Here is a 72,089-nt window from a genome sequence, read left to right as displayed (position 1 = left end):
GCCTGTTTTTATGTGGGTGTGAATTGGGGGCTTGGCACTCAATTAGAGAAGCTGGCCAGGTCAGTGCTTTGGTGTGCAGTGAGACTACAGCCAGATAACTTGCTGACGTGTCTGTCACTAATGCCTATGACTAAAGGGTGAAAAAAATGTTTTCCAAATCTGGTGGATCAGTGGGCCAAGAGAAATGATATTTTTTCACACCCCTCATGGGAATAGACCACTGAAGGGTTTTATAAGCACTGGTTGGCAGACTGGAAAAGACAGCCAGGTAACTCTCAGAGGAGACAGGAGCCATGCAGGGGACAGGGTGGATAGTAGTAGCTAAAGGGGAGGGAGTGGAAGAGGCAGAGGCTGGAGCATGGAGTTGGACCTGGGGCGAGGACAGGGGCCCTGGTCCAGTGAGGCCCTGGGAGCCTAGAGAGATAGGATGGGATGGGATGAGAATGGGATGGGATGGTGGTAGGAAGGCCTGGGGGCATCACTAGAAAAGGTGAAACTGCAAGGGGACACAGGACAAATAAATATCCAGGGAAGAGAAACTTCCAAAACATTTGTGATCCCTTACTAACTGCCAGGCAATATGGTGGGTAACTGTTAGAGACTCACAGCTAAAAAACTCTAACCCATCCTATTTGTGTAAGAAGAGCCTGTACTGGCCAACCATGGTGATTGGAATTTCCACAATTAATCAAGCCATTTGATTAAGGCAATATTTCCCAACCTGAACCCAAGGCACAAGGACCTTGAATTCAGGGGGAGTCCATGAACTTGCACGAATAAAAAAATTTTATCTTTATATTCATTCTCATCAAACTGAAAGCTTAATTATGAATGTAGTCAACAAAACTTAACACTGCCTAAGACTTTGTCATCAATAGAAATTGTAGATATTTTCAAGTTGCTATGAATATTTCAAAATATCGCTTATACTCCCTATACTTTAAAATTAAGAAAACAACTAAACATGCCTCTAGATTTTGTTTTCTAGTATATTAATAAAGAAGAACACGTGACTCTTGCACCTTTTAGAACATATCTGAAAGCAGTATTTCAATACAATTGGTTTCCTTTTTATTTTATGAATTTAAAACCATTATTCTGAAAAGGAATCCATGGAAGGGAAAAAAATGTAATGAAGGCATTGAAAGTCACAGATAAAGGCTCACATGAGTAATTGCTACCGGTTTCCTCTTACAGTCCTTGGAAGAGCTTCATCCCCTCCCCCACCCCCCAAGAAAAGATACAACAGAAAAGGTGAATATTGATGAAGGAAAAAGAGGAGGAAGACCTCCCTCAGAGGAAAGAGCTGGATGTTAGCCCCACACCTGGGGAATCTTCAGCACGCTGGGAGAACATGCTTTACAAAACAGAAAGCCTGAAGATCTGTTACCACAACAAACAAACAAACTTCTTTGCAAAGTGATGTGGGTTGAAGGATGGGTCAGCCAAAACGTGGGTGTTTGTTAAAAATATAGATTTTCAGGCCTTGAGTTGAGCATTAGGAATCTGTATTTTTAACAAGCACCCTAGGAGATTTGGGGATAAAACCTAATCCGGGAGTCTTGACTATATAAGAATGTTGGGATAGAAGAGAATGCTGTAGCTTTCCAGGGAACAGCTCAGCTGTCCTTGACCTGCTAATTTATACCTGACTTCCCAAGAGATGGAGATTGCATCCCTGTGTGTTGTAATCCAGGCCCCTACTGTGGCAAGTGGACCTTCCCCCTCCAGGATTTTTGAATCCTGTGTCATTCATGAATATGTGGTGCCAAATTTTTCAAAGCACCAGGTCGATAGGGCTTTCCTTGGACTAAATGAATCTTTTTAAGCAGCTCTAAATTCTAACTATGCTTCCTATCTCAGTTTTATAAAGGGTGAAATATTTACTTATTATCAAATCCTTATTATGTAAATCATAACGTCCTAACCTTGGTGTGACTGAATGCAGTTTGGGATTTTGGGGGAAGTTCTGAGGAGTAAATCCACAGTATGTTTTGGAGTGAGATTTAAATTGCTAATTTCTTCCCTAGAGTTGGAATGTGAGTAAGGATTGTCCCAGACTTAGCATGCAAACCACGTAGTTAACATTCCTATGTAGTAATGGGTCTCTTAAGTTGTGTTTTGGTTTGAGAAACAGCAAGAGTAAATATAGCACGAGGGGAAAACTTTGTCATTTATTTTAAAAGGGATAAAAATTTATGAGGAGCTCTTGCCCACCAGAAAAGAGCTTTCTCTTTAGTCTCCCGCATGATTTTATTCCTCTAATCATCTTGGAAAGAACTTTTTCCCTAATGCTATTTGACTTCTGCATTTTGGTGCCTAGAACAAGGAAGTGAAGAGCTATCTCTCTCTCTCTCTCTCTTACTCTCTCTCTCTCTCTCTCTCACACACACACACACACACACACACACACATACACGAAACATAAAGAACAAGCATATCACTGCATATATGTGATTTGGAACAATGACACAATTATTTGTCTAAGACTCAGAAAGTTGTGCTGCGGACGCTGTAAGAACCAGAACTGGGTCTCTCCTTTCCCAAGCCCAGTGGTAATCTTAGGCACTCCCCCCACATTCATTCTGTTTTGAGGAGACAAGACATGGCATTTTGACCGGGAGCAAAACCTTATTGCGACATTTCAATGGTGTAATTAGTGACAATTCAGCTGATTTGTATTGGGCACCTTCCGCACATATACCAGGGTCTAGGCCCAGCCTCATATGTACATCTGCTCGTGGACTCCTCATAGGAACTCCATTAAGTAGATTTTACCATCCACATTTTATAAGTGGCTGACACAGAGTAAGCACTCATTGAAGAGTACTTACTGTTTTATTTATTTTTATTTTTTTAAAGATTTTATTTATCCATTTGACAGAGAGAGACACAGCGAGAGAGGGAACACAAGCAGGGGGGAATGGGAGAGGGAGAAGCAGGCCTCCTGCTGAGCAGGGCGGGGTGAGGGGGGTGGGGTGCTGCTTGATCCCAGGACCCCGGGGATCAAGACCTGAGCTGAAGGCAGACGCTTAACACCTGAGCCACCCAGGAGCCCCTGAAGAGTACTTACTGTTTTAAATCATCATTATTACTTTCATGAATAACTTCCATATGAGGTAACCAGAACACTTCCAGACTCTTACTTGGGCCTTGGTTAATTTAGGCCCAGTTTTGCTAGCGGGAGACAGGGAGGAGGCAAAGGGGAGTCTAGTGTACACCCAAGGCTGAGGGAAGGAAAATGTACGTACATTTTCCACATACAAGGAATATATGGAAATTGAGGAGCACATTTGCTTGTCTGGATTGAAGAGTTTGGAGAGAGGCATGTTTGGAGCCATGCCTGGAAAGATAACTTGGGTCTCCTTTTGAAACCTTCCTAGGCCTGGGAGTTTGGACATGAATTTAAAGGCAGTGGGAACTCACTGAAGGTTTCTGATTTGGGAAGCTGTTTTGGAGTATGTGGGAAGGACTGGGGGCCAGACAGGGGGAAGGTGCAGAGAGGAGAACATTTTAGAGATACTGCAGTATTCCAGGTCTGAAGAGATAAAGTCAGAGCCTGAACCAGGGTAGTGGCTGTAAGAACAGAAGAAAGGGGTGTGTGTAAGAGAAATTATGCAAGAGGGCTTGTTAGGACTCGGAGCCAGATGAAGATTGCGGGGAAGATGGAGAGATCAAAGAGGATCCTAATCAAGATCTTAATCTTGGAAGAGCTACAGTATCATTTCCAGATAAAGGAGATGGTGTTCAGATATAAATTGGTAGGTCTGACTTCGAACACACTGATTTTGATTAGAGTGCAATATCCAGGAGAAATTGTCCGCTAAGAAGCCACAAACTCTCGTAAGATGGGAGAAATGGAGAATGGAGAATCCATTCTTTTTTTAAACATTTTATTTATTTATTTGACAGACAGAGATCACAAGCAGGCAGCGAGGCAGGCAGAGAGAGAGGGAAGCAGGCTCCCTGCTGAGCGGAGAGCCCGATGTGGAGCTGGATTCCAGAACACTGGGATCATGACCTGAATCGAAGGCAGAGGCTTAACCCACTTAGCCACCCAGGCGCCCCAAGTCCATTCTTTAGAAAGACTCATCTTTCTTCTTTTTAAAGATTTTATTTATTTATTTGAGAGAGAGAGCAGTGAACAGGCACGAGCAGTGGGGAGAGGCAGAGGGGGAAGCAGGCTCCCCACTGAACAGAGACCCTGATGTGGGGCTCAATCTCACAACCCTGAGATCACGACCTGAGCTGAAGGCAGCTGCCTAACTGACTGAGCCACCCAGGCATCTCTGGAAAGATTCATCTTTCGTGAGTAGCGGAGGAAGGAAGCCATTGAAGGAGAGGGAGAACTGTTTGATATGTAAGGAAGAAAAGTGATATAGTCAAAAACTGTCAGGTAAGCCAAGCGAAGAGACAGATTCAGCTGGGGATGGTGGTGGCCAAAGAGAACAGTGGTGGCCACTAGACATTTGTGTGAGCCACTCACCTTCTCCTGACCTTCCTACATCTGAAAGGCATACATGGAGGTTATAGGGGCTTAGGAGAGAGAGGGTAGCTCTGTGGAGTAAAGACTGTAAGTCTTACATTGATGTTTTTATTCCCAGCCCCACAAATAAACATCACTTGTGGTCAGTAGCACCATCTGTGAATATGGCAAGTCTATCGTTTTATTTTTCCCAGTCATTGTCAACAACATCTTGAACCATCCGGATGCAGTGGCTGCAAATACAGAAATACGGACTCAAACTGGTGTTGACAATGAATCAGAAGTGCTGAGGTAGAGTAGACGTTGCCTTTGGTTGATTAGAGGCTCAACAAAGTAATTAAGGACCCAAATATTTCCCATTTCTCCTCTCTGCTGTCCCCAGTGGAAACTTCTTCCTTAGAGAAGTAGCCAGATGGTTGCTACAGTTCCAGTTATCACAGAATCATAACTACTTGGAGGAAGGAGACCACCTTTTCCTGTACCACCCTTGGAGGAGGCAGGAAACTTGCCAAAGCATCGCAGCAGACTTCCCCTCATGCCATATTGGCCAGAAATAGGTCATCATGCAAATACCTGACACAATCTTGGTAAGGGTAATGGCATTACCTTCAGAGGAATCAGATCTATTCCTGATAATTTCCTCTGAAATACTTGGCTCTACTGATGGGTCTCTGGACAAAACTAGGATTCTGTTAGAAAGGAAGGAGGAATGAATGGATCCCAAGTGGGCAACTCTTAAGTGGAGGTTACATTATCAGTCTCTAGGATTACAAAGAAATGTTTGCTTAGGGTCCCTCTCTGAAAGGGCCTTTTAATGTAGTTGGTGGTAGACACTCCAAAAAATGACAGCAGATTTTTTAGTACAGTTTTGACACACAGCAGGCACTTATGAATATTTGTTGGGTGCACAAATACTACACTCTAAATGCTACATGAATAATAAAACCGTGCACAGAGATTCACATCTCTTATTGAACTGGTTCTAGTGCAAAGATTTAACAAATTTAGTGAAGTTCTATTAAAATACACATACACAAAGGGCACCTGGGTGGCTCAGTCAGTGAAGTATCTGACTCTTGGCTTCGTCTCAGGTCATGATCTCAGGGTCTCTGTGTCTGGTGTGGAGTCTGCTTGAGATTCTCTCTCTACCTCTGCCTCTACCCCTCCCCATGCTCGTGCTCACTCACTCTCTCAAAATAAATCAATAAAATCTTAAAACATAAAATAAAGTGCAGACAACCAAGCCACAGTCCCCCAGAATTCAAAGTCAGCTTTTTTTTTCATGGCTCCACTAACATGTCTTTTTAACAAGAAGCCTTAGGGTTTCTAGTACAAGTTCTGTGGGTGATAGGGAGGGTAGATGGATGGGTGCGGTTGGGGTAGGTAGGCATAATTTCTTTAAAAAGCATTTAATGAATCATCAAATTAAACAGCTAGTGATTAACTTTCTGTTATTTGTAAAGTGGTTGCAAGGATTTACAAAATAGTATTTTACACTTCTTATCAAAGAACCATAGGTATGAAGGGGACTTATTGTGCGACTCCTCCTTTCTGGGCCCAAACTTATTGGCTGCTGAGGAAAAGGTGAATTAAACAGTGTCTCCAGGGGCGCCTGGGTGGCTCAGTGGGTTAAGCCTCTGCCTTCGGCTCAGGTCATGGTCTTAGGGTCCTGGGATCGAGCCCCACATCGGGCTCTCTGCTCAGCAGAGAGCCTGCTTCCCTTCCTCTCTCTCTCTGCCTGCCTCTCTGCCTACTTGTGATCTCTGTCTGTCAAATAACTAAATAAAATCTTTAAAAAAATAAAATAAAAAAAAAATAAACAGTGTCTCCAAATTCCAAATTTGGAGATATTTGTTTTATTTTAGAATACAATCACATATAATTATCAGGCTGCTTATTAATAATGGATTGAAGATATTTGCTCATATTTATCCTTTCCCAAAACCAGTCAACCAATCCCAACCCCCCACCCAACGATTTCTTTATAATTTATCAGGCTCCAGAAACTTACAGGTGGAAGGAGAGACTATTCTTTTCGTCTGGAATGCAAATTTTACATTTATTGGGAGAAAACCTTAGCTTGTCACAGCTCTTATTTAATGGTCTAAAGTGAAGAAACAGAGCCTAAATTCCAACCAGCAGGTTCACTCCTGCTTGCTTTCCTGTTGCTGATGTCATTTTCACTTATATCTGGTTAGTATTTACCTCCTTTTCTTAATTCACCCTTTTACTTCTGCATTGTACTCATTCCGTTTTCTGATGTGTGTGTCTGTGTGTGTGTGTGTGTGTGTGTGTGCGCGTGTGTGTGTGTTTGTAAAGCCTGGTTGGAGAATGTATATAATAATTCTAAATATAATGCAAATTATATAGCAAGTATGATTTCAAAGCACTCTCACTTCCATTATCTCAAACTTCCAAACTTATGAGGTGCTAATATTCATATCATGTAACAGGTTAGGAATTTAAAATTGATCCAGGATCATACAGCTAGTAAACAATGCAGCCAGGAAAAAAAAATTATATGCTATAGTGGATTTGGTAGTGTCATGGATTTAATTTTATAGGATTTAATTTTGTAGGATTATTTTTTAAACCCAAAAGATCATCTTATGTGCTTTTACATAGCAATAGCTATATTTGGATGCTCTTGCAGGGGTTATAAATGAGAAAACTGAGATTCAGACACAATAGCAAGTGGCAGAGCCAGCACTACCTTTCCTGCTGCATCGAGTCCCTGCCTAACACACTGTCTGAGATCGTGCTTACAGCCCCCTCCCCCTTATCTAGCCCATGCTTACTCTTGATAAATCACAAAACTTTCATGTTCTCCAATCAGTTACCAAGAATATTTTGTCAGATGTTAATTTGTGTTCAACATACTGTTTTCCTCCTCCACACAGTGCTATTAATTGTACTTTTCTTTTCTAAAGATTTTATTTATTTGTTTGACAGAGAGAGAGAGAACACAAGTAGGCAGAGAGGCAGGCAGAGAGAGAGGGGGGGAAGCAGGCTCCCTGCTGAGCAGAGAGCCCGATGTGGGGCTCGATCCCAGGACCCTGAGATCATGACCTGAGCTGAAGGCAGAGGCTTAACCCACTGAGCCACCCAGGCACCCCTAATTGTACTTTTCAAAGTCCATCCTCACTCTGTTTGAGGATCCCTACTTTGGAATCCAGGTCCCACATCATGGGTGCCTTTTGCTGCTATAAAGTTCAGGACTAGAGTCCTGTTGCTGAACTTCAGGCGTGATGTGGGCAGACCCAGGTGGGTGTCTGGACACACAGTGGGTTGCATCACAGAAGAGGACACTGAGTTTAGGACACCCAAATCTTTCATACTGGATGGCATAAAAGCTTACTTAGACAAATGTACCATACTAATATAGAATGATAATAGTGCAAACTGAGTGTTCCTGGAAACTCTGCTGTCTTCACAACGTTTCTATAAATCTGAAACTATTCTAAAATAAATATTTGTTTTTTTTTAAGTTTTTTTATTAATTTATTTGACCGAGAAAGACAGCAGGAAAGGGAATACAAGTAGGGGGAGTGGGAGAGGGAGAAGCAGGCTTCCCGCTGAGCGGGGAGCCTAATGCAGGGCTCTGCCCCAGTACCCCAGGATCATGACCTGAGCCAAAAGCAGATGTTTAACAACTGAGTTACCCAGGCACCCCAAATATTTATTTTTAAAGTTGCTTACCAAGGGGCTTCTGGGTGGCTCAGTTGGTTAAGTGCCCAACTCTTGGTTTCAGCTCAGGTCATGATCTCAGGGTCAGGAGATCAAGCCCTGTGGGGCTCTGCACTCAGCATGGAGTCTGCTTGAGATTGTCTCTCCCTCTTCCTCTTCCTCCTCCTCTGCCCCTCCCCTTGCTCGCATGTGCTTTTTCTCTCTCAAATTAACAAATAAATAAAATCTTTTAAAAATGCTTTAAATATCTTCCCCCCTTCTATAGTTTGTATTTTGCTTTCTTTTTTTTTTTTAAGATTTTATTTATTTATTTGACAGAGAGAGCGACAGATCACAAGTAGGCAGAGAGGCAGGCAGAGAGAGAGGGGGAAGCAGGCTCCCTGCCAAGCAGAGAGCCCAACTCGGGGCTCGATCCCATGATCCTGAGATCATGACCTGAACCGAAGGCAGAGGCTTAACCCAGTAAGTCACCCAGGGGCCCCCGTATTTTTTTTTCTTGATAGTGTCTTTTGAAAGAGTAAAGGTTTTAATTTTGAAAAAAAAAATGCTTACCAGAACTTTGCTCTAGAGGGAGATGATATCTCTATCTTCCAATACTGTTTGTTACACAAACATCCTTAATAAGAGAGTCCAAGCGGGATGGTTGCCGTGGAGGTCAGAATCTGCTAAAAAGTGTGTAACAACTTACCTGCTGAATCAACTGGACCTGAAAATGGAGGGACAAAAAAAAGGAGAGTCCAGAACTAAGGTAGAAATGCAAGAAACCCATGAAGCATTATCTCCCAGTGATATCTACCCCTCCTTTCTACACCGTCTTGATTTCTTGTGAATTTTTTCATAAATATGTCTGCCATTCCCTTGGCCATTCTGATTAGCCTAACTGACAGGGGCTGGGGCCAAATATGTTCAATATGTCTCATATAGCATCTTATTAAAGCCACTATGAACAGCAATCCCAACGAGAGGAGACAGCCATCATACAGCAGTGGCCTCAGTCATTATCCCAGGATCTTAGAATCAACCCACCAAAAGATCCCATAAACACCAGGGTCTAACTTAAGGGAAGTCCAGAGACTCTCCCAAGTTTCTCCACTGGTCTTTTCCCTTGGCCCAAGGCATTATTATAGATATAATAGGATGTATTAACGACCATATAGACTCTGCCTTGGTCCATGAGGAAGAAGTTTAAAGCAATTCCCCCATCAATAATATCCCTGGCCAGTTAGTTGAGGCTGAGCTGATTGCTTTCCAGGGCCAAGCTGGTGTCACCGGCCACTTCAGTTAAACTCAGGGACAAATTTCGTACTGCTTTTTCTAATTGAATGCCTTTCATTGTAGCAGTAACCAAACACCAACTGTGCATAAAAAATGAGCCTGTTATCCTTTTGGGAGGCTCTTCCAGGTAACCAAAGTCTTGATTTTGAACTTCATTTTGGGTTCACAGGCATTTGAGGGCTACTACTAGTCATGTTTCCTTAAACCCTTGATTGCCTCATGATCATTCCCAAGGTGCAAATCACCGTGTTTCTGGAAGTAAGTCAAGATAATGCCTGGAAGCCAGGCAAGCAATGCAGTCCTGGGGGTGTACATGGTAGCCCTGGAAAGAAAGTGTTGTTCACAATTGTGAGTGCCCCCCCACCAACTTAAACCTACTTTATTCAGTGGGCATAGCTCAATAGTACTTCTAACATGGCCGCCCACCAGCTGTTGATTCTTAGAGTTGTCAGATCACTTTGAATAATTGAGTTTAGTCCTGTTTAAGAAGGAGCTGCCTGAGGGAAGTCAGACTAAAATTGTCTGTCCATGTCACCAGGCAGGTGGCATTTATCCACCCCGTGGAATGCCTGAGCAATGACTATAGGAATGGGGCTGGGGAAGACATCTAGAGCTGTTGACAGGAGCTTTGTGTGGAACATGTGGGAGCTGGGACCATTCCTTGCTATTTCAGATAAACATGCTGATAAGATTAAGGGAAATGCTGATCAAACCGCAGTCTGTTTTCAGAGCCATCTTGCAGGAGAAGACAGTGGATTAAATTGAAAGTGCTTATAACAGTTTAGGAGAATCACAATAAAATGTTCTCCTGCCTAAAGAAGGCTCCAGGGATGATCTACAGGACAAAGATCCTCAAGGCCCTTCCTCCTCCAAACCTGCTAAGGTCTGGGGTATTACCTGCTCAGGAGCTGGGTTTTTCTCCTTCCTGCATCACAAAATCAGTGTGTCCCATTCCAGCAGCTACCCCTTCGACTTTTCCCCAGTCATTCCCTCTCTCACCCAGACCTTCCATCTGCAAGAACTACGCAAGAAGGACAAGACATTTTTATAAACTTATAGTGATTTATTATGCCCCCACTCTAAGGAGACTTCGTGAGTGGTGTACTCAACCTAGCGGTCATTATCCTTATGATCTCTGTAACTGTTCTTTGATTGGTGGTGGTGGGGGGTGACCTTCTGCTCACCCAGGACAAGTATGAGGACTAGCCATTATAAAAGTCTAGTCCTTTTATTATAAAAGGACCTGAGGCCGGGTGCCAGAATGGTGAGGAAGGGCCTCTGCCTGGAGAAGAGCTAGCAGCATAGCAACCATAGCCCTATCTGAAGTTTTTGAGACTGCACGACTAGCAACTCCTCCTCAAATCTTCCTCGGTAACAGCCTATAAAGCAGACAATCATTTACTGCTCAGCAGACATACAATTTAGTCTACAACTGATTCCTGGGAACCGTACAATTGGGCTTATTATCTATTTTCATGGTCATATTGTAAATTCCATTAATCAGCCCATGAGATCTTTATCCTTCCCCTTCCAGAAAACTGTGTCTCTGATGTATTATTTCCTGTCACAAACCCTATCAAGAACTGGGGAGTGTCCGAGATTTAACCCTACAAGGTAGCCTGGCCTGTCAGAGTTTCATGGATGCTAGCTGCAGACACAAGACTCCTGGGTCAGAGACAGAAGACTTTTACTCACAGCATAGTACATGACAGGAGTATCAGCATATTTGCATTATTTCCCCCAATCCCCACGGCGGGGACATGGTTGGGCCTGGATGGATGTGGGGACACACAGTTGATTTCATTACGGGAGAGTAACCCTTTAATGGGCAGGGAACCCACATCTTTCTTACTGTACAGTGAGCATGGCTGTCCAGTACTTCATAGGGAGACATTACCTTTATGTTCCAATGCTGTGTGCTATACAAACATCCTTGTAAAGACAGTATGGGAGAAAGGCATTTAGTGGGGTGCCTGGGTTGCTCAGTGGGTTAAAGCCTCTGCCTTCGGCTCAGGTCATAATCCCAGGGTCCTGGGATCAGGCCACACATCAGGCTCTCTGCTCAGCGGGGAGCCTGCTTCCCTTTCTCTCTCTTTGCCTGCCTCTCTGCCTACTTGCGATCTCTGTCTGTCAAATAAATAAATAAAGTCTTTTTTTTAAAAAAGGCATTTAGTGCCTCTACTAACAGGGCATGCAACAATGTGAGAGATCCATCAAGAATTGTTTGCTTACAGGAGTAAATCAATACATTTAATAAAATAGTAAGGGCTGAGATGAAAGTATTGAAAGGGTACTTAAAATGAGTGTTCATTATTTGTTTTTAAACACATTTTCACTTCAGTAAATCAATTGTATTATGGACTGTTTTGAAAGATGTATGTTGGTGAATTGAGGAATTAGATGTAACAACAAGTGGGCAACTAAAGAAAACATGCTTATAATTATTATCAGTTGTATTTTGCATGTTTTTTCCGTCTTTGCTTTGACAGATTGGCTCCTTGTAACTACTGAATGCTAACTTCTTGCACTATTACTTTTAGATTATTGGTGTAAGTAAGATGAAAATTGAACAGATTTTGTCTGTAGCCAGCCACTTCTTAGTACAGAACAGTAGTTGTTCAAAACTTTCCTTATATGTTATTTAAAGTCAAAATGAGCAAATTAGAAATTTATAATAAAGTGAACAAAATCTTGAAATACAGGTGAAAGGGCAAAACTCCTTTTTTTAAAAAAAACATATTTTATCTTTTGACTTCTATGAATATAATTTGCTGCTCCCAAGAAGGTTTCATAACATTTCCAAGGAGATAATGACAAAGATGGTAATTTCTATTAGTTCAGGGACCAATAACGCAGGGAACAGAAGAAAGGAACTGACAGATTTAATTACTCAGTGACCTCTTCCCTGCCCCTCTGTTATTAAATGTTTGAAAATCCAAACTTTCCTTTAATTGTAGAATCTATTTAATCATCTATTGGATGCTTACTGTGTACACTGCACATTCAAGACTGAGTAAAAGGTGGTCTTGGTAAAACTGACAAATTGTAATGCAAGTGAAATTAGCTAAATGCCATAAGAATGCCATGAGAATTCAGAGTGTAAAAGAAATACATCTAAAAGACAATGCAAGAGGCTTTATGTCGCAGAGGTTAAGAGCATGGACTCATAAGCCAGACAGCTTGGGTTCAGAACTCAGATCTGCTCCTTACTAATTAGTAAAATTACATTATCACCTCATGCCTCAGTTTCCTCATATGTAAAAAGGGGTTAATAATATTTGCATCAAAGGGTTGTTTTGAGGTTTAAATGAATTAATCTATGCAAAGCACACAGAACAGTGCTGGGCACAAAACTAAGCGCTTTAGAAGTCCAGCTCTAATTGCTGTTGTTATATGCATGATTATGGGGCTCAGAAAAAACTTTATGAATGAGGAAGTATTACAGGTGATCCTGGTTAACAGCAGGGAAGGAATGGGGACAATGTCAGACATCCTTCAGCTGACAGCGCAGCTGAGGCACCAGGAGAATGGATGTCCTAGACTCTTGCTCTGGGGATGATCAGACACAGACACTCCCCACTTGCTATTCTGAATCTACGCCAAAGGTTGCATATGTGCACACATCTGAATTGAAATATTCTTGAAGGATGTACCAAATTGATTTTCTCTGCTTTGTGGAATGATGGGTGATGTTCATTTTCTTCTTTTTGCTTATCTATACTTTCTAATTATGAAAAATAATTAAGATCTACTAATTATTATAATAGGAATAAACATAAATCTATTTTTAGAAAGCCATTACTCATTAAATAGTTGGCATTTATTGATTAAAAAAAACCTTTCTGTTTCTATTCTTCTCAAGCACAGGGCATGGTATATAGAAAATTGTCACTGTGACAAGTCCAGAATTCACTATGAGGCTGGCATATGGGAACCAATTTCTTAGCTGGTGAGTGAGCCTGGTTGATAACCCAAAGTGGCAATGTGACTATAATTTATTACATGATTCCATTTGATTCTCTTTTTTAAAGATTTTATTTATTTATTTGACAGACAGAGATCACAAGTATGCAGAGAGGCAGGCAGAGAGAGAGATGGGGAAGCAGGCTCCCCACTGAGCAGAGAGCCCGAGAACCTGAGATCATGACCCAAGCTGAAGGCAGAGGCCTTAACCCACTGAGCCACCCAGGCACCCCAGATTCTTATGACAACAGTAGAGGTAGATATTAAAGTCGCAAAAAACCGAGAGTATTATGTATCAAAAAGACAAAAAACAAAAAGACAAAAAACCGAGAATATTATGTATCATGTTGGTAATCAAGAATTATTGATTAATTATTAATCAAGTATTATGTATCAAAAAGACAAAAAGTCAAAAAACTGAGAGCATTATGTATCATGTTGGTAATCAAGAATTTGGGAATCTCATTGGATGCCTGGCTGGCTTATTCAGTAGAACGTGTGACTCTCAATCTCAGGGTCATGTGTTTGAGCCCTCCATTGGGCATAGAGTTACTTAAAAAAATAAAAGTTAAAAAAAACTTTGAGGGGTGCTTGGGTGGTGCCATCAGTTAAGCATCCAACTCTTGGTTTTGGCTCAGGTTGTGATCTCAGGGTCACGGGATTGAGCATGGTGTGAGCCTCCGCACTCAGCACGGAGTCTGCTAAAATTTCTCTCTCCCTCTCTCTTTGCCCCTCCTCCCATGCCCTCTATCTTTCTCTCTCTAACATCAGTCAATCACTCAATCAATCTTTAAAAAAAAAAAAAAGCCTTTGGAATCTGAGAATATCATGGGTCTAGTACCAGTGTTCTCACTCCTTAGCACTATTGACAATTTGGATCAGATAATTCTTTGCTGTGGGGCTTGTCCTGTGCACTGTACGATGTTTAGCAACATTCCTAGTTTCTACTTACTAAATACCTGTAATATCCCTTTCCTCACAGGTTGTGACAAGCAAAAATGTCTCCAGATATGGCCAAATATCCTCTGATTGAGAACCACTGGTTTAGTGTCTTCTATTCATTAATTATGAATATTAAACTCCAAACATTCAAGATGTAAACCTCAAACCATGTTCAACACTTCACTATCATAGGGGACTTGGGTCTTCGACTAAGTCTTTAATTGATGTTGTTGTTGATGAAAATAGACTTTATGATATAATGATCATATTTTGCATAAATATTTTACTATCTTGTGAATTACTTCCAACCTAATGTAGAGCAAATACATGAATATTTTTAAACCTTTACCTTCAAATTAGGTCAAATTCCTGACTGTAAAAGTTGTACCAGTTTACGTTTCCGCTAGCAGTATGAGTCTATCTCACCGCGTTTTCAGCAGCATTGGCTATTATGTATATATTTCTATCTTTGCTAATAAAGGTTCTCCTTTATATATATTATTTTTGTAGATACTTATACTGTCATATATATATATATGTATATGTATATATATATATAAAAGACTTATTTATTGAGAGAGAAAGCACACGTGCACATGCGCGCGTGGAAGGGAAGGGCAGGAGGAGAGGGAGAGAGAAACTCTAAGTAGACTCCATGCTGAGCACAGAGCTCCACGTAGGGCTCAATCTCAGGACATGGAGGTCATGACCTGAGCTGAAACCAGGAGTCAGGCGCTCAACCAACTGCACCCAGGCCCCCTTGTCTTATATATATTTTTGAACACTAATAAGGGTGAATATTTTCCTGTAGGTTTTAGCCAGTGGTTTCTTCTTTTCCTAATTGTTTGTGTCTTTCTTCGTTTGTGTGTTGGGATCTTACTGATTGTTTTTTTTTTTCATTTGTCTGAGCTCTTTATGTAATGTAACTTGATGGCAGAAATTTCGACAAAATAAAAGCTTGTATGAAGCATTTGAACTTAGACTTTATCAAAAATTTGGGCAGATGGCAGAAGATTTACATGCCAGCAATCTCAAATGGAGTTCTCAGCAATCCTGCTTTTGGAAGCCCTTTACCATGTTGCTTCCTTTCTCTTCTCTCTTCCCTTCACTTCCCTATGCTTTCCTCCCACCTCTTCACCCCAATTCTGTTTCTTTCCAATCTGGAAACTAGTTTAGTTATGTCTTGGTTTGTCTCCATTTACCCAAGCTCAGTTTATCTTCCATTTTGCTAGTTTATCAAAGTGTTTTCCGAAGCAAGAACATCTCCTTTCCCAGGGGAATACCAGTACCAACTTTCGAGATATTTTTTTTTAAGATTTTATTTATTTATTTGTCAGAAAGAGAGAGAGAGAGAGAGAGAGAGCACAGGCAGACAGAGTGGCAGGCAGAGGCAGAGGGAGAAGCAGACTCCCCACAGAACAAGGAGCCCGATGTGGGACTCCATCCCAGGACACTGGGATCATGACCTGAGCTGAAGGCAGCTGCTTAACCAACTGAGCCACCCAGGCGTCCCAAAATATTTTTAATATTATAGGAGGGCGAAGTGATTTTGATTTCTATTGTGCTGTTAGTTTCAAATACTTTCCCCACTTTGTTTAATAAAAACACTTATCTTTTTCCCTTGAAGAAATTGTGAGGAAAAATAGATGTTCTCTATGCAGTTTTTTGGTGACTTTAAGCTTAAAAAGTACTTCCTGGTGGGGAGTATATAGATAGTTGGAAACGGAGTGAAAAGTCTGGCATATCACACAGACAAACTTAGCATGCTCCTATGTACATTATAGAAAAGTGAGCTTCTTCTCTTGCTGTAAAACACATTCTCTTACTATTAGAAGCCATTAGAAAGCAATCATACCCTGCTTATATTAAATATGCTTGCTAATTTTGGAATGAGATATGCTAGATCAAGTAATATTTAGAGCTGACTACATTACACTGTCTCAAGTATAGCATGGTATTTAAAACATTGGAAAGTGTCAGGAGGTCAGAAGTGGATGCCCTTGAATTTAAAATTTAAAAAACTGAGATGCGAATTCTGCTTCAGGGCCACAAACACACAAACAAACAAAAAAAACCCAAAAGATTTCAAATGCAGACCCTAAAATTGCACTATCCAAAGCAGTTACTACTAACCTTCCGTGTGTAATTAAATTTCATTAAAGTGAAATAAAATTTAAAATTCAGTTTTTTTAAAAGATTTTATTTATTTATTTGACAGAGAGAGATCACAAGTAGACAAAGAGGCAGGCAGAGAGAGAGAGGGAAGCAGGCTCCCTGCTGAGCAGAGAGCTGGATGCGGGACTCGATCCCAGGACCCTGAGATCATGACCCGAGCCGAAAGTAGCGGCTTAACCCACTGAGCCACCCAGGCGCCCCTAAAATTCAGTTTTGGTCACACTAACCACATTTCAAGGGCTCAGTAGCCACGTAAGGATATTACCATATCCATAGCACAGAATAACACTTCTATCATGGGCGAAAATTTTATTGGACAGTACAGTACCAACAAAATACTGCCTTTAGGCCCATTTTTGTGATCACAGATAAAGCTTTTGGAATTCCTGACAAGTGTCCAAAGCTGTGTTACAGAACTGGTTGTCAGAATTGCCTGAACTTCATCCAGAATTGGTAAAAAAAAAAAAAAAAAAAGAAAGAAAGAAAAGAAAAGAAAAATTAGGTTGTGGATAGCTTTGTTTGCTGTTACTTTCTGCCCAATTCAATACTGAGGTTTTAAGAAATTTCGGGGTGAATTTCTACAGGGACACAGGAGCAGGAAAGGTATGGGATAGCTCAGAAAACCTGGGTCCCGTAATGTACAGCAATCCTGGTGACCATTTACTTGGTGTTTTCTGTGTGCCAGCTACTGTGCTAAATGCATACTTCCTTCAATCCTCACAATACCTCTAAAAGGTGTGTATCATTACCACCATTTCACAGGGGAAGAAGCTGAACTTTCGAGGCCTAAGGTCACACAGATAGTAGTAGAACGAGGATTTAAAACGAGGCATGTTTATGCTTTCGTGCTAAACAGCTCTGTGACCTCTGGTTCTTCACTTTCCTCATCTGTAAATCTAAAAGGACTAAATTAGAAAATTCCAAAGTTCTCTACCGTTTCTAAATCTATGTTCTAAATTAGAATAATACCCCCTTATTTTCCCAAGCCAATGAAATATGCAGGGTTCAGAAGAGCGGCTTGCTACCGCTTTCTCCCAAAGAACATGCTTTTTCCCTGTCCATACCTTTGTTCTGAAACCTTTTTTGGTTTCTCATTATGTAATATGGTTTCAACTATTATGATATTCACCACGCGCCACACATAGTCCTGAACTAGATAACGTGCCCTCTCATGGCAAGGAGTGATTCGCTCTGGTAGATAAATCCTAAAAAAATTTAACGGAATGCCTAGTGCACAGTATGTTCCAAGAACATTTACGGAATTAACTGGAATGGACTGGAAGGAAAATGTGAATAAGCTAAAGTAAACTGTGAAGGGTATTACTCAGAAAACAGGACTGCCTGGAGAAAACCCCAAGTGGAGCAGCCTGTGTAGGGGGCTGGAGACAAAGTCTGACCCACAGAAACCCTAAAAAGTGGGATAACGTTAGGGAGGGTGGCAATGACGTTCACAGGAGGCGGACCAGACGGCGTCAGGACACTAGCAGAGGCAGCAAAGCCCACTCACCCCGGAACCACAGCCACCAGCTTTCCTGGGTCTCCCGGGCTCCCGGGAGAACCTCCCGGCCCCGCCCCTCCGGGGAGGTCGCCGCTGCGACGGCAGCTGCGGCTGCGCAGTGGCGCGCGCGTAGGCGAAGCGGCGCGCGCCGCGGTCAGCTGACTGCTCCGGCTGGCACGTGACTTGCTCCGTAGGCGCTGGGGTCGAGAAAGCCGTGAGGCCGGAGCTTAGGTCCGGCAGGGATGGATCGCTGAGCCGTTAACGTCTGCAAGGCTGACCGCCTCCGTACCTGTTAGTGCAGCCACTTCGTCGTTTGACACCTTCCTGGGTCAGTGAGCGATGGTTACCCCGGATGGCCAGGCCGAACCTTGCGCTGCGGTCGCCGTCTGGGAGGGATGGGGGTGGGTGCAGGGGCCGACGCTGTGGCGTTGGAGCTGGCTGCATCGTTGTGTCTGGTTTCTCCGCGTTGGTTCGTTGAAACCTTGGGCGTGGGTTCTGTTTCTAAGGAAGAGGAAGAAGGGAAAAAGAAATGGCCCTAGGGGGTACTGAATAGCCGAGACAGGAAGGAGAAACACTGCGGGTCTGGGACATTTCTCCTTGGAAGGGGTGAGGGGAGCGAATCTACGCCTCTTGATTTAGAGGGATGAAATGCGACAGAGTGGCCCAGATGAGGATCTGGAGTGGTGTGTGTGAGGTCACAGCGAGCTCAAGAGTCTTCACTGGGCATACGCGCTTGTGAGTAGGGCGATGGCAGTTTAAAGGGCCTAGCAACCCTTCACTACAGGCAGGGGACTCTCCCAGAGGATGCAGGGCCTTTGTAGGCAGGGGAAAGAACAAGAATCCAGAAAACTCAAACTGTTTTTATTAGATGGGGGAAAGATAGACAAGAAACCCCTGGAAAGGAACTTGTGGGGGGAATCACGTAAGGCGAATTGAATCACCTGAGAAACGGGTAAAGAGAAGCAGATACTCTTTTCAGAGGAAAATTCTGGTATGATAGGGAAAAATCAAATGTTTCAGTGAGAACTCAGTACTTAGCACTACTCTGGGAGTGCAAGAACGGGGCTGTAAACAGTCCAGCCTTAGGAGTTCGAACCAATGTTGGGGAGATAAGTCACACACACATGACACATTGAAGTACAATGAGGCCGTATGTAATTATCAAAAAAAGTGCTAAGTGCTTTGGAATTGTGGAGCAGGGACAGAGGTATGAACTGACACTGTCCGGAAATATCCTGGAGGAAAGGCAACTGGGGTTGGATCTCTGCAAGCCAGTGGGATTTGAACAGGTGGAGAGAAGTGAGAACTTTCTAGGCAGGGAAAGCCATCTAGGCAGGATTTGAACGCCTGAAGAAGAAAAGAAAGAGTGGTTCTAGGGGAGTCCAGGTTTGTGGTGATTTTGAATTTCAGAGAAGTGAGAAATAAAATGGGGTCAGATACTGAAGACTTTGATATTTACTCATTCATTCTACTGATATATATTGAGCTATATACCCAGTGCTATGCTGGTAGGAAGGTTTAGAAGGTTTAGAAAACACTCTCATAGAGTTCCCAGTCGAGTGGAGAAGATGGGTCTTAATAATTATGCAAGTGTGAAATGTGTTTGGGAGGAATAACAGTGGTGTGAAAGAGTTTGTAAAGGACATGGCCTTTAGAGGAAGTTCAAAGGAGGCTTTTTGGAGCATCTGACTTTCAAACTGACATCTGAAAAGAGGCTAAAAAGGGTGTGAAAGTGTGAGTAAAAAACGTTCAAAACAGAAGGAACAGCGTATGTCAGTACCCTGAGATGTGAAGAGGAATAAAGCTTTTGAAAAGTAGGAGGACTAGCAGGGTCGAATCCAGAGAGAAATGTGTGAGAGAGGCAGGTTGGGGAAGGCTGGGATCGGGCCCAGCAGGGCTTTTTATCCTAAAAGCAAAGGAAAGCCAGTGAGGATGATAGGCAGTAGAGTGAGTTAGACGTGGTTTTTAAAAATAACATTTAATGAGAATGTGGAGGGTGCAAAACTGAATGAGGGGAAACCACTTCAGGAGGACATTGTTGTAGTTCCAAGAGATGGTAAGGCAACCAAATTTAGTAGTTTGCTCCTGAAGGAAATGGAGAGCCACGGAAGGATTTGAAGGTGGGATACCTTCTCTTTCCACCAAGGAATTAAGGAGAAGGTTTAACCATATTCACTTTTAGAGGAGCTAAGGAGTTGGGGAAGGGAAAGAGTGATTAGATTCTATTTTGATCCTTCACTGAAGGTAGTTATAACTACCCCCTAAGCAGTCCTGAGGACAGGGAAGGCTGGATCATTTGGGGGTTGACTGAAGGTTCCTTTGCAAAAATCTGTTTTGGCCTTCCAGACTTAGCCTTTGGTAATGTTACTCCTCCAGAATACCTTTTATTGAATAGTAGTAACAGGGTAGACTCAGTTACCTTTCATGTTTATTTTGTCCTGACAGGTCTTTGAGAGAGAGTAGATGAAAATGCATTTCATTTTATAGATAGGAACCTATCCAGACCCTTGGAACTAGAAACAGATTTGTCTCAGTCTGGCACAACTTTCACAGGGTGCTGACTGCCGGTGTACTTTTCCTGCTGAGTACCTACATAATACTTAACCACAGCCATATCTAGAGAGGATGAATTTCCTGATTCAGCACGTTAGCACTTTTGGTGAACTTTTTCTCATAGGACACCTTCAAGGAATTTGGCATTGGTCAGTGCTTTCAAAACCGCTTTTCTGTAAGCTTGGGTCAAGCTAGTCGATTTACAGTTGCGCTGTAGGAGATAAAGAGCAGCAGAGTGGAGCTCACCGCCTTCAGGTTGTCAATCACAGTTCTTTGGCAACAAGCAAGTCTCGAGTGGTGCTGAAGACCGAGCCTTGGGGTTGTGTCTCCGAACTCCCGGATCTTTTTCTCTTTTGGTGTATCTTGCAGGGACTAGCTAAAATCTAAAGAAACAGTACTCAGGATCTGACAGAAGCAAATGCCGAGAGGTAGGTAGGTAGTGTAATTCTGCTTTTAGAACTGGGCAGGAGATGCTTGTTTTGTTTTTTTTTTTTAAGATTTTATTTATTTATTTGAGAGAGAGACAGTGAGAGAGAGCATGAGCAAGGAGAAGGTCAGAGGGAGAAGCAGACTCCCCGTGGAGCTGGGAGCCCGATGCGGGACTCGATCCCGGAACTCCAGGATCATGACCTGAGCTGAAGGCAGTTGTCCAACCAACTGAGCCACCCAGGCGTCCCGAGATGCTTGTTTTTAATTTTTGGCATATCAGTTTTAGGGAATCTCATTGACATTGGCTCTTACAACCAAAAAGAAAATTTAGGGCTTCAAAAATACTATTCTGTGATTATTTCCATAACTTGTGAAATAATTCCATTGGCCAAAGAGCAAAACTGGAATGCCAAAATAAACCTTTGCAGAGGGATCTCCTTGTAGTCCACCAGTTCCAAAGCATCTTCCTATTGAACTTGAGTCTGTTTAGGGGTAGGTACAGTTTTGACTTAGTATTTCCTAGTTAAATTTTGTTCTTGTACATATTTTGATCTGTCTGCAGAAGTAAATCTTTTCACCCTTTGGATGTGGAATTATATGCTATTTCAGATGTAAACTAATTCATGTTAGATTCCCATTTCAACAACACTTTTAAGACGTAGTAGAAATAGAAACTATTAATATAGTGCCCTTGGAAAGATAGCTCGGGTCAGGACCCATGGCATTCTAAAATTTCTTATTGACACGAGTGAGCCTTGGAACAAGAAATTTCAAACTATGTTCTTGATAATGAAGCACAATTATTTTCTAGTGGTAATCTACTTCTAATGTTATATCACAGTGTAAATCTGTTGTACGTTTATTGAGTTCCAAAAGGAGCCAGGTGAGCCGTGGAAGAGAAGTGCTTTGGCTATATCAGTGGGTAAAAGAGCATTAGCTCTTTGTCTAAAATGGGGTGTGTGTATATTTGAAAATAAAATGCCAGGTAAGTGCAAAAAACAGTGTTTTATAAAAAGAAGCTGGTGTAGTTTTAAAGATACTGGAAGCAAGCTATCAGTGAATAGGAAGTTATTTGTAAATTAAGCTGATTAACAGGTGCATTAACTTTACCATGAAGGTTTTCTTTATGAACCAGGCTATAGCTTAATGTTTCTGTACGGGTGTTACTGGCATTTTGGACAGGACGGTCTGTTGTTTGGTCCCCATCCACTAAATGCAGTTAGTAGCCTCCACGTTGGGACAACCTAAAATGTTCCCATACATTTCTCCTGGAAGAGAGATGTCCCATTTGGTCACGAAACACTTGCCTGTGGTGCTACCATTTATTTGTTGGACAGAAATTTGAGTGCTTGTTAAGTGACAGATACCCTGTTAGATGTTGAGGGTATAGAAGTTAAGAGTAGTATTTTAATAAACTAGCTGTAAAATATGTATAGTCTCTAGTCATGTGATTTTGGACAGATGATTTCATTAACTGTTCTTCCATCTACAGCTGGGGGTGATAATAACATCTTTGAAGAAGTTAAATGCAAAATTGCATAGCATATTGACGTGCTTATCACATAGTGCATATTCAGTAAGTGGTTGTCGCTATCAAACAGAATCTCAAGCTTACTGGAGTGATGAATTGGGAAAAACTAACTTGAAAATCTGTAACTTGGTGAGTTTCAGGCTACATTGTGTTAGAGATAAAAGCACCTTCTGGTGGAATGTGGTATTGTGGTCCAATCAGTGTTACAAAATACCAGCCCAAAATGAAAGGGAAGTAACACTTTGGGAGCCATGAGTGTAGATTCAGGGATTCCCCTCGCATGGAAGGAATTGTTCGTTCCTTGGGTCATTGCTGAGTTGCCTGTGGCAGAGAGGAAGTCTCTGGGAGCTCAGAAGGTCCTGATGATTACTTTCAGTAATAGGTATACAGTGTCCTCCTGCCATGTCTACCAATTCACCTAGCTTTACCAGAAATTGCAAGAAATTTTCCCTAACATGCCCGAACACAATCCACCATCCCACCCCCCCAACCTTTCAGTTTTTATAAGTGATATTTATGAAAAGTTAAGGCTTGGCTTTTACAAATTTGTTTTTAGCCAACTGTGAAATAAGAACATGGTAGTTTAGGGGCACCTGGGTGGCTCAGTCAGTTAAGCTTCCAACTCTTTTTTTTTTTTTTTAATTTTATTTATTTATTTGACAGAAATCACAAGTAGGCAGAGAGGCAGGCAGAGACAGAGAGGAGGAAGTAGGCTCCCCGCCAAGCAGATAGTCCGATGCGGGACTCGATCCCAGGACCCTGAGACCATGACCTGAGCCAAAGGCAGAGGCTTAACCCACTGAGCCACCAGGTGTCCTAAGCTTCCAACTCTTGATTTCAGCTCAGGTCGTGATCTGGTGGGTCTTGGGATTGAGTCCTGCTTTGGGTTCTGCTTTGAGCCAGGAGTCTGCTTGAGATTCTCTCCCTCTGCCTGGCTCGCCCCCACCCCAACCCCAGTGCTCCCCTGCTCATGCACTCCCTTGCTCATGCTCGTGGTATTTGCTTATATCGAAAAAGATGGTAGTTTATAAAATATGCCTGTTAAAGATAAAATTGTCTTCCATCTTTAAATGTATTTTTTTTTAAAGATTTTATTTATTTATTTGACAGCGAGAGAGATCACAAGTAGGCAGAGAGGCAGGCAGAGAGAGAGGGGAGGAAGCAGGCTCCCTGCGGAGCAGAGAGCCCGATGTGGGGCTTGATCCCAGGACCCTGGGACCATGACCTGAGCCGAAAGCAGAGGGCTTTAACCCACTGAGCCACCCAGGTGCCCCTTTAAATGTATTTTTGGCATGAAATTCAGGTAATCTGTAATGGGATTATAGAGCAATTTAAAATATTGCAGTTGAAAACAAAAAGTCAGAGATTAAGATTTATTTGAAGAAGGTATATGTTCTGACAATTTCTAAGTTTTGTTCTGTATGAATCATGAAACTACTCCTTGAAAGGTAAAATTCTCCTTTTAGTTATTGGAAACTTTTAAACAAGTTTTATTACCAGTAAGCCCTTCCCACAATCTCAATTAAGATGTTTCTGTTTTGAAGGGTAGAATTTCAACATTCAAAGAGGAAACAGTTGTTCTTACTTTTTATTTTTATGGTGTTAACAGTTTCTGGGGTAGGATGTGGCACCTTTTTTAAAATGAATGGATGGTGGTAAATCTTTTGCACTGATGAATTCTCTTAAAGGTTGATGTGTTACAGTTGGAAGGCTGTGTGATATTTTGCTGACATCTGAGGTGTTTCTTCTTGCACTTGTTGTAAACAATAGGCCACTTAGTAAACTTGGTATTTTCAAGGACTGAAAAGGAGGTTGTTTTGCATGTAAACCACCTTCAGTCTTAAATTGTTGAGAAATTTTATTTACTGTGGAAAGTGGTTGCATTTCAGAGACTATTGGTTTGTTGAAAGCATTGAAATCAGTTAAGTATTGGAACACTTACTGGGGTGCTGTACTGTTTTCTGTGGTTGCCCCTGTGTTGGGTCAGGGTCACACCTTCAAAAAGACATGACAGCAGGTCTCTCTTTGACCTTATTATCCTAATCTTTTATGTTGTTGTGATAGTTACTGCTTTACTGTTTTTTTATATTGAGATCAGTTATGGTAGGAAAATAATCTACAGCCTTCAAATTCCCAGTAGTGGGTTGACACAGTAAATAAACGATCTCAGAGCTTTGTACCCAGGTTTTCCTTTTTCTTTTGTGTTTCTCTTTTGTTCCAATGTATTTTTCTTTTTTTAAGATTTTATTTATTATTAGAGAAAAAGTGCAGGTGTACACAAGCAGCGGGGCGGGGTAGGGGGAGAGGGAGAGAATCGCAATCAGGCTTTGCCCTGAGCGTGGAGCCTGACTCGGAGCCTGACTCGGGGCTTGATCTACGTGCCCCGAGATCATGACCTGAGCTGAAATCGAGAGTTAGATACTTAACAGATTGAGCCACTCAGGCAACCTTCCAACGTATCCTGCCTTGATTTTTCTTTTTTGTCTTGTCACTTGCGTTTTTTCCTTCTACCTCTAATGGCACACACAGACCTATCTGCTCATACAGACCTGTGTGTGCGTGATTGTAAGTTCCTTCAAGAGAGGGAGTGCATTTCATTTGTTTTGCTTCTTAGATCCTATCACAGTTCTGAAAACTTAAGCACCCACAACATTTGGTGACATGAATGATATGGCCCCGAAAACAGTTAAACTCAACAAGAGATGTGAGACAAAACACCAAAAGGTGTCTGCTTTATTTAATGTGGTTAATTACTTGGGTTTAAATGGGTTGAGGGGAACATACTGGTTTGGGATTATAATAGTGGATTTAGTGCATGGTTAGGCTTAGTTGGGAAAATCTTTTTGTTAAGGGAAGTTTGAGTTGGTTTAGACAAGAAGAGAAGTTTTGTGCAAAGTGGACTGTCTGAGGAAGAGAACTAAAGGCAGGCAGGCCTGAGGTCAAGGTTGATAGAGGTCAGGAAGATTGTGAAGGTAAGGCAGAAAAACTAAGAGAAATACACTAGTGGTGGTGACAGTGAGGACAGGCAGATTTGAGTCTTACTTCTGAGAAAGAAGCAAACTAGGAGTGTACATTTATGTGAGTTGTTAAGCCTTCTATTACCAATATTTTTAGAGCTGCAAGAAGTTTTCAAGGGGATGTTCTGGGAATGAATCAGAACTCTATACACTGTGGTCACAAAGCCACCTGCTATGTTTATGTTGGGTATTTAAAATCCTCTGTATTCTGTCCTTCAAAAAATAAGAATTTGCATTTCTTGAGCACAGCAAGAGTTCACTCGTTTTGTTTTGTTCTGTACCTGATTTCATATTTCATACTCCTTTTCACATTTTAAGTTTATAACCTGCCATAAAAAGCATGTGAAAAAGTGGGTTGATACATGTTTCTCAGTGCCAAGGAACAAAAATCATTTGTGTATTATAGAACTAGCATTAATAATGGCAAATTATGTCTTTTTAATGCTTTAAAATGAATTTGTATTTTATCTGTCATGTAACCGTGCCATATATTTCTAAATTAATGACACATGTGTGAATGTGTGGGGCATTTATTCAGGCTCTGTTTTTTTTTTTTTTTTTTTTTTTTTAAATAAAAGTGAACAGTTGTCCCCTTATTACCAAAGAAATACATTTTCGTTGTTGTGCTCACAGTATTACTACAGTCAAGCCCAGCTTTGAAGCCTACTTTAAAAGAAAAAATGGAAAAAAAAAAAAAAAAAAGAAAAAATGGAACTTAAAAAGCTGAAAAATACATCTAAAGTGAAAAATTCACTTTGTGAGACGAATAGCAGAATACTGTAAAGAAGGGGCGCCTGGGTGGCTCAGTGGGTTTAGCCTCTGCCTTCGGCTCAGGTCATGGTCCCAAGGTCCTGGGATGGAGCCCCGCATAGGGCTCTCTGCTCAGCAGGGAGCCTGCTTCCCCCTTTCTCTCTGCCTGCCCCTCTGCCTACTTGTGATCTCCATCTGTCAAAAAAAAAAAAAAAATACTGTAAAGAAGAATTCAGCAATCTAGAAGAGGGAGCCAGAAGTACCCAAACTGAAGCCTAGAAAAGCAACTGAAAAAATGGATAGAAGCTTTTTGACCTGTGCGACAGTATTGGGTAGTTTTACATGTGAATTTTGTCTCCAAAAAAGGGAAAGGGAAGCTGAAAAATAACCTGAAAATGATAATGGATGAAATTTTTTCAGATTTGATGAAAACTAATCATAGATTGAAGAAACTCAGTGTGGTTCAAGCTGTAGAGTAGGCAAATTTTTCTTACACCACAGCATATATTATAAAAGAAGAAATTGGTAAATTCGCAGAATTGAGCTTCACAGCAGTAAGTGTTGGTGAGCCCGTATAACAGCTGGAACTTCCATACTTTGTTAACGTATCTACTTTGGAAAACAGTTCGGCAGCTTCTTATGAAGTTAAATATATGCTAATCAACTCAGGAATTCCATTTCTTGATGTTTATCCAAGAGAAGTGAAAATCCATTTTCACAGGAAGCTTTGTAGTGCAATGTTCATAGCACCTCTGTTGTCAAAGGCCCCAAACCAGAAACAGTCTCAGTGTCCATCACCAGACAAATAAATAAGCAAACTGTAGTACATTCATGTAATGAAGCATAAGCAATGAAACGGTGTACTTCTACTCATCATATAACATGGATTAATGTCAAAGATTTGTGAGCAAAAGGAGTCAGATGCAAAGAATATATAATATAGTTTCTATTTACAATGATTTCTAGACAGTCAAAACTATAGCGTGACAGTAGATCACCATCTGTCCAGGCTGGCAGTGCAATAGGAATTGACTGGGACTGGGTGCAAGGAAAGGCTTTGGGATCACAGAAATGTTTTTAATCTTGGTTGTGGTGGTGGCTACACAAGCGTGTACGTTGTCAGCTCATTAAACAGTACCTTTATAATGAGTGCATTTTATTGTATGTGAAGTATATTTCAGTAAAGTTGATTCAAAGTGAAGGGAGTTAACCAGTGATAAACCAGGTACTTTAAAGTACCTGATAAACCAGGTACTTTAACTGTATTATCTCATTTAATCTGCATAGTGATTTATTCATTCAAGAATATTCAGGAGCTCCTACGTGGCCCAGTCGTTTAAGCATCTGACTTTGGCTCAGGTCATGGTCTCAGGGCTTGAGATCAAGCCCTGTGTGGGGCTCCCTGCTTTTCGGGGTGTCTGCTTGTCCCTCTCTCTCTGCCCCTCCCCCCACTCATGAGTGCATGTGTGCGCACTTTCTCTCTCAGAGAAATAAAATCTTTAAAAAAAGAGAATATTCGTCAGATACTTTTTGAGGTTCTACATACTGACCTCTGTGCTAGGTACGGAGGATACTGAGTTGTGAGCAAAAACTACCACCTACCCGAAGGGGCAGTTTATTTGGAAGAAAGACATTAATAAAAAGTGTTCCTCAGGGAAATACTGAAAAGAAGGTGCTATGAAAACATAAAATACATTTCATTCTTAGCATTTAATGATATGATACCATCTTAGCAAATCATTATACATATTATATGATTTATCTCCTAATGTATGAGGCACTTTCTGTGCCTTTGTTTCTCCATTTTTAACTACTACCTATCTGATAAGTTTGTTTGAAATGAGTTCATATGTATGGAGGGTTTCGACTAGTGCTAGTAAATGGGAAGTGGCCAATAGGTATTGGCTGTTACCTTGATGACATTGATAATTCTAATTGTCTAATGTTGCAGGGGTACACCTGACTGACTCAGGGAACACTGGAGTAGGACATGGTTTTGGGGAAGAGATTATGAGTTTTGACTAGAAATGTTGGGTTTTAGGTGCTTTTGAGACATCCAAGTGGAGACATCTTGTACTTAGTTGAGGAGGCTTGTTGGGTATAGCTCTCAAGGCAATGGAGGGCCTGGGCTGGAGATAAAAATTTGGGAGAATGTTTAGCATCTAGCCTGGAATTCCCTTGAGTATAGATAACATCTTCAAGAGCAAAACTATACACACATTTAAAAAACATTTTTTTTAATATTAGAAAACATTATTTTCGAGAGAGAACATGCAAGCAGAATTTGGGGCAGAGAAAGAAAAGTGGACTCCCAGCTGAGCGTGGAGCCCATTGTAGGGTTTGATCCCACGACACTGAGATCATGACCTGAGCTGAAATCAAGAGTCAAACGCTTAAGTGACTGAGCCACCCAGGCACCCTGTATACACACATTTTTACCCACATAGAGCAGAAGGACTTAGACCTAGATCTTATTTTTGAGGAGCTCAACATTTGATTGGAGTGCCTTTTAATTTTCTCTTTTGTTTAACATACAATTTGTATATATGCCTGACTTCCAGTATATTCAGTGACATAAAGGGAAATTATTAGGAATAAAAACAGAAGTCATCTGAAGCATACAGAGGAGGTGGAAGTGTCTGTGTTGTGATGAGAAGATAACCAGTGGACACCCAGTTTTGACTGTTTCCATACAGCTGAGATAAAAGGGGAAAGGTGTTTAGCAATATGGATTTCATTTGCTGATCTAAAAAGCATGTACTAATATTTGTCTGCAAAGATAAATTTTATTTGGAACTGAGCCTAAAGTTTCTTAAATTTCAAGGTTTTTTTTTTTTGTTTGTTTTTTGTTTTTTTAAATTAAGTAAACTCTACACTCAGCATGGGACTTGAACTCAGTGACCCCAAGATGTGGTGTCACATCTCTACCAAGTGAACCAGCCAGGTGCCCCTCAAGTAGAAATTTTTTTAAAGATTTTATTTATTTATTTGATATATATAGAGAGATCACAAGTAAGCAGAGAGGCAGGCAGAGAGAGAGGGAGAAGCAGGCTCCCTGCTGAGCAGAGAGCCTGATGCAGGGCTCCATCCCAGGACCATAAGATCGTGACCTGAGCTGAAGGCAGAGGCTTAACCCACTGAACCATCCAGGCACCCAAGGAGAATTTTTTTATGTGACTTGTGTCCACAGGATGACAGTGGACATTGTTCAGAAACAGAGAAAAGAGGATTTTGCAAGAGACTTACTGATGCTGTTTTCGTGGGCATTTCTTATATTCATCATTTTGTTGACTCCTTCCAGCAGCTCTGTGAAGAGATTTGTAGTATTGCACAGATGAGGAAACTAATGAGAATGGATAAAGTTAAGATTGTAACTATTATGGACTTCAGAGTTTGTGACTTTTTCCTTTCTGAAATCCAGGTCTCTTTTTAAATTTAATTTAAATTCTATCTCTAGGTCTTTTGAATATTTTATTTTATTTTATTTTATTTTACTTTCCTTTTCTGTTTGGAGATATCATTGTTTCTTCCAGCAGCTAGGATAGTTTGGGATGCTGGGTGTTGCTGTTTTTGAAATTGTGATGATCCTGCTGAAACGAAAAGGGAAAGGAAGCTCAAATCAGGTCCCCTTATCTAGCAGAATTCCTTGGGCCTACAGGTTGCTGGGAGCCTGGAAGGAAACAGGACGAAGGGGTTTAAGGTTACAAGTGGATCTCTCCAAATAGGAGAGCTCAGGTGGGTCTGAGTGCAGAACTTTTTCTTCTAGCATGACCCAATAGAAAGAACATAGCCTTTATAGTCCAACACAGTGAGATTTGAACCCCATTTGCCACTTGTGTAACCTTGGTAAATTAGTAACCTTTCCAAGTATTATTGCCTAGCTCATAGGGCTGTCTTGAGAATTAAATGAGATAGTATAGGAGATGTGTATAACAGAGTACCAAACAGAGGACACCTCTTCCTCCCCATCGCCAAAAAGACCCTGGAGAGGGCTCTAGTTGAAAAATGGAATTAGAGGGCGCCTGGGTGGCTCAGTGGGTTAAGCCTCTGCCTTCGGCTCAGGTCATGATCTCAGGGTCCTGGGATCGAGGCCCACATCCGACTCTCTGCTCAGCAGGGAGTCTGCTTCTCCCTCTCTCTCTCTCTGCCTGCCTCTCTGCCTACTTGTGATCTCTCTCTCTCTGTGTGTCAAATAAATAAATAAAATTTAAAAAAAAAGAAAAATGGAATTAGAATACTTTCTGTAAGTTCCCTAGACATTTTCTTAATGGTTTTTTTTTTTTTTCTTTTTTTCTTTAGTAATCTCAGGTGGGGCTCAAACTCAGGTACCCCTTTCCTAGACAATACTGGACTCTACTTTGGCTTAGAATTATCATGACATTATTTCATTTGATCCTGATAAAAGCTCAGTGAAATAATAAATAAGAAATGGGGTTCTTTTTTTTTTAATTTCTTGAAATACTTTGGAAACCTATTGGATGAAAGATTTTCTAGAACTCTAAATGGTATGATAGTGACATCTACTGTAATAGCTCATATTATTACAGTCTTTGAAGAAGCTGCAGTTTGGATAATTTTAAAAATCTCAGGAAGAATTTAATCACCTGCTATTTCAAGGGGAGAAGACGTATAAAATGTCATCAGATATAATTTAACTGAATCATTTGTATAAATAATTACAATAAAACCTCAAATTTCCAAAAACCACTGTTACATAGAAGATCTGAATTATTAAAAGAGGTTGAAAGATGTTATTGGATTTTCTAATAAACCAAGAATTTTAAAATTCAAGGTAGTCCTGTAATTGGTGTTTGGGCTAAAAAAGCTAGATTTGATAAATATAAGAATATTAAATGGAGGAGATAGGGAAAAGCCAATGCTGAAGTGGCCAAAGACAAGTGAAAAGATAGCAAGGTTTGGAGCAGCTTAGGTGAGGTGACCCAGGATTTTAGGCAGTAGAGGACAGGATTAGGCAATGACAGGAAAGCAGGAGATTGACCCATAACATTTCATCAGGAATTTAATTTAAAAAGCAACTTAACTGAAATGGATCCTGTAGTTAATATAGGTGTAGCCCAAGCTCTTACCTTACAACCTTATGTGATTAGAGTTGCTGAATATGTCGACCCTAAAATATTTTTTAAAAATTCCAGAACATCATAAAGGTTTCTGCTCAGTATATTATTATGCTTGGTCATAACATAAACAGGTTAGAAAGCGCCTACTAGTATTAAAACAAAATTGTGGTCAGAGGATTAACATATTAATAAGACTACTTTATTCTTCTGGATATTCCATTTGAAAGTTTAATAAAATTTAATTTTTATAAATTTGCTAGGTATTGTTTTATTTTATCATAAGGTAATTATGTTCTTATAACAGTTAAAATGCTTAATTTTGAAATATTTCAAGTATTTAGAAAAGCTCAACTATTTCACATCAGCGGACATCCATGTACCCACTACTCAGATTTTTAACAGGTATTAACATTTTTGCCATATTTGCCCCAGATATTTTTTTAAAGAAATCTTAAATACATAGCTGATGTACCTTTCTCCTATACATGTTTCTTTATTTTCCTGTAAATATCTATTTATGAACAATGTATACAGTTGTGTGGGAACTTCAGTTGGTAACTGCTTCGGAGAACGGTTTGACAGTACCCAGCAAAGTTGATGATGGTTTGTCCATTATCTCCTGATATGTAACAAACCACCCCAAACTTCAATGGCTTAAAACAGTGATTTCTTATTTCCCCTGATTCTTTGGGTTTTCTCAGTGCTTTTTCTGATTGTTCCATTTGGGCTTGATAGGGCTGTATTCAGCTGGAACATTCACTGCTGGAAGTTTCAAGAAACTCAGCTGTTTCACAGCGTATGCTGGTTGTCAGCCCTAGTGTTGCTGGTTCTCTGCCTTGTGGCCTCTTATTTTCCCATAGACTAGACTACATGCTTCCTTCTATGGTGATCTGGGGACCTTCCAAGAAACAGAAGTGGAAGTTGCAAGGCCTCTTGAGGCCTGGGCCCTAAACTCAGATAGTGTGGCTTCCTTGAGTTTTGTTGGTCAGAGCAAGTCACAAGACCAGCCCAGATTGTAGGTGAGAAGAAATAGAATCCACCTTTTGATGGGAGGAGTGGCAGTCACATTGTATTGAAGCATGGAAAGACTTGTCACCTCCATATTTGAAGATGGTCTACCATATTATCATACTCAATTCAGCTGTTTTACTTCTCTCTGTTCTGGAGAAACTCTTTCACAAAAACAGACATGCACAAGGTTGTTCACTGCAAATTGTTTATAATAGCCAAAAAAGTAAAATGTAACTATCCTTCCAGAAGAAAATGTATAATAAATATTATGTTATTCATAAAATACCTTATAGCACTTAAAATGAATGAACTACAATATATGGATCACCACGAATAATCCCAGAAAACAGGTTGAATGAAAAAATTAAGTTGGAAAAGAATATGGGTAGAATGGTATTTATAGAATAGCTTTAAAATTTAACATTTGAAGTTTCTCAGGTATTCTAGAAATGGTTTTGTTTTCAAGTCAAAGCTTACCTCTGGATGGCTTCTTTAGAAGTTGGTGCTCTGAGTGGCTTCCTTCCATGGATGGCCAGTTAATCTGTACTGTTTTCTGGCCAGACCAAATGCTTTGTCAGGGCTTGCCATCACGAACAAGTCTTGTGTTTATTTTGTTGATCATTTGATAGAGTGTAGCTCTTAAATGCATCTTTATCGTTAATGTTGGAAAAATCATTTTAGAGTAAAATTTCTGAGATAGTAATACCACCATCTATATTTATACCAGTTTAACCTGTCTGAATTTCTTATCTATAAGTGGGGAGGATGATATGTATCTCAGAGGTGTTGGGAAGATCGAGATAATAATGTATAAAACATTTACAATAGTACCTAGTATATAATAGATACAGAAGTTGGAAAAAGATAAATATATAGAATGCACTTTCAGTTGTATAATAATTGCATGGGATTACTTCAGTTATAAATCTAAAAATAGGTTGAGTGAAATTATGAAATTGATAAAAGTCCATTATGATTAGCTGTAATACTTTACATTTTAAAGGAAATTTAAATTTATAGAGTCTTTCCACATTTTTGTTATCAGGACAATGTTGTAAGGTAGTTATTTTCTATTCAGGAGAGCCTCAACAATCACTGGTAGTCGGAAAGTTTATGGTGGTTCTAATGAAGACATATTAAAATGGAAATAATGATATGGTAACATTTTCATTTTTAGGAGTTTGGTACTTTACCTACTTAGATTCTGAATAGATTTGACTCTAGACTTTTATTTTTCTGTGTGAGGGAGTGAGGAAGGGAGGGAAGTTGTAGAAGAGGGTGGTTGTGACTTTATTTTTTTAAGATTTAATTAATTTATTTATTTGACAGAGAGCACAAGCAGGGGGAGCAGCTGGTTGAGGGAGAGGCCACTTCTCTGCTGAGCAGGAAGCCCAGTGTGGGACTTGATCCGAGGACCCTGAGATCATGACGTGAGCCGAAGGCAAAAGCTTAACTGACTAAGCCACCCAGGCACCCGAGGGTTCATTGTGTCTTAATGGAATTTTTGGAAGGGGATCCACAGCCTCTCACTCAGATCCAGTGGTGGTGTGTCACCCCACCCCACCCCCATCGTATTTTTTATGTGTGAGGCAATTGGCAAGATTTTTTTTGCAAATTTATAAATGTTTGATGGCTACTAAGTATATGCCAGGGATTTGAAGAGGTTCCTTTAGGTTGAATATGGATTAAGTTTAACAACCAATTTGGTAACTTTGTAGGAGTTGCTAAGCCAGATGTGACAAATTTATTTAGTGGGTACTGTTAAAATGCAGTGATTCAGTTCCTTCTCAGAGGAGTTACCTACCTTGAGTTACCTTCTCAAAGGTAAAAGTTACACATGTTTTTAAATTTCCTATTTTGGTTTTACATCTTAAAAGTTTTTAAGATAAACCTATAAATTTGTGACTCTTCTACTTCTTTAGTGTGATGAAACTGTTGGTAGCTGGTATTTTCAGTTTCACTTCTTTGAGTAATTCCCATTTTAGATGTTCTGTAATTAAAAAAAAATTAAATATTTCATGTGGAAAGTCTGTCATTTTTTTTTTCTAGTATCATAAATAAATCCCCTCCTATCATATATATGGATTTACTTCCAGGTAAGTAAATTTGACTTTGCTTGGGATCATCTGCCAGTGTTGGATTAATTTTGAAACAGGTTAATACTTATCTTATCCTCTGACTCTGAAATACTTTCGAAACAAATGGTATTGAAGGTATTTTTTGTTTTGTTTACCTTTCAGAGTCACTCTTGGTTTTGGAAAAAATACTTAGTAACAAATATGACTGAGTTCTGGCTTATATCTGCTCCTGGAGAGAAAACATGTCAGCAAACTTGGGAGAAACTGCACGCAGCAACTACAAAGAACAACAATCTTGCTCTTGCTTCAAAGTTTAACATTCCTGACTTAAAGGTAAAACTGCGTGGTGCAGAATAGCATATGAGTTCATCACAAAGAGGTCTCTGCTTACCTTTGAAAAGAAATGAGATATCGGGGTTCCTTCAAAAAAAAAAAGCTCATTTCTAGCTGTTGGCATAATTGAAAACTTGTCTCTTTGATCTTCAGTTTTTAAATAATGAGGAAATTGAGATTTTAGAAGTAAACTATCAAAATGAGAGGACATTTTTTAAGACTTTTGTGCTTTTCTAAATTGTAATTGTGATGCGAAATCTTATGAAAATATTTGATACATTACATTTACAAATAGGATCTTCAGAAGTGAAAAGTCTTAGTAATATATATTAAATTTCACAGTGAACCCAATGTTTTGTTAATTGAATTCATATAATATTCAGTAATGTGTTTTAACACTGTACCTCTTTAATCATACTTGGCAGATCTCACCTAGTAATTTAATGTAGTTAATTTATTTAACATTTCTTGAAGGTCTATAACCTAACAGCCTCAAAGGGAAGCAGGCTCTCAGTAATTTTACAGAATGGAAAAAATCATATTTTTATTTTGCTGGTTAACTTAGCAGGCAGTTTATACATCATATTCATTTAAGAAATACTTAAAACTGCTGGTTCTTAATATTTGGGGAGTTATAAGTTCCTTTGGGACACTGATAGTCATGGACCCCTATTTAAGTGCTGCTTTTGTAACCATGACCTCAGGTGAGGCACTTGTCACTGGGCAGTACAGGCAGAGGCATAGGCCTCCCATTATGGAATCTGCACATCTTAAATAGTGGTTGTACCCATGAATTAGAGGATTATCTTATACATATAAATAGCTTTGAAACATCTGACAAACATTTTTTAACCACACTTGCACATGATGAAATTAAGATATGGAAAACTTAAGATTTGTGGTCTCTAAATCAAGATGTTGTATCTCCTTGTAAAACAAAAGGGGGGGAATGAAATCTGGGTAGTAAAATGGTATATTTCCCTTCTAGGTTGGCACACTGGATGTCTTGGTTGGTTTGTCGGATGAACTGGCTAAACTGGACGCCTTTGTAGAAGGGTAATGTACTTGTATGCGTAGACTGGAGCCACATGAGGGTCACTGTTATCAGGCTACCTGGACATTGGGTTTATTATCACATGTAATACTTCGCTTATTGGAATGGTTTTGGAAAATAAGGACTTTTTTTCTTTGTAAATCTTCTTTATGAAGGTATAGTTTTTTTTTTTAATGGAGATTCTTTTTAAATTTTTAAAAATTTTTTACTTTTAAAGATCTTATTTATTTGAGAGAAAGAGAGAGAGCATGCACACAGTAGCAGGGGCAGAGGAAGAGGGAGAAGCAGGCTCCCTTGCTGAGCAAGGAGCCCAATGTTGGTCTTGATCCCAGGACCTGGGATCATGAGCTGAGCTGAAGGCAGATTCTTAACTGACTGAGCCACCCAGGCACCCCATGAAGGTACAATTTATGTACAATAAAATACAGCTATTTGAAGTATGAAAATGGTGACTGTCTTTTTAATATTGATACTGAGATATAACTTATGTGCCATGCAGTTCACATGTACAGTGTATAGTGATTTGTTTTTTTAAGATTTTATTTATTTGACAGAGATCACAAGTAGGCAGAGAGGCAGGCAGGCTCCCCGCTGTGAAGAGATGTGGGGCTCGATCCCAGAACCCTGAGATCATGACCTGAGCTGAAGGCAGAGGCTTTAACCCACTGAGCCACCCAGGCGCCCCTGTACAGTGATTTTTAGTTAAAGTCAAAGAGTTGTGCAGCCATTGCCACAGTCAGTACAGTACATTTTCATCACTCTCCCACTGCCACCATCACAAACCTCCTGTTTCTTGTCCCCCTTATTCCCTGTCTGCTATTTTATTTTCTGACATATGTATAAGATTTGCTTATTCTGGACATTTCATATAAATGGAATCATACAATATGGGGCCTCTTAATGACTGGCTTCTTTTCCTTGGCATAGTGTTTCAAGGTTTATCCATGTTGTAGCATGTGTCGATAATTCTTTTTACTACCAAAGGATATTCCATTGTATAGACATACTGTATTTTATTAATCCATTTATCAGTTGGTGGACATTTAGGTTGTTTATTTCCATTTTTTGGCTAATAAGATTAATGCTGGTATGAATATTTGTGTACAAATTTTTTTTTAAAGATTTTATTTATTTATTCGACAGACAGAGATCACAAGTAGGCAGAGAGGCACGTGGGGCGGGGGGAAGCAGGCTCCCCGCTGAGCAGAGAGCCCGATGCAGAGCTTGATCCCAGGACCCTGGGATCATGACCTGAGCCGAAGGCAGAGGTTTTAATCCACTGAGCCACCCAGGCGCCCCTTGCGTACAAATTTTTGTGTAATTCCTATGTTTTCATTTCTCTTGGGTATGTGCCTAGGCGTGGGGTTACTGGGTCATATGGTAGCTCTATTTTTAACATTTTGAGGAACTGACGAATTTTTCCTAAGTGGCTGCACCATTTTATAATCCCACTAACAGTGTATAGAGGTTCTAATTGCTCCACATTATTGACAGACTTTTTACCAGTCATCTTTTTTATTATAGCCATTCTAGTGGATATGATGTAGTATTATTTCATTGCATTTCCTGTTTGCATTTCCCCAGTGATTAGTGATGTGTGGAGCATCTTTTCATGCATTTGCACTGGCCATTTGTGTTTCTTCTTTTGAGAAATGTCTATTGGACCCTTTGCCCATTTTTTAATTGTCTTATTATCGTTGAATTGTAAGAATTCTTTATATATTCTAGAGACAAATCACTTATCAGATGTGAATTGCACATATTTTCTTCCATTTTGTGGGTTGTCTTCACTGTCTTGATAGTGTTCTTCAAGGCACAATTTTTTTATTTTTTAAAATTTATTTACTTATTTTAAAGGGAGAGAGAGAGTGCACGCATGCGAACAGGGGAAGGAGCAAAGGGAGAGGGATAGAATCTCAAGGACACTCCCTGCTGACCACAGAGCCTGATATGGGGCTCCATAGACCCTGAGATCATGACCTGAGCTAAAATCAAGAGTTGGATGCTTAACCGATTGAGCCACCCAGGTGCCTCCCAAAATTTTTTAAAAGGATTTTATTTTTAAGTAATCTCTACACCCAGTGTAGGGCTCAAACTCAAAATCCCAAGATCAAGACTCGATGCTCCACTGACTGAGCCAGCAACATGCCCCTGAATCATAAAATTTTTAATTTTTATGTGCAATGTATCTGGTTTTTGTGGCTTGTGTTTTTGATGCCATGTCTGAGAAACCATTGCCTAATTCAAAGTGACACAGTTTTATAGCTTTATTTTCTTCCATGAGTTTTATAGTTTCAGCTTTTACATTAGGTCTTACATCCCCCCCTTTTATTCTTTAAGATTTTATTTATTTATTTAGAGAGTGTGTGTGTGTGCGAGCAGGGGAAGTAGCAGGGGGAGAGAGAGAATCTCAAGCAGACAGCACTGAGCATGGAGCCCGCTGGAGGGCTCCATCCCACAAACCTGAGATCATGACCTAAGCCAAAATCAGCAGTTGGACACTTAACTGACTGAGCCACCCAGGTGCCACAGGTCTTATTACATCCTTTTTAATGTTGGTGTATGATGTGAGGTGGGAGTCCCAAATTCGTTGTTTTGTTTTGTTTTGTTTTTTTTATGTGGGTATCTAGTTGTCCTAGCACCATTTGTTGAAAAGACTTTTTTCTCCATTGAATTGTCCTGGCCCTCTTCTGAAAACCAACTAAACATAAATGTTTAGTGATGGTCTCTCAGTTTTATTTTACATTTCTTTCTAATCCTTATTTCTGTCTTTATGCCAGCACCACATTGTCTTTATTATTGCAGTTTTGTAGTAAGTTTTGAAATCAGGAAGTGTGAATTCTCTGTTTTTCTTAAACTGTTATTAACTCCTGTTAAGAACTGTTCTTAAAGGCGGTTCTTTTTTTTTTTTTTTTTAAAGATTTTATTTATTTATTTGTCAGAGAGAGAGAGAGAGGGAAAGAGAGCAAGCACAGGCAGACAGAATGGCAGGCAGAGGCAGAGGGAGAAGCAGGCTCCCCGATGAGCAAGGAGCCCGATGTGGGACTCGATCCCAGGACGCTGGGATCATGACCTGAGCCGAAGGCAGCTGCTTAACCAACTGAGCCACCCAGGCGTCCCTTAAAGGCGGTTCTTAAACTCCTTTCATTTTCGTATGAATTTTAGGATCATGTCAAATTATTGGGAGGAAGTCAGATGGAATTTTGATGGGGATTGTGTTGAATCTGTAGGTCAGTTTGGGGAGTATTGGCATCCTAACAATTTTAAGTCTTTGACCCAATAAAATGTTATCTTTAAAATTCAGTTATAGTAAAAGAGTTTTTCTAAACTACAGTTTTAGTCACTCCTGATACCTTCTTGCTCTTTATTTCAGCTGAAGATGGAAATGGGATCCTTGATCACTTTTTGCATTTTGATTGATGGGCCTTTGTCTGCAATCCCTTTGACTCTTGGGATAGGGAGCATTTAAATACTTAGGGATTGAGTAAAAAAGTACAGTTTTGTAAGATATGGAATTTTGGAGAGTCTTAGAAATGTATATTTGATTGGCGCTCTAAGGGAACTTATTCTTGAGTCTGCTTGGAAGGGTTTCCTATGTTTGCTATTAGGCTTTTCTGATAGAACCACCATAATGCGACATCTCTGGGTAATAGAGGCTGATGTGGCAAAGAGACCTTTGAACATAGCAGTGTGTAGTAAGTAAGTAGACCTAAAGATGTACTGATGGTCTTTAATATCAGAGGCAAAAAAGCTAGTTAGGAGACAGGTGTACAGTGGATTAAGCAGGAGATATTATAATATATATTATTATAAAAGCCTTAAATAAGACAAGGGACTTGGCAAGAAGAATGAGTGAAAGGATGAAAGAAAAAGTAACTTTGCAGTTGGTGAGTCCATGCATTCATTGTAGGGCAAATCTGGAAATAATTGATGGTGTGAACATTCTTGGTTTCTTGATGAGACATTTTTAGTTGAGGAAACCCTTTGTAGTTGTCATCTCTGAGCTGATGAGCTTCCCTACAGTCCCATCCCCTCATCACAGTGAGGAAGGGAGGTCCCTGAGAACGTAATTATTTGGAACCTTATTAATCACCTCAGTGGCGCTCTAGGTCTTTAAGTCACCACTGCAGTATCCTGAATAGAGTGTAAGGTTTGCTCACATTTTTTAGGGAAGGAATCTGGAAAGTTTTTAGGTTAAATATAGCTCATTTGGTTGTGGAATTAAAAGTTACCTATGCAGTTTGTCCACTTTTCTTTTCTGCACTGTTATGCAATCTTGTCTTTGTCAGTTTTTCTGAAACGTATGAGGAATTTAAAAATCCTATAGTTGTTAGACCTTGGTAAAATTGACAGATGGTAGCTAAATGACTTAAATGTTCCAGTTTTTAAAGTCTGAACGCTGTGATATGTGGAGTAAATTCCAGTTTTTACTTATCAAGTAATCTAATCATCAGAGCAGTTTTCGAGGCAACCATGTGTACTTTGACATAGATACTCTTGTAGAGATGCACAGGGAAATTGGGACGTTCTGAATTACACACTCAGTTTATAAATTTGACACAAGGCAATTCTACACTCTGAACTATTTCTGTGGTAAACATATGACCATTTTTGCATGTTCATAGCAAATGGTTCTGTTTAAAAGACGCTTGTGAAGTTACATGGGAATAATGGTTTGTCTCCTCTAAAGGGATAAATGAATTTTGGAGACACAGCCAAGTGTATGTACAAATCCCAAGTTAAATGTGTTGAAGACTTAGCAGCTTACATAATTTTTTCTGTAGTTGTACTTGATTAGGTTTGAGTTCATTTAGCATAGGATTTTTTCTGGCCCTTATTGGTTCATGTTACAGGAGTTTCTTTGTCTTTTCTCTTTTTTTCCCCTAAAGATTTATTTATTTATTTGAGAGGGAGTGAGGGCGCATGTGTGCGAGTTAGGGGAGGGGCAGAGGGAGAGAATCTCAAGCAGACTCCCCACTGAGCACAGAGCCAGACACAGGACTCGTCCCCAGGACCCATGAGACCATGACCTCAACCGAAACCAAGAGTCAGATGCTCAACTGACTGAGCCACGAGGCGCCCTTTCCCTTGCAGGAGTTTAATTTGTCTACCCTCCCTGCCATTGAACTTGTGGTCCTCAGATTAAAGCCCTGTTTTGACCATGTTACACTTCTCTCTGAAGTCTGACATCAGAGGCTGGCTATCTGCAGTCCAGCTCCAGGCGTCCTTGCCAGCCTAACTTCCCTTCTCAACACAGCACTCTGGGCATTTCTGGATCCCTTGTCATCCTCTGAATGCCTTTTCTTTTCTTCTCCTCCTGATCTTGACTCAGAGGATGCCCTGCAGCAAAAATATACTTTCTTCCCATCTGATCACCTTTTCAAAACCATTCCTGTCCTTTATTGCCCTGCTCATGAGTCATTATGCTTTTCTTGATTACAGTAGTTGGAAGTGGTCCCTTTTTCCTTTATGCTTCTCTCTCTGTAATCTGGTATTCTCAGCTGGCACTTAACCATAGATTGCTTTGTATTTAGTCATTTGTGTCTTTGGTATCTCTCCATTTTGATTTAAGCAGTAATTAACTGGTGGGGGGTTTTGTGTGTGTGTTTGTGTGTGTGTGTGTGGTTTTTTTGTTTGTTTGTTTTTTGTCTTGTTTACTTTTGTATCCCAACCAGGGCTAGAGGCAGACATGGAACTGGAGAAAGAACACCAAAGTCCAGACAGCATGTTTCTACTCCCAGCTCTGCCATTAGCTGGTTTTGTGACTTTGTGATTTTTTGTGATTAAGTCATTTGTACTCTTTATGTCTTGGCATCTTTACTTACATAAAATGAAGGGATTGACAAGGGGATATCTAGGTGCCTCAGTAGTCAGGGCATTAACATTGTTCCTTGCACATAGTAGATGCTCAATAAATATTTAAAGAATAAATAATACAGCAACTCATCATTACGGTTGCTTGTATTCTGTTGCCTGTCAGATCTCTTTTGTCCTAAGTGAAAACACGTTTAGTGGTGAATGCTAGCTCCCAGCCACCGTCCTTTGTTGTTGGTCCTTGCAGTCAGATTCATTGACCCAGTGTATTTTTCTCACTAATTTGTCATTACTTTCTTTCTAGACTTAATAAACATACCGCATGTAGTCTCTTTAAAATTCTACAGTTACTCAGTTGATCTTCACATATATAACAAAATCTTTGTCACTTTTATCCTTAAAACCTTTTTATAGAAGTAATGACTCATTTGTTCTGTATTATACAGATAGGTATAATGGGAACATACATAGATTCATGTGTATATGAGATATGTTCATTGTATAGCATGGAATTTAGGTCTTTTTCCTGAAAATGGTTGTTGATTTTTTTTTTCTTTCTCCTCCCAAGGGTGGTTAAAAAAGTGGCTCAGTACATGGCTGATGTATTGGAGGATAGTAAAGATAAAGTTCAAGAGAATCTGTTGGCCAATGGAGGTAAGCTAATATTTCAGGATTTGATACTGACTTACATAAGGTGAATGAATGACTTAGCTACAAAAACAGGGAATAGTTGTTGAGTGTCTCTTTGACTCTGCATTTTTTATTTTTTTCATTTGAATGTGGAAGGGTTTGTGTTTTGAAGATTGTTGAAGTTTGGACTTCTAGAAACAATTATCACCTGGTTTTAAAAGATTTAGTTTCATTTGGAGTAAGTTGGCAAAGAAAGAACATACTTTTGTCAAATTCTACTTATTGAGGAGATAGTTTCCAGTAGTTTCTTTGTGTCTGTTTCTCCTACATATGAGACATATCATGGGTATATGCATTTTCTGTTTTTTAAGCCCTCAGATTAGAAGGAGCACTAATATGCACATACACGTGTATATATAAAAATACAGAATTTTGAGTAAGAAGAGATTCAGTCAGATTACAAGATAAAAATGTTGATTAATCCATGTTACTTAATACAGTTCCACGTTTTTAAAATCAGGACTCTCCAGCGATGATGACATCTTTACTGATTTTCTCAAAGCAAATTTCAGCATTAGAAAGTTACTGCTGTGTTGGAAACTATAAACAGTCTGTTGCTTCTCGGTAATTAATTTATTTCCTTATTTCAGTTGACTTGGTTACTTATATAACAAGGTTTCAGTGGGACATGGCTAAGTATCCAATCAAGCAGTCCCTGAAAAATATTTCTGAAATAATTGCCAAGGTAAGATTAAAAAATGACACGGGGGGAACGCCTGGGTGGCTCAGTTGGTTGGACGACTGCCTTCGGCTCAGGTCATGATCCTGGAGTTCCAGGATCAAGTCCCGTATCAGGCTCCCAGCTCCAAGGGGAGTCTGCTTCTCCCTCTGACCTTCTCCTTGCTCATGCTCTCTCTCACTGTCTCTCTCTCAAATAAATAAATAAAATCTTAAAAAAAAAAAAAAATGACACGAGTAGGACACATTGATTTATAATGGCTTTATTTATTTTGTAAGTATTTAGCTGGGAAATACTCTTTAGGCTTTGACAAAGCAGCTAAATGGTACATGATTGATGCAAATGGGAGCTACCCTTAGTACAGCTTTACCAAAAAAGAAAGATGTTAAAATATAACACTTTTGCTGTGTACATTATCCAAGTTGTGGTTACTTTCAGTTAACCACTTACTTAAGTGGTTAACTTAAATATTGTATTCAGCGGTGTTTAAGTAAGAAAGTAAACTTTAAAATTCTATGTTTATTGTTTATACAAATTTAAGGGTAATTGAGATTGTGTAGAACAGGAAATTGGAATCGAAGATTTAGTAGTCATCCAAGTAGATGACAATGATTACTTTAGCAGGGTTATGTATAGTCTGAATTAGACATTAAACTTTATGGGTTCTCTGACCCCTTTTGACATTCACTATATCAGTCCTCTACCTGCCCCCCCCCAAAATGCATGTATTCGCATACACATGATTTTATGTACAGTTTCAGGGCGTGCGCAGATCTGTAAAGTTCATCCATGAACTCACCAAGTTAAGAGTTCCTTTTATATTGTAGTCCTTGAACTTGAGAGAAAACGTAAAAGTCTTACCTGAAGCTATAAACAGGGCAAATAGTGCCCTTTTAATTGTCAACATTGTTATAATCTGGGTGAAAACTATGGTTTAAATCACTTGGACAGATTTGTTTCCTGGCTCCCAATGACTATTTGAACACTATGCTCTAGAGTTAAATATATAAATGAGTAGATTATTAAGGATTTTAAAACTGAAGTCATCATTTTAATTTAATGAAAATGAGTAGTTTGATTATATAATATGGTGCTCTTAGTATCACTGAGCCTTATTTTCTTTTGATCCTTATCAAGGATCTAATCATTATCTGATACTAGTATATATGAGGACAGTAGCTCACACAGGTGAATTGACTTACCCCAGTGCCACCCAGCTAATAATAGTAGAGCTGAGTTGAAACTAGTTCTTCACATGTTAAATCTGCGATTTGTACTTTCTTCCTAAATTGTTAGTAGCTTTAGAAATGGCCTCTTTTTGAAAAATCAGCTTCTGTAACATTTATAAATATATTCATCCACAGTTGTAATTTAATTGCAAAAATAGTTTGTGTAAGAATACTGGTGTTGTGAACAACAAAACTGTGTGGTTTATTACTTTTGGGAAATTCATCCTTCAGCCTTGTGAAGTTAAAGCCTCTTAATCAATAATTTCTGTACCCAGTGGCCTAGGTTCCATTTACGTGTTTTAAGAGGTAATGTCATAACAGTAATTAAAATATATGTGGACTAAAACTTTATCTTTGGTAGAAAAGATTCATATGGAAATTATCAGGGTTATTAAAAATGAAGTAGGTTATTTTTTAAATGGAAAAAATTTCATTTTTTAAAAATGAAGTAGGTTATATTTTAAAATGACCTTTTAAAGTTGTGCTTTTAAAATAATAGTTCTTATATCAGCAACCAGTGATGGTGTTTTTTAAAGTAAATATTGAGGTACGGCTACTTTATTTGTGTTAGTATAGGCAGATTTAGGAAAATTTTGCTTATTTTTCTTTTTCATTTTTAAAGGGAGTGACTCAAATTGACAATGACCTGAAATCTAGAGCATCCGCATATAATAACTTGAAAGGAAATCTTCAGAATTTGGAACGGAAGAATGCGTAAGCATATCAAGTATATGTTAATATTAAGAATTGGGGAAGCACTCTAGCATGCACTGAGCGAGCTGTTGTTGGGGTTTAGTGAATTCCAGTTTATGCTGTTTCTGTAATCAGAATGGTGTTTGTTTACTTCTGGAGAAAAGTTTATAACTCAGGCTAGTCAAAACAGATGCGAGGCTGATTTATTGTACTTGTTTAGTTTATCCCTTTATGCATTTGAGTTTTTACCGAAAAACTGTCTGAAATTGTTTTAAATTAAATCATAGTTTAATTGCGTAACAATTACCTGCTGCTTAAAAGAATTCTACCAAAGAATCCTTTTACAGTGTAATTTATGTGCTTTTCTGTTTTGCAGATTCAGCTTTTTTACATGTTGGTTTTTAAAAACTAGAACATGTTTTCATGATCTCATTGTACTATGACTACTGCAAATGTAGCTTTAAGCATTTAACTGTTCAAGTTACATGTTCATATTCCAGAGGGAAAATTGGTTGGATACCATCAGTGGTACAAACAGGGCAAGTCATTTTCATTATGAAATGTACTGGGAGACCAAATGAAGACTGATTTGAAAGACTTGATTATTGGGTTAACTTACCAAAATTGCCTAGTATCAGATGATACCCAGGGAGAGGGAGGAAAATCAGAGGTTGTCCTTAGATGATATAATTTTGTAATTATCGTGAAATAGACTTTAATTGACATATAATGAATAACACTTGCCCAGTCGAGGTATTATGTATGTAATCAAGAGAAGAGTTGAGTTATAAGAATTAAAGCAAACACAAAGGGAGATACTAGAGGCAAATTTTGATAAATGTTGACATTTCTTTAATAGTGGGGGTGGGAAATAGTTAAATTTTGACTTCTTACAAAGTAAAGACATTAATAAGATTAATCCATTTCACAAGATGTATATATAGTATATATATGTGAATGTAATTAGCCTGCTCTTTCTTTACTTGTGTTATGGAGGCATTACCAGCCTGATTATTTTTTTCTTATTCCTCAGAGGAAGTTTGCTGACTAGAAGTTTAGCGGAAATTGTGAAGAAGGACGACTTTGTTCTTGATTCAGAGTATCTCGTCACGTTACTGGTTGTAGTTCCCAAGTATGTCCTTTAATTACAAAAGTTTTTTACTTGTTAAAATATAAGAAAAATGTTAGTATCTGATACTGGAATTTGAAGTGTCCACTAGAACCCAGTGGTAAAGGGACTGTTACATTGTCCTTCATTCTGTGAACCAACATGTATTCCTATGGCAAATGTAGTAGAGTTGAGTTCATAATCTGGTAACGGAGACATCAGTTACAAATTGTGATTCTAATCCAAGTTAGCAGGTTAGTAGAGTGGGCTTATTTAAAAATTAAATAATGCTAAATTGTTGGATTTAAAAAAAAATACAGATTTTAGATTTTTCAAAGTAAGAAGCTCTTTGTATTTGTTTTTCTGAAAAATCTTCATGATTGGTTAGGATGAATTAAACCCTTTAAGAAGCAAAGGATGCATTAGGCCAGGGGTTAGCAAATTTATTTTTTAAAGGGCCATATAGTCAATATTTTACATTTTGCAAGCCCAAGGGTCTCAACGGCTGTTCACCCCTGCCATGTCAACTCTCTGGTTGTAGCTGAAAGCAGCCGTGCACAGTACCTACAGAATGGATGTGGCTCTGTTTCCGGAAAACTGTCTTTACGAAAACAGGCATAGGCTCTGGGCATGGTTTGCCAGGTTAGAGAACCCTTTGAAATCTTCAGATTAGGTCTTCTGTGTTAGTCTTTGATCATAGTGAATCTTGGTAAAATGAGACCTTTGGACACTCGTAGGAAGGATTAGAACTCTGTGCACATTGCACGAGTGTGTATGAGAGAGAAGCACTATTAATGGTTTCATTTCTGACTTGGACTAAAGTCTTGCTGTCAGGAAATCTTTGGAGGATCCGAACTGAGGTGAGAGATTTGGGGATTCTTCATAGTATCATTGCACAAATTCATCCTTTGCTTTGCTCTGCATTTTTTATCTGGTTAGGAAACTGGGAAGATTGGGAAAAAGCACCTGCATTGAATTTACCATGTCTGCAATATTATCTGACATCAGCTTTTCTCCCTTTACTGCAGAATACTAGAGCACTGATTATTTATAATAAACTTCTGTATATCTGTGTCTTTATACTGTGTAGGAAAATAACGTTCCTTGGGTGAAAGATTTGCTGCAATCTTTATTGAAAGTTTGTGTTTAAGATCAGAAATTTTTAGTTTTCTGTACATTGTAATTGACACATAGGACCTAGGATACCTTACGTGTTGAATTATTCCCTCTGTGACCTACAAATACTGAAGTTCATTAAATTGCAAACATAACTGTCTGTCTGCACACACCCAAAACCATTGGTCTCTATGGAGGATTGTTGCACAATGTTCTGCACAGCATGGTTTGCTGTCACCTAATTTACTCAATCCTTCCTGGTACGCTGTGCTTTTAGTAAATACAGTTTGATCCAGCGAATGAGTAGACATGATAGAGATTTCAATAGGGCCTTTAAATTAATTTATTTTTAATAAGGTAATGCATGTTAACTCTGAAGTTTGAAAGTCATTTAAAATCTGTACTTTGCTTACTTCCTTTCCAAACTTAGTTCTAGGATGTGCCTCTTTTGCAATAGTTACTGGATGTAAGAGTGGTGAACTGTAGTTCCTGCTTCACCACTCACTGTGTTTGAAATTCATTCTCAGTATAAAACTCAAAAAAGTGTTTTTTTTGTTTTTGGTTACATAGATTTGAGGTATACTTAGTTGAATTTCCTGTTTGTCCCATATTTTTTTCTCTTTCTGGATGTGGCAGGGATTGTTTCTTCTTTTCCGCTACTTACTGTATTTTTTCTGCAGGTTAAACCACAATGACTGGATTAAGCAGTACGAAACACTAGCTGAAATGGTAGTTCCAAGGTCTAGCAAGTGAGTAGTAGTCTTTGTAAAACCCGTTTCTTTCCTAGAATTCCTTTTTATAATTGGGATGTTGGGTTAGGAAATAGCTTTATCTTTTCTTGGTAAATTTGTGGTTTCAGGATCATCTTTTTCACCTTATAAAGTTAACTTTAGTTATCACAGTTACAGACCTCTGGAAGGGACCTTGTACAGTCTGATCTGTACTGTCTCATGTTTATAGATGGAGAAGTTTGAGGCCACAGCAGTGAAGGGGTTTGCCCAGAGTCACACATCTCATTAATGGCAGGGCTAGAATTAGAACCCAGGTCACTGGTATGGTACTTTTTCTGCCATGCTGTGCCACCTTCTGAAAATTCTTTGTTCGATATTTATTGTATATCTACTCCGTGTCTATAATTCTTCATTTCTCTTGCAAAAGAAGTGTATCAAAATGGCTGCTAGAGTATCATGTTGCTCTCACTTTCCAGTGAGTGTGGATTCTACCTAATTTATTTTGCATTGAAAAAAAAACTTGTACTAAGTGTTTAAATTTATGGCTTGATATACATTGTCTAATTTGATATTTACAATTCTGTGAAGAGTTGGGTCAGTTATTCTTGTGGATAAAGAAGTAAAAATACAGAAGAATTCAATAGTTGGCCCAAGGCATTTGACTGCATTGGCTGTGCCAATGTCCAGTGACAAATTAGGACTAAAAGTCAGGTTTTTTATTGTTGGGTCTTGTACTATGAGATGTTCTTTGAGAAAGTATTAAATACAGTGTATATGCAGCCCCCCATGGTTCTTCTGTATGGCTGTGCCTCAAGAGGTGGCAACTTGTGGGGAGAAAAAGGTATAGCACATAGTAAAGAGGTGGTATCAGTAAGGTTAGGCCCATGCAATATTTTCTTTTCCAGTTTCATTGTGTCATATGGGAGGTAGCTTAGTATAATGGAAAGAGTGCTGGATCCAGGGATTTGAGTTCTGTTGCTGGTTCTGCTACCAACTTGCTGTGTGACTTGGGGTAAGTCTTTTACCTTCTCTGGGCCTCATTTTTCTTTGTCTGTAAAATGCACATAGCACCTTCCCAGTACACACGATGAGACTATTTTAAGGCTTGATAAGTTATACAAAATATAAGGTAATATGATTGTTGTAGTTTCACAAATGTTGATTTTTGTTTGAGAACTAAACCACAAACCTCTCCCCATCACAACCCCCCCCCCCCCCCCAGTTTGGGGAATACCTTCAGTTCACACCAGCTGAAGATCAAGGGAAAGCCTTAATCTTCATATTAGTTTCCCACTGAAGCTGTTTATCTTGACAGATGACAACTTCTTATACCTTTGTACTCTGTAGAACATTAAAGCCATAGAGGTTGACTTTATGTCTGAGAGGCAGTGAAGGAGGAGACCCAAGGACCCAGTGTTTACAGAATGTCCTCACAGGTTGTATATATGCCAGACCCAAAGTCCAGGGGAGTGGTGTGTAGATAAGTTTCAGATTTACTCTGAAAGAAGGACTTTAAATATATTACTTCAGAGATTCGCATCTCTTGAACATTACTCTAGTAGCTTAAAGGAAAGAAATCCCAACCAGTAAGAGTTCAGTATAGACAGCACCTGTCTTCTAAATGACGAGTAAGTGCTCCCTGACCACTGGTCCGTGAGAACCTCTGTTTTGCTTGCGTCTCCATTCAGAAGACACTTGGAACCACTGACATGGAAGTTCAGCTGTTTAAATTTAGTCCACAAGAACAGCAGCAGCTCCCCTAGCCCTGTGACAGGCTGGTTCACTCATGTGGGGCAGACAGGCTGGGGTGGCTTAATTTGGAATTTTGTCCTCTGTTCAGGAAGCATCTCTAAGATTTGATGCTGGATTTTTAGCTTATCATAATAACTAACGATTTTGAGTTGCTTCTATATGCTAGTAATTGTTCAAAGTGCTTCATTTTTAAGTCACGTGTAAGTAGTAGTACTTTCAAGTAAGTAGAACTTTTACTTGTTGCTTTTTGGCACTTGAGTCCTTACTCTTGGGAGCAGTGAAGATGAAAGTGAAATTGTGAGGTAGAAGAATGAATTGAAAAATACGGTCTTCAAATCTGAAGGAGATAATTTCACTTAAAAAATGCTTAGAATCCAGCTATTTGTAAAATATTCTACTTAAGTCTTAAACTCATTGGACACTTTTGAACTCCCAGCATTGTTGTATGGAGAAGCGCGGAGCCGTGTGTCAGTGCTGTGCACAGTTATGGCCAAGGAAGTGGAGGCTGGGCTGCTGTTCTGCTTCTTGTTGGAAAAACTGTTCAGAGACAGGTGTTTTTCACTTGTACTCAGGATTGCCACTTTCCTTTTTGTCTGCTTTTCCTTGTGAAGGTAGTCTGACCAGGTCTGATCACTAGTTAACTTTGGCCTTTTCTGTGTTATTGGAAACAGTACCACAGACGCTTTGGTGTCCCCCAGAGGTTTTTGGTGAGGGAGCTAGAGGAACCTACAAAAGCCTAGGAAAACCTGTACTTGCCATTGTGCAGAGAAAAGTTTTCCCTGTGTTTCAGAGCAGGGATTGCAAAGATAACTTTTATGAAGAAAGGCAGGAGAGATGCCTTGGCAGTGACATAGAAAGATTAATTAAGGGACAGAGAAGATGGCAGTTCTGAGTTTTAGGACCAAGCTAAGAAGTCTGAAGCAGCGGGCAGAGCGCTGAGCTCCAGAAGCATGGCTACCCACATGGGTGACTGAAAATGCCGTGAAATGTCTAGAAGACATGGCCGTTTCCTTCAGGCCTGGTTATACCTGTGTGAGGTTGGTGCTCCTACTGTGAAACAGCAGAACTAAAGGAAGCAGTGCGTTTGGATCATTTATTTGAACGTAGTAGGACTGGTGCAGCCTGGGTTAAGCTAAACTAAGCTCCCTTCCAGGCACAGTCCAAGATGCAAAGATGGCACTCTCTTAACTCTTTCCTCTCCTTCTGGCTTTCATTTGGTTTCTGTGCCTTGATTTCATAATGTCACTTAAGGTCATGCTGGTTTTGGCTTGATTTGAAATGCCTCCAGCTTCTGGCTTCTCATCTCCCCGATCCCTGCAGCTCGCAAATCATCACCTCCACTTGAGTTTTGTGTTGTCATTGTTTATTTATTTGATATTTTTTAAAAAGATTTTATTTATTTATTTGTCAGAGAGAGCACACAAGCAGGGGAAATAGCAGGCAGAGGGAGAAGCAGGTTTCCCGCTGAGCAAGGAGCCTGACGTGTGGGACTCAGTCCCAGGACCCAGGGATCATGACCTGAGACCTCTTTCCATCTTTTCTACTGTTCCAGAACCTGCTCTTTGACCTTGTCCACATCTCTAGTCCCTGTCCCTTTGCTCTGACATTGTTGATTTCCTCCAGCCATGTTTCCTCTCCCGCTGAGCCTGGACTCTCGAGTGATCACTTCAGCTGTTGCCTTGCCTGCACCATTGTCTCTGCCCCTGTGACCTCCTGCACATTCCCTCCCTGCATTAATCTGTAATGCAGCCTGCGGGCTTTTACGCCTGAATTGCCTGAGTGAGCTCAAGAGAATCTGGTAACCCTGAGTATTGGCAAGTCTAGACGTGGACTCTTCTGTCTTAGTGGGACAGCCTGTTCTTCTGTCAGCACCTTTTCAGCCACACCCAGGGCTCTGACCGTTGCCTGCAGCTTTGGGACTCTGAAGTCTATTCGTAGCCTGGCTAACCCCATAGTTTCAGACTCTCACACCTGGGTTCCTCCTGGGCACTATACATGTCTGCGCCACAGGTAACTATGAATAGGACATTATCCCCCCGAATCTCAGCCTCACTCGCCCCCTCCCTTGTAGTGTGTGGCAGCAGCATGTGCCTAGTTACCAAACCAGACCATGGTAGTCAGTCATTTTGGACTCGTACCTCTCCTCCCCACCTGCGCTCCCACGACCCAGTCTAACAGCCGTGTTATTTCTACCTTCAGTAGCATTTGGTTGACTCATACAAAATTGCTGTTTTGTAGGTTAAAGATGGTCAGATACCAACAACCTCTTATGGTTCAACTGACTTTAACTCCCCCCACCCGTCCCCAGCTACAGCTGCTGCTTCTCCATCTCGTGCCTGGACTGTTGGAATTGCCGTTAGCTGGTCTCCTTTATCTCCGCTCTTCTCTTCCCTCTCATCAGTCTCCTGCGTTGCTGCCATTTTCACTTTTGTGGTGTACCAGTCTATTACTGGCACACAAGCGTGTGCACACACCCATCCCTGTACTCTGTTTAGCTGTGGCTATTTCTGGCAGAGCCCCAAATGCATGGTTTGTTTTTTATAATGTTTTAAGGAATATCTTTTCTGGGGGTAGAAGGAAAAGCAAATGGTTTCATTTATTTTTTCTTAATAAGGTAGCACAGCAGGATTTAGTCCCAAGACTGAATTTTTAATCTTGGCTTCTTCACCATAAGGATTTTGAATAAGCCAAACAACTTTGCTGTGACCCAAGCCTCTACATGATAGACACGCTGCTCATTGTCACAGAGCTGTGTCAGACATCAGATGCTTTTCAAATGGTCTTTAAAACGGCAAAGTACTGTGTGAATTTAGAAGATAACTATGGTAGTGGAGGAATATTGTTAGGGGTCTGCACTCACCTGTCAGATTGGATTTGGATTTTTTGGATCACAGTGTGCATTTTACAGAGGTAAGCCTGGGAGACCTGAAGATCATGAAAGATTTGTTACTGAGTTTTGTCAGCTGGGTAGCTGCCTTGCCTTGGATTTGATAGGCACCGGGAGCAAGAACTAAGGGTAACAGTTTTGAGAGAGCACCTTTTATTTGTTGATTTATTGATTTAATTTTTTTTTTTTTTTTAAGATTTTATTTGAGGGGCGCCTGGGTGGCTCAGTGGGTTAAAGCCTCTGCCTTCGGCTCAGGTCATGATCCCAGGGTCCTGGGATCGAGCCCCGCATCGGGCTCTCTGCTCGGCAGGGAGCCTGCTTCCTCCTCTCTCTCTGCCTGCCTCTCTGCCTACTTGTGATCTTTGTCTGTCAAATAAAGAAATAAAAAATCTTTAAAAAAAAAAAAAGATTTTATTTGAGAGTGAGTGAGTGAGAGAGAGCACTAGCAGGGGAAGCAGCAGGCAGAGGCAGGGGGAGAAACAGACTCCCTGTTGAGCAGGGAGCCTGACGCCTGACTCGATTCCAGGATCCCAGGGTCACAATGTGAGCTGAAGGCAGACGCTTAACTAACTGAGCCACGCAGGCACCCTAATTCTTAAGTTTTTAAAATAATTTATTTTTAAATACTCTCCACACCCAGTGTGTGGCTTGAACTCACAAGATCCAGAGTCACACACTCTAGCTTTACTGACAGAGCCAGCCAGAGAGGACACCTTTTTTTTTTTTTTTTTTTAAATAAGAGAGGGATGGGGGGAGTGGCAGAGGAAGAGAGAGAAGGGACCCAGACACTCCTAAGCAGGCTCCATTCGCAGCTCAGAGCCCAGTAGGGGGCTTGTTCTTGGCAATCCTGAGATTGTGACCTGAGCCGAAATCAGGAGTTGGACGCTTAACTGACTGAGCCACACAGGTGCCCCAAGAAGGCACCTCTTTGAAAAGGAAGTTTTAATGTTCAAGATCCAGAGTAGCTGAGTTTCTCTCTGTCAGCGATGCCAGTGATCAGTCCTCCCAGAGGCATGTGCCGGTCCTGCTGCTGGAGAGGTAGACCAAGAGCCAGGTTGCCTCAGTTCTTACAGCCGTTCTGCTATTAAGTATTGTCACTGCCTCCTGAATTTACCTGAATTGACTGCTAACCACGCAGTTCTTAGACTTCTTGGAAAAACTAAACTTGCTTTTTTTTTTCTCCTCCCTCATATTTAGTAAAGTATCTTTGAATTCCACAGGCACTCAGGTTTGTAAAATATTATTTTGGGGGATTTCAGAAGTACCACATTGTAAATAAAAACTAAACAAACAAACCTAATACTTGGAAAGTAGAAGGGAAAAGAGACCCCTCCATACAAAATTAAGTGATGCTCCTGCCCCAGCCTCATCACTGTTGAGCAATGCAGCGTATGGCTTTGTAGACCCCGCCTGTGGGATTCTCTACATGAGTAGCTGTAGGTAACTTGAGAGCCAAGCGAGAGTCCTCATATGCACGAACAGTACGGTTTGCCTTTCCAAACGGCTTTTCCCCATAGGAATTTATATGACAGTTAAAATTTCCCTACAGTTATGTCTGGGAAAGTATTTCCAGTGATGTCCGCGAGACCCATGACTGGATAGAAGTTCTCACCTCGCTGGGATTCTTCTAGAGCCTAGGAGGAAGCCCTGAGATGCAGAAAAGTGTTTTGTCAAAGGATATTTAGACCATTGCCTTTGTCTGTTTTTGAGTTAGGATGTTGGGGGCAGCGGGGAAAGAAGGATCCAAGGTAGGAGGTATTGGCAGTGCAGAGAGGGTGAGCCAGGCCTTCGTGGGCTGGGCAGGGCTGGGCTGGAGAGAGGTAGAGAGAATTTGGTTTCCAGAAGAGAAGAAGGTGCTTATTAGCAAGGAAGCAGGGAGCCTCTGGAATAAAGTAGTTACTGATTTTGCCTCAGCGGGCCTGGCACTGATAGATGGGAAAGCATGGTTCTTAGAGTTTGGACATTTTACTTGATTAAATGTTGGGTTTCGTTGGGTTAGGAAGAGGTAGATGGCATAGGGCTGTTAAGGCATTGTAAAGTAACCCATCATAAACATGGAGCGCCCACAGTGTCCGAGGCAGTACAGGTGGTTCGCCTGGAGGTGGTGTGGGAAGGGCTGCCACACCCTACTGTTCCTCCTCCTCCTGTTTGTGAATTCTGCCCTCGGTGTGAAAGAGAGCAATCAATATAAAGCTTTAAATGGCCTTTTTTGTTTTTTTTCCCCATAGTGTTCTCTCCGAGGACCAAGACAGTTATCTTTGTAATGTCACCTTGTTCAGGAAGGCAGTTGATGACTTCAGACACAAAGCCAGGGAGAACAAGTAAGATTATTATTTTTTGTTTTTTAATTTGTTCGATCTCCTATATACACAGTGTAGACAATTTTGTTTCTACCCCACTCCAAATTCAGATTCATCGTTCGTGACTTCCAGTATAATGAAGAGGAGATGAAAGCAGATAAAGAAGAAATGAACAGGCTTTCTACCGACAAGAAAAAGCAGTTTGTATGTGTTCTTAATATTTAGTATTATCAGTGTTAAGCAGAAGAAAAGACAGTATTGCTTTTTCCTTTTTATTTAAAAGAGAAAACTGATAATTACTTTAAGACATTTGATTTTAGTTACTTTTTCTGTTAACCAAAATGAATTTTCTCTAAGCAAACTTAGATCTTGAAAATCCATGCCTTAAAGTTAATTACTCCATCCAAATCTGTATCAGGAATTAATTTTAAATGCAATGTAGTGAGGTATTATTTTAACTGAGTAATAGTTCTTTCAGGAAGAATTTTTATTTCCTTGTGGCAATTTTTTTTAATGCTTCAGTATTATACTGAAGCAATTTCTTTTTAAACCACTGGAGAGTTCGTATGTTTGAGGCAAAATTGGGAAAGGGGGTGGAAAAGTGACAAGGGAAGATGGTGTCAACTTCCTTGTCATCTTTGAGTGCTGGATTACTGTGAAGACTAGAAGCTTGCACGAAAGGGGTGATGAGTGAGAATTTATTTCTCTTGTAATGCAAGAGAAAATAAAAGCAAATCCCATTTAAAATTATTCCTAAGTACTTATAAACCATATCATCTCCATTGGGAGAAAACTAGTCCTAATCAAGTAATGCCCAGTAGAACCAACTTATTAAGAAGGTCCAGAGCCTTTTTAAAGACCAGATACTTTAACCAAAGATTTTGACATTGTCTTGTCCTTTTTGCTTAAATTAATTTGTTGGTACGTCAAATGAACCTAGTGATGTTCACTAAATAATTCAGCTGAACTGATCACGTATGTCTTTTATGTACTGAAAGGCAGTATTAAGTTATTTTAAAATCTGTTTAGAGGAGTGTTTTTATTTAGTACTGGAAGTTATACCAAATATTTTAAGTTCAAAGAGAAGTTATCCTACATAATAGAATCATTAAAAATTCGGAATGTGAAGAGGTTTAAGGGATCTAGATCAACATGCCTGATATTTTATGAAAAAATAAAGACCTAGAGATATGTATTAAATAACTTAATACGTAACTGTTTATCCTGTTCCTGAGAAGTTGTTTATAAGTTGAATTCTATTTTAAATGTCTGATATGTATTGCATACTAAGTTTTTTATATTTTGGTTTTCAAATCTAGGGCATATCTATATTGTATATCAGTTTAAACTGCTTTCATTATTACGCCTTTTTCTGTGTAGTGAAATAGGTTCCATGAATTTTGGTGTCTACTGAGGTTATAGTGTAGTGGCTAACCTTTTAATCTTACTTAAGATGAAGTGTATGAAACGTTTTTAAAGTGAATTATTATGTGATTTAATTCTCCTGTAAATGCTTCCTGGATTAGTCACTCCTTTAAAAATATTTGATTGATTTATTTCTAATTGCCATTTTCAAGACCAAATTTGTGGTGATTTTCTTTTTCCTTTTATAGGGACCACTTGTACGGTGGCTGAAAGTGAATTTCAGTGAGGCATTTATTGCATGGATTCATGTGAAAGCGTTGAGGGTTTTTGTTGAGTCTGTTTTAAGGTAAAGAAAGTTGATCAAGAAACTTGGAAATGAAGGGTTTATGGATCCCTTTACATTAGACCTCTTTGTTAAAACAGCCGTAATAGGAAATTGATGCGAAGAAACCAAAAGGACAACCATGAGAGAGAGAGATTGTCAGTATCCTGCCTTCATATTAGTCTTGCCCTTGATGCCAGGTTTGGAAAAAGTGATCCATACTGCTGTACTCCCTGGTTTGTTGCTGGTGTAAGGTTAAGAGTAGATTATAAAGTAGTTAGCTAATATTTGTTTAAAAGAAGATCTTTCACATACTTGACATGTAGTTTGGTACATGGTATACTGATGGTTTATTTGAAATCGCTGTTTCGTATTAACCTAAAGTAGTTTATCATTTTGAGATACTTAAAAATCTCAATCATCTTGTGATCCTCTGTATATTTTGCTCATATTAAAAGTAGTTCAAAATACTTATCTGTAGCTGTGTTTGCCATTTGTAAATTTCATTGACTTTTCAAGATGTAATTGTATCATTTCCTTACCATGAAGGTGACTCCTAAGCGTACATATTATTGCTGAGGGTATTCATAGATTCAAAATTGAAGAGTAATTAAAAGTAAATCCTAATAGGCACTGGGCTCTCATTTTAAGGTAAGATTTCTAGTGGACAGTGAGGACCAGAGAAGATCAGAGTTTCTCTGTATATGAGTTGAACTTGTCCTTAAAATGAGGTACCCTTTCTCTATTAACTGATTAAAGAAGACTACGAGAATATTTGCTTTGAAAAGAAAATCTCTTTATATGTTTACTTGTGTTACATACTGAACATTTGCTTCCTGAAAAGGTATGGCTTGCCGGTGAACTTCCAAGCAATGCTCCTTCAGCCTAATAAGAAAACAGTGAAGAAACTAAGAGAAGTATTACACGAACTGTACAAACACCTAGACAGCAGCGCGGCGGCCATTATTGATGTAAGCACTTATTTAGGTGCCTTGGAGGAGCAGGAACTGGAATGAATTTCAGAAAGAAATTATTGGAAGGAGATAAATGGAAAAGGGATAGTAAATATTATTTATTTAATCTATTTTTTTTTGTTACTTTGAGGTCCTCAGTTAATGTGTTAGATAAACACAGCAGGTAATTGACTTGTTTACCGTGTTTTATACTAGTTAGAGCAGTGCTTTTGCTTCTACGCCAGTCATTGTCTTGCTATAGATCAGATGTTTATAGCTGCAGAAGTAAAGAAGCAAGCAGCCATACTATCCTCCTTGTTTACCGAAGTTACGAAATTTCAGAGAAGAAGATAATAAGAGTTAATTCAGTTGTATTTGGGACAAGTAGCAAAGTCAGTATAGGAGTATTTTAAAGTATTTTCTAAACTGGTATGTTTCTTTCTTATTTCAGACAGTGGGCGTAAGCAAAGTGTTTTCACAGTGTAAGCAAACTCTTGCTGATGTTTAAAAATGTAGTGGGTTTTTATTTCAAATAATCTTGATTTTTTTCCTTTTTAGGATGGTAGTACCTTACATTTACATTAATTAGAACCCATGACACACCAGTTTTTCTTGATAGAAGAAAATGCAGGAAATTACTTTCTACATTTTCATGTAATTGTCAAGAAAATACATGACGTTCAACTATCTGATACATAATTTCCTACCAGTATATTCTTTTTTCGTTTAAGATTTTATTTATTTGAGAGAGGGGGAGAGAGCATGAGTGGAGGAGAGAGGTAGAGGAAAGGGAGAAGCAGACTTCCACTGATCAGGGAGCCAACTTGGGGCTCGATCCCAGGACCCCGAGATCACAACCCAAGCCAAAGGCAGACGCCCAGCCGACCAAGTCACCCAGGCACCCCTCCCACCAGTATATTCTTAAAACATTCATAAATAGTAAGTGATATCATTAAAATCGTACTTGGTTTTCTTCTTTTCAACATTTTAAGAAGCCACATGCCCCGTAAACTGAAGACCCCAAGCCTGAGATTTAAAAAGTAATTTTACACATTATGCATAAAAAAGGATCATAGGGTCATGGTTAAACACATACAGGGTTTGGAGTCTGTGAGGGCTTCAGTCTGGCTTTACTACCCACTGTGTTTCCTCATTGGCAAAATAGGAGTAATAATGCCCAAGTCGGATTCAGTTAGCATAAACATCTACACCTAGCGCCAGTGTAGGTGTTCAATCAGAAGGTAAATGGTAATACTTAATTTTTTCTTCCCTTTGATTTCTGTCAGTACTCATTTGGATAACTTTCCTGTTTTTCTCTAGGCTCCTATGGATATTCCCGGCTTAAACTTGAGTCAACAGGAATACTACCCCTATGTGTACTACAAGATTGATTGCAACTTGCTGGAATTCAAGTAAAAATGAGCTCCTTCCCAGACAATCCTGTCCTTGTGTTGGTGTAATCTAACAACGAGGCTGCAGTATGACAGTACTTTTAACTCCCTGTTGTCCTTTGCTTGCTTCTGACCACTTTTCCTAGTGAGTTCTTCATAGTGGTCCATCTCTCAATATTTTCTTCTTAAATGTCTTGTTTCTTTTTATTGATCAGGTCTGTAAATGTGTACTAAAAAAAAAAAATCAGAGTTTATTTATAAACAGAATAGTTTATTTAAAGAGAAGGTCTTTCTCCATTGATATTGTGGTATGCATTAATTCCATTTGTTACTGTTGTGCACAAAAGCCTTGTTTACAAGGGAATGGTAAACGTTTGTACCATTTTGTTCACTGTATTTAGTAGACATAACTGTTCAGTAGTTACTGAATCATGAAGTAACGAAATGTGATGATATTCAGGTATGTGCTTTCTGAATGTTTCAAATTCCAATCTGTGAGCACTGTTGACACCCACAGGAGAGAATAAAATTACCTGTGCAAAGGTGTATTGTGGTGTGTGTAACTTCGCAAGATAACGGTCCGGGTTGAGAGGTTATAAAAGAGAGCAGAGCGTATTTACTGGGCCACTTCCAGACTTCTGCTCCGTACCAGGGGCCGACCGTTCGTGTTTGCCTCGCATAGGATGTCAGTGTGCCATTTCTGGGTCACAGCAGAAATGTAAAGATTATTTTTCAATACATGATGGATATTTACGTCTGGACACTAGATTTTGAGTTCCCTTGAATAATTAGGAAGTAGGGCCGACTTCGAATAAAGTGTAGTGAAACCTTGCGGCTTCAGTCATTTGTTTTGTGTAAGTCCTGATTTTACATGTTTCCTTCCTAGGATTTTTTAACTAGACAAGCCTTTGTTTGGACCTGTATGTCATTTATGACATCGTCTGAAAGGAGGCTTTGTTTGCTGTAAAGATCTCTGAACTGGACGACTGAAGGAGCTTTTCCAGGAGGTTCTGTGACCGTGCTCCCTTTCCTGTGCACTCCCAGGCCTGCGGATGGGAGAAGGGAGTTTCTGTGTTAAGGGCATTTCTGAGCTATTCTATTCCTTCTAGAAATTAGCCTCCCAAATCCTTTTTACTTCACAAATTTATGTTGTTATTTCAAAAGAAATTAACTTCAAACATATTCAGACTTCTAGAAGGTAAAAACTGAGAGATGATCCTGCCTGCCTGCCCACCCCCCTCGATTTCTTCTCAAGGGAGCTGATGTATTCTTCCAGGCCTTTTTCTATGTATATATCACACACGTGCAAACCTAGTTTATTTTTAAATAAATGTAGGATCAGACTGCATATATTCTATCACTTGCTGTTTTGCTTGCTAGTATGTCCAGAATCGCTAGATGGCAGTCTGTCTAGAGCGTCCTCCTTTTCCCCCACTGGCTGCATGGTTTTCCATGGTGTATTTCCACCATAAGATAGCTGACTGGCTGGATATTCGTGTTATTTTTTGTTTTTGCTCTTGACAAACACTGCTGCAGTAGACCTCCTTCTTCAGGTATCTTTAGTATGGAAATGTGTTAGTATTTCTGTAAGAGGGACCCTAGAAGCGGGCTTCATAGGTCGTAGGGTATGCATATTTAAAGTTTTGACACATACTGCCAAGTTTCCTGTCAGAATTCTAAATTTAAGACATTTTGAGGATGCAGGTTTTATTTTCAATTTTCCTTCGGATAAGAGGTAGCTGAAGATTTTTGGTTTTGGTGTCAGAAAATTGTAGTTTTCTGTCTTTTTTTGCAAGTATATTTTGCGTCTTCGTCTCTGGATAGTGGGCATAATCTAGGCTGGAGGCTGTGTTTTTGGGCATTGAAGAGCAAGCTGGTGGGCTGCGTGGTGACTTCTGGGTTTTACCTGGATGGTAACATTGTTCCAATGTGGGTAAGTAGGGTCACTTCAAGTTTAAAATCCCAGTGTGTGTCAGGACTTTCACTGTAGTATCTCAGGGACACAGAGTGGCTGAGATGTACCCGTCCAGCTCTTGTGGAGCCCAGGCCCAGTTCTGCTGCTAACGAGCCCTGTGATCTCCACGCCCCAGCCCTGCTTCATAGAATGGGGGTAACTAGAGTGCCCGCCCAACAGGGCTGCTGTGCTGAGCGAAAGAGATCCCACCTGCACTTGTAGTGCTTTGAAATGGTGCCCGGTGAGCGCTTGAGGCATGTACTCAGAATCCTAGATGAGTGCCTCCAGCTTCTTTTCACCATCAAGATTCATGACATTGTGGCGTTTGAAGGTTAAAAGGAAGTAATGTGTGCATAGAGTAGACTTTGTGGATGTAGCATAATGTTAAAGCAGCTTGAGTATCTCTGAGCTTCAGTCCATGTTGGATTTTTTATATAAATTATTGATGGGAGCTACCATTCCTGGAAAGGGACTCTTCCGACTCCTCTTGCTTTGTTCAGAGTCTGCTGGTTCTCCTGTAGGATGGGGCTCAGGTCACTTTGAGATTCATTAGACATTTATTGGACGTCTGTTCGAGACCATTCTGCCAGTGTTCTCAGTACCTGTTCCCTCATCCCTTCCCCATGTTTGTATTGGGGGGACTGGTGGTCCCCATTCTACTAGTGGAGGCTTAGGGGCAAAGGACTTTAGTGAGTTTCTTTTCTTAGATCTCACAGATTTTCGGTTAGAGTAAGTCTTCAAACCCAAGGTTTCTGACTGCTGGGCTCTTTTGTCCATATCATGCCTTCTGCCCTCTGTGGGGTCCTGTATGAGTGAGCCAAACACTTACTTCAGCTTAGTCCAAGAAAGACTGTGATGTAGAAAAAGAAAAGTCATTAGATGTGGTTCATGAGATACTAAATTGTGCTGGTATTTGGAGGGAATGTAGGAGCGCAGACATTCTTGTCTGTGTTGGGTGATGATGCACCTGTTGCCTGCTGCTTTTAGGAGCCCAAGTTCCTCAACCTGGAGCGTTTTCCTGCCTCCTGAAGTTGCTCTTGGGCAGACACTGTGTGGTCTGGGAGGAAGACTTCCATGTAGCTTTTCTTTTCTTTTTTTTTTAATTTATTTATTTGACAGATCACAAGTAGGCAGAGAGATAGAGAGAGTGGAGGAAGCAGGCTCCCCGCTGAGCAGAGAGCCCGATTCAGGGCTCGATCCCAGGACTCTGGGATCATGACCTGAGCCGAAGGCAGAGGCTTAATCCACTGAGCCACCCAGGCACCCCCCCATGTAGCTTTGCAAACGGGCATATATCAAGTAATACCTTTCGAGTAATACTTTGTGCATCACAGATACTCTGCAAACATGAACTTTTCTTTGCTCTCACTTCAAATTCAAATAGTCCGAATGTTAGAAATAAAATATAAATTGATCTAGATGTTTATATTTTTAATTTATTTTTATTCTCAGCTGCTTCTGCCTTTCCTTCCCATCACTCCCCTCCTCTCCCCTCTCCTTTCTCCTCTCCTCTGCCCTCTCCTCTTAGCTCTGCTCTCTTCTTGCCTCTTCCCTCTCTCTCGTTCCTCTTTCCCTTCCTCCTTCCTTTCTTTCTTTCCTTTTTTTTCCCCTTAGAGTAACAGGGTGCCTGGGTGGTACAGTCAGTTGAGTCTCTCACTCTTGGTTTCAGTTCAGGTCATGATCCTTGAGGTCGTGAGATCAAGCCCTATACTGGGCTCCATGCTCAGCGTGAAGTCTGTTTAAGACATTCTCCCCCTCTCCTTCTGCCCCTCCTGCCACCCACCCTTGTTCTTTCTCTTTCTCTCTAAAGTAATCTTTAAAAAATTCAGAATGTCAAATGCACTAGGTTAAAAACCACATATACAAATATAGAATAGCTAATAATGAGGACCTTGCTATTGTCTAGGAAAAAAAGTGGTTCTTTTTTTCTGTTAACATCAGTGAAAGATGGTTTATCCTAGGTCTGTAACTGTATTATGTTCTAAAGGAAGTGCATTGAAAACTTCCCTAATTTAGTTGTCTGTAATCTAAAGTTTACCCATTTCAGTAATGTAAACTTATTTAGGGTCTTTATTTTTCTAACCTGGATAGCTTTAGATTAATATATGAATGTAATTCTGGTTTGTTTTTTTTGCCCACCAGGACTATTTTATTTACCAGCAGATTCACCTTTAGACTAGTTTTGGATCTGGGCCCCATGACTTGTGGGAGAAAAAGGGAACAAGGTTAAACCATGGAAGTGATCAGCAGTAGGAATAGCGATGGTTTAGTTGGAGAAGAAAGTGAAACAGGAGAAGCAGGACAACATCCTCCACACCGGGAATGGTTAAGATAATGCAAGAAGAAAATTTAAAACAAAGAAGTTCGTGAGCAAACACAAACAGATTTTCCGACAGTTTAAAATTGAAATTGATTAGATCTACAGTGGTTCTTACTTGGGGAATTTAATAAAAATGCAGATTTGTTGCCCAGCTCCACAGGGATGTGGTTTGTAAGTCCTGTGTAGATCGAAGGAATAACCTACATTTTTAACAAACACCCAGGAGACTCAGATGCTGGTGATAAGCCAGTTAAATGAGACGCCTTTGAGAGAATCTTCCCCTGAACCCCCAGATACAGGGTCATTGGCTTAGGATTTGGGAGCATCTTGAGGTCTTGTTCAAATAGTAATTTCTCATTCACACAGACGGCGTTCAGTAGGATCATTATGAATAAATCAGCTTCTCCAGCTCTGCCACCTAAAGAAGCATTCTACATTATTAATCAACAGAACCAGAAAGTTCTGCCTCAGCAGAAACTGATCAGCGTAGATGTCCTCTACCCTTGCAAGGCCATAGAATATCAAATAGGAATTTGCAAAAACTAAAGTGACCAAAATCACATTCCTATCCTTTTTTGAAAACCCAGTTTGGGTGTGCTTTATTTTGCTTATAAAAGTGGAAAAGAGGGGCGCCTGGGTGGCTCAGTGGGTTAAAGCCTCTGCCTTTGGCCCAGGTCACGATCCCAGGGTCCTGGGATCGAGCCCCACGTCGGGCTCTCTGCTCAGCGGAGAGCCTGCTTTCCCCCCCTCTCTCTGCCTGCCTCTCTGCCTACTTGTGATCTCTCTGTCAAATAAATAAATAAAATCTTAAAAAAAAAAAAAAAATGGAAAAGAACAACCAGAACAGATTTTCGAAGAATGGTTTGCATGAGGAAACAAAAGGGTATTAAGTCAAAAGTGAAAAAGGTTGGGTGCAGCAAAGATTATTGTTGATGTTAGGTCAAAAAAGGAAACACTGTATAGATTTGAACTTGCAAATCATCTTTTTTAAAACCAGAGGATGAACAGAATCTCTCTAGAATATCAAATCCAAAGAGCAACTTTGATGTATTTCACAGTTTTTCTAGTTGTATGTAGATGACCTCTTTGGATAATTCTGTGACAGATCATTCTTAATTATCTTTTTCACCAATACAACTTGTCAGATTTTATATTTAACTAGGTGCCTATTTGAGCTGATTCTCAGAGTAGTTACAGGTCAGTACAGGTTTTAATGAATTGCTAGAAGCATGAAGTTAACTTGTTTCTTTAAAACGGAATTGTGTTTTCGTGGGTACTACATTTCACCACAAGAGGGCGCCCTCGTGCCATTTAGAAGCAAACAGGTAGCTTATTCCCCCACGCTCCCTCGTGGTTGGTTATGAAACATACAGTCAATTTAGAGAAGCCCACAAATACCAAATAGTATTCTGATTTGGGATATTTTGTTACAAATTAATGTTACTAATACAAAGTTCTCAGAAAGTTTTAGGTAACTTATATTCATTGTGACTTACTCCAGCCTGTGTGTCTGTGTGCATAGAAGCAATATTTAGAACCCAAACACTGGTGCCAGCCAGTGACCGTTTTCCCCAAAGACGAAATGAAAACAGTAAGGCTATATCGACATGTCTGCCCATCTGTGTGCACCTATGTTCATTTGTTCAGCAAATTGAGAACATACTATGAATCAGGCATAGTTTCCGTTACTGGGGCGGGGGCGTGATGCTGAGCAGTTAAAAGGCACAGTGAGATGTGGGAAATGAGAAAAAGTACTGTAATTAGTGACCTGTGAAATCAGATGTCTGAAAACATCCCTGAGGATATCTGTCCAGAAAGTCAACCTGTAATATCAGTGAGTGAAGAATAGACTTTATTTACACCCCCCTCCCTAGCCCCAAATACAACCCTACAGTTGGCCTGGTTCAGCACTGTCCAAAACAATTTTCCATGATGATGGACATTCTGTATCTCTGCCACCCACTGTGGTAACCTCTGCGACATGGGGCCGTAGTCCACTTGAAATGTGGCTGCTGTGATTGAGGAAGTGCGTTCTTAATCTTTAATTAATGCAAATAACTACCTGTGGCCAGTGGCTACTTCACTGGCCAGCACAGGCCTAGCTGGTCATAAGTTTGAGTCGTGAGGTGTCTTGCCTTTGAGTTCCCGATATGCCCCATGTCCTTTGGCTTTTTGTGTTGCTGTAACTGGAAGAGCCAGCCTGGCTTCTGTTCACCCTGACTGCCAGATTTGATTTTCCTGCCAGCCTGAGACACGAGGACGGGATTGCTTTCTGAGTCACTGTTGATGGGGCTCAGATTGCTACACAGACAGCTTTCACTTCAGTCACAAGAGACGACTACATACACTTTGTGCCTTTATGTGCGTGAGGGTAAACTGGTTGCAATATTGAAAGACCAAAAGCTGTTTCTGATGGGAAATATTGAATCAGCAGAATTGGAAACACAGCTGTGTGGTTCTGAAGGGGATGTAATTTCTCCCATCAGTCAGTGCTCACTGAGCACTCACTGTGTGCACGGCATTCGCTCGCCAGGCTCTGTAGGGAGACTTCAAGGAGATGCTCAGCACACGTTCTTGAATGACATCTGTTCGGTCTCTGTTGACTCCCTTAGGAATTTAAGAAGTTCATAGACTAGGGAAGAGGTCCAAGCTAGAAGCTCTTAGTAGAAACTTCTCTAGCAAGAAGAGTGACAATTTACAGGGAACCTTGGAAAGGGGAGAGTTGTATGTGAAAGGATAGCACCCATCTGCGGGTTGTTTTCATTGGTGGTGTGTTGGCCCAGATCTTGCCTCAGTGGCAGCGCTCTGCAGGACAGCTGGCCCACGGAGGTGGGGGCGTGGTCAAAAAGTCAACAACTCCCCCAGCCCTGGGCTCCCCCTCTGCTGTGTGCTCATTGTCTCTCCCACATTGTCATTGCGGCCAGGCACTCAGGCCTTCTGGAGCTCCTCTCCTGTCTCCCCTTCCCAGGCCTTTCTCTCCCCAGCTTGTTTTGAGAGCCTCCTAACTGGCCTTGTTCTCTCTCTACTAACCTTCCTATCACCTCGCACCGCTGCCAGAGGCCTGTCAGGTCACTGCTCACAAAGCCTGAAGAGCTCCTCCTCATTTACCCACAGAAGAAAGTCCCTTTGTTCAAACTGGGTTGTTCCCTTCTTTTTCATTTAGCCTCTCTGTGTGTTTTCTGAAAGGATATTGTTCAATGTTTGTTTTTAATTTTGTCTGCAGTTTCTATAATGGGGGAATTTAGACCATGGGTAATTGTTATGAATGCTCTAAGGGTCTGCCTGTCTCTTCTGGCCCCTTGTAGCAGGCCCTGTCTGCTGGGCCTGGTCCGACTGTGATCTAGGCAGCCTCCCACCCTGGGTCTGACTCCATTTCTTCATTTACAGAAGAGGGGTGAGGATAACAGTGCAGGAATATTGTGAGGGTTCAACCTCATGGTGTGTTCAGATTTTTTGACAAGATACATGCCTCGAAGAGGGGGTTCAACATGCTAACGGCCACTTTTGTTAGTAGTTTTTTTTATACTACTTGATTTTTGTTTCTCTTTTGTTTCTTGGTTTCTCTAGCTTATGTGAATTGAAATTAGTTTCCCTTTAACTATATCTATTTAGAATGCAAATTCCTTCATTAAAAACCCACCAGGATAATAACTATGATGGGCAGATTCCAAGGGGTGTGTGTGTGTATGTTTCCCCAAAAGAATTGAAACATAGATTCACACAAAAGCTTGTACATGGGGGCGCCTGGGTGGCTCAGTGGGTTAAAACCTCTGCTTTCGGCTCAGGTCATGATCCCAGGGTCCTGGGATCGAGCCCCACATCAGGCTCTCTGCTCAGCAGGGAACCTGCTTCCCCTCTCTCTCTGCCTGCCTCTCTTACCTACTTGTGATCTCTCTCTGTCAAGTAAATAAAATCTTAAAAAAAAAAAAAATGTGGCCTGAACTCTTGTGAGCCCATTTAAAAAAAAAAAAGAAAGAAAAAAAGCTTGTACATGAAAGTGTGTAGCAGAATTATTTATAATAACTGAAAAGTGGAGACCCAAGTGGCCATCCACCTATGATGAATAAATGGGTAAACAAAAGATGGTATGTCCCTACAAGGGAATATTACTCAGCCATGAAAAGGAATGAAGTCCTGATCCATGCCACAACATGGCTGAACCTTGAGGACATTGTGCTGAGTGAAAGAAGCCAGGGAGAAGGTCACATAGTGTCTGATTCCCATCACATGAGATGATAGGATTAGGCAAATCCAAAGATACACAAAACAGATGAGTGGTTGGTGGGGAGCAGAGAGGGAAGGAATTTAGAGCAACTGTTAATGGATGCAGGGTCTCTTTTTGGAGGAATAAACATGTTCTGGGATTAGATAATGGTGATGACTGGACAGCCCTGTAGATATACCAAAAGTCACTGAATTGTATAATCGAGAATAAACTATGATCTATGTATTATTTTTCAAAAAACCTACAAAGCACAAACTCAAATTTTCAACAAATTTTCTCAATTTTTGGTTTACATGTTTATGTCAATGTAGTTTTTAAAATTAATTTGAATTCCCTTTGGTGTTTTAGGGTTTTACTCCTTTCCGTGGTCTCACTGTTCACGGGGAGCTTTTATGGTCTCCTTTTCCGTTAATCTCTGTTTATCTTTAGTGCTTTCCTTCATTCCACTCTTTATCCCAGTGAGACGAGGCAGCCGCCAGAGCCCTCCTCTGTTTCCAGGGCGGGTACACAGCTGTTTCAGGGAACTCTGATGTCACCGGACACCGTGTCAGCACTCAGCCCGCCTTCCCAGTAGTCTCCGAGGAAAAGGTCCATTCACTGGCCTGGTTTAGCGTACATGTGCCCGATGACTTGTCTAGATACAAGAATCCTTTCTTTGTTCATTCCTTCCTTCAACAGCCAGTTACTGATGAGTTCGGGCGCTGTTGAGTTTCTGAGGGTACAGTCCTCCTTCCCCCGGCCCACTCTTGCTCAGTACCAGTTGCCGGAGCAGGAACAGGAGCAGGAGTGAGCTGGTGGCTGGTGCCTGGTGCCAACAGACCCGTCCACCTCTGAATGTGGGAGGTGATAGTGACCTGGGCGGGGAGGGGGCCAGGAGAGCTACAGCAGACGGTGGGGGGAAGATGCCAGCCAGAACAGGGGGAGAATATCCCTGGCTGAAGAAACAGCGGGTGCAAAGCGCCCCAGGAGAGAACTAGCTCAGAGAGTCCACATGGCCGGTCATCGCGGCGGAAGCTTCCCGAGCCAAGGGGGTGTCGAAAGGGAAACGAGTGCAGGCAGAGCGGGGTGTACAAGTGTGGTGAACTGAGACTTTGTTCTTCTACAGGGGAACCCCTTGTAAGGTCTAATTTACGTTTCTTGAGGATCACACCAGCAGCAGGCTTACTCGTGTTTATAACCGCAGTTTCTCTCGTCATGTTTGGCACGTTCGTAGCAGGTGCTGGTTCATCCTGTGGGGGGGCCTGTGGGGGTGTTCGCCACAACAGAGAGGTGCCCGACGCTGCCCCCAAAAGCTCTTCACCTTGTCACTCTATCTTTTTTTTTTTTTAAAGACTGATTTTATTTGACAGCAAGAGAGGGAGAGATCACAAGTAGGCACAGAGGCAGGCAGAGAGAGAGAGGGAGAAGCAGGCTCCCGGCTGAGCAGAGAGACTGACGCGGGGCTTGATCCCAGGACCCTGAGATCATGACCTGAGCCAAAGGCAGAGGCTTTAACCCACTGAGCCACCCAGGCACCCCCCCTTGTCACTCTCTTAAGAGTGTCTCGTAAACATGCTTAATACTCTCCTGCGAATGTCCATGAAGATACCAGGACCTAACAATTTATATGCTTATTACTGATTTTTTTTTTTCAGCTTCCCTGATATCTTCAGAATCACGGTCATTGCATGTTTATAAAATAAGTTGGCATTTTAAATCATCTTTTATACATAACTGGCTAACTGGGCACCTGGTAACTAGCAGCAGAGTCGTCCTCCGCTGAGAGCCAACATGACAGCAGAGCTTTTGGGGATGGAAGGGTTGCTCTGGGTTCTAACTGATTTTTCCAATATGTCTGAATTTCTTGCTTCCACACTCCTTCAAGGGGAACATTGTCTTCTTCTTCCTTTTTTTTTTTTTTTTTTTTTAAGATTTTATTCATTTCTTTTAGAGAGAGCGTGAGCCAGGGGGATGGCAAGGGAGAGACTGTCAGGGGGAGGCTTCACGCTGGGCGTGGAGCTCCATGTGGGGCTCTGTCTCAGGACACTCAGATCTCCACCCAAGCAGAAACCCAGAGTCCGATGCTTAACAGACTGAGCCACCCAGGTGCCTCAGAAAAGTTGTCTTTTTGTTGGCTTCAGACTGCTCGGGCCTTTTGCTGGGAGACCAGAGGCTGTGATCTCCGTCCACTAACTTAATGTAGGAAGTGAAAATCTATCACGTGATTTGCCACCGCTCTAACTTCCGTCTTTCCTCTGCCTCTTCAGTCATTCAAGGCATTTGTTTGGCTACAGCAGATCCCCCACATTCTTCAGGGGAACTGGTGCATCTCTGGAGAGACGGGAGCACTGCGAGTGGACCGCTTGGGAAGTGTGCGTGTTGGTTCTGGAATGGGGCCTGTGTCGTAGGTACTTATGCTGAAAGGAAGTGTCAAATTTTCCATAGTCCGAGCTTTCCAGAACTTAGTTGGCTGCTTGCCCCTGAGTGAGAATTTATTTTCTAAAATAAATGATTTGGAACACTCTTATCTTGCCACCCAGACACACAGCTACAGTTCCTACTGCCTGGGAAAGTGAACTCTCCAGCTGTGCTACGGTGCACAGCATCGTCCTGGTTTAATCAGCTTCCAAAAACTCATTAAAACCCCACATTAAAATTGTAGGGCAACAGCAACGTTGATTAGACTTCTCTTCCCCCTCCTCTGCCTTTGATGCCACTGGTTTTTTTTGTTTGTTTGTTTTTTGGTTTTTTTTTTTGCTTTTGTTGTTGTTGTTGTTTCCTGGTTTTACCCCCTGTTCGTTCTTCTTAATTGTGTTTGGTCAAAATCTTTCTTTTAACATTTGGGCTCCCTTTGGATTGTCCCACCTTGGTAATTCCTCTGCTTATTCTTTCTTCTGTCTTCACTCTTCGGTTCAGAACACCCCTTTCCCATGAACCTGCTTCTTCCTCCTACAAGGATTGCCGTTGAAAAGAAAGCTGAGTTGCCTGGAACTTCATGTCGCTATGCAGCCATTTCACATCCTTTCATAAGCCGAGGGAATGAATGATAAGATCACGCATTAGGCAGTGTATTCGTCAGGGTCTCTAGAGAAACAGAATCAATGTGATATACAGGTGATCCTTGAAAAATGTAGGGGTTGGAGCCACCGACCCCCTGTCCTGCACAGTTGGAAATCTGTGTATAGCTTTTTTTTTTTTTTTTTTGGTAAGATAATTTATTTGTGAGTAAGAGATGGGGACAGAGCAGGGAGGAGCAGAGGGAGAGGGATAAGCAGACTCCACAGGGAGCACAGAGCCAGATGCAGGGCTCGATCCCACAACCCGGAGATCATGACCTGAGCCAAAACCAAGAGTCAGAGGCTTAACTGACTGAGCCACCCAGGTGCCCCCTGCATATAACTTTTGACTCCCCCAAAAGTTAGTAGTCTACTGTTGATCAGAAGGCTGCTGATAACATAAACAGTTGATTAACACATTTTTTTAATGTTACATGGATTATGTACTATATTCCTTACAGTAAAGTAAGCTAGGGGAAGCGTTACTAAGAAAATTATAAGGAAAATATATTTATAATACTATACCATAAAAAAATCCATGTAAGTAGAGCTATGCAGTCCAAAACAACTGTGTGTATGCGTATACAAAAGGGATTTATTATAATGTGTTGGTCCACAGGATTATGGAAGCTGGAAAGTACAGAATCTACAGGATCCACATCCCAGTTTGAGTCCAGAGGCCAGAAGTGCTGTAGAACCAGAGCTGCTGTCCTAGCTGGAAGGCCATGAGGCAGGAGAATTCTGTCTGACTTGGGGCAGGTCAGCCTTTTGTTCCATTCAGGCCTTCAACTGATTGGGTAAGACCCCCCACACCAGGGAGAGAATCTGCTTTACGCAAGTGCACCGACTGAAAGGCTAATCTCGTGCAGAAACACCCAGAATAGTGTTTGACCAACCCTGGGCACCCTGTGGCCCTGTCAGATTGACACTAAAATTAACCATCACGGCAGCTCCTGGGCGGGGGAGCTGTATGTTGTTGGACACGTACAGAAGCTGCCTCTGGTCAGAGCTGGGACATCACTTTGTAGTTTGACACCACCACTCTGCTCTTACATTTCTGGTCTTGCACCCTCTTACCGTGTTTTATACATGCTCTTTTTACTGGTCGCTGGTCAACGGCCTCTCGTGCATCACAGGAATTGCTCTAAGTTTCCTCATTTTTCAAGGTCTTTTCCTAACTCCTGCCCCTCTGTTCCCTGCGTGAGATCTGGCCTCTTCTTTCATGGACGGGAGACACACACTTGGACAGGTCTGTTACTTTGCCCAAGGTCACAGGGCTATTGAATGGGCAAACTGGGATGGAACTTGAAGCAATGGGCCTTGTCAGTCCTGGGAGCCCCCTGGGCACCAGGCACTATGCCAAGTGCTAAAGACCTTGTTTCCTTAATGTCTCCAACTTTGATGCCTCCGTCCTTCCCATTTCTGGAAGGGCGTGCCCTGTTCCAGGCAGTATTTCCCTGCCCTTCCGCATTCAGCACTGCTCAGATCTTACTGTCTAGTGCCCACTTCTCAGTGCACAGACCTCTGGCACTCCTATACGTTTCTCTCCTGTTTATTTTTCCCCTTTATATTTGAGGCATTAAAAATATAATTCTGTTTCATCCTTAAAAATTCTCCCTTGACGCTGTGTCCCTCTCAAGTTACTACTGATCCCTTCTCTTCCTT

At 40.6% G+C, this 72,089-nt stretch overlaps 1 protein-coding gene across 2 annotated transcripts; it reads left to right on the top strand.

Moving 5' to 3' along the window:
- Positions 1 to 18,158: 18,158 nt before the first annotated feature.
- LOC111146645 (ATPase H+ transporting V1 subunit C1) lies at positions 18,159 to 60,139 on the top strand. 2 transcript variants are annotated; one of them, XM_022502280.1, is made up of 14 exons: positions 18,159 to 18,354; positions 34,636 to 34,806; positions 35,795 to 35,862; positions 42,243 to 42,328; positions 42,955 to 43,049; positions 44,895 to 44,986; positions 45,999 to 46,097; positions 47,870 to 47,938; positions 54,788 to 54,880; positions 54,970 to 55,063; positions 56,473 to 56,570; positions 57,391 to 57,517; positions 58,820 to 58,911; positions 59,777 to 60,139. In XM_022502280.1, the coding sequence occupies exons 2-14, from the start codon at positions 34,675 to 34,677 to the stop codon at positions 59,784 to 59,786; spliced, it is 1,155 nt and encodes a 384-aa protein (XP_022357988.1). In that variant the 5' UTR covers positions 18,159 to 18,354; positions 34,636 to 34,674; the 3' UTR covers positions 59,787 to 60,139. The 2 variants fall into 2 exon arrangements, with proteins under 2 accessions (XP_022357988.1, XP_022357989.1); XM_022502281.1 differs by lacking the exon at positions 59,777 to 60,139 and having other exon boundaries at positions 58,820 to 59,721.
- The last annotated feature ends 11,950 nt before the right edge of the window (positions 60,140 to 72,089 follow it).

Source organism: Enhydra lutris, unplaced genomic scaffold (genome assembly GCF_002288905.1).
Source record: "Enhydra lutris kenyoni isolate GAN:26980312 unplaced genomic scaffold, ASM228890v2 scaffoldscaffold14, whole genome shotgun sequence".
Classification (NCBI taxonomy): domain Eukaryota; kingdom Metazoa; phylum Chordata; class Mammalia; order Carnivora; family Mustelidae; genus Enhydra; species Enhydra lutris.
This window is presented reverse-complemented; position numbering and strand designations above follow the sequence as displayed.

What these genes read in the sequence shown, in the direction of transcription:
- LOC111146645 (XM_022502280.1), top strand. Translation starts at nt 34,675, where the DNA reads ATGACTGAGTTCTGGCTTATATCTGCTCCTGGAGAGAAAACATGTCAG. An exon ending in GAATCTGTTGGCCAATGGAG is followed by an intron (nt 42,329 to 42,954) that starts GTAAGCTAATAT and finishes TCCTTATTTCAG; the next exon opens with TTGACTTGGTTACTTATATA. An exon ending in CACAAAGCCAGGGAGAACAA is followed by an intron (nt 54,881 to 54,969) that starts GTAAGATTATTA and finishes CTCCAAATTCAG; the next exon opens with ATTCATCGTTCGTGACTTCC.